The sequence below is a fragment of the Argentina anserina genome, chromosome 1 (genome assembly GCF_933775445.1).
Source record: "Argentina anserina chromosome 1, drPotAnse1.1, whole genome shotgun sequence".
Classification (NCBI taxonomy): Eukaryota; Viridiplantae; Streptophyta; class Magnoliopsida; order Rosales; family Rosaceae; genus Argentina; species Argentina anserina.
Genome location: NC_065872.1, coordinates 23,102,816 through 23,174,904, shown reverse-complemented (window position 1 = coordinate 23,174,904; position 72,089 = coordinate 23,102,816). Strand labels below are relative to the sequence as shown.

The window sequence follows — 72,089 nt, the reverse complement described above, 5'->3', positions numbered from 1 at the left end:
GTGCATGGGGAGAGTACGTGGAAGCCTCGATAAAGAAGCAGACCGACCAATATAACCAATCCACAACTGACGGATGTTCTAACAAAAAACATTAGAGCGCGTTAGTAGAGAAATACCATGTGATATCAACTTTTATTGGCTGGCATCTACATATTAAACTCCACATATTTGGCTTCCGTTTGATTCTATGCACATATATGGTTCTAGATGCCGGCCATAAAAACTCTCTGCTTTGCTACCATCTCTTATAATAGAACTTGAACTTTGACCAAGAAATTTTTTGCATATTTATAATTAATCGTGCATGCTCATGATTAACATGAACAGTCCACTAGTCATTTGTTTTCTTACAATTAAATCATGGAATTTCTAGGTTGAAGTGCACATTATGTGGATTCTATTACGTAGCTAGATGCTCTTGATTGTATATATATTTGTATTTATATTTCGCATTGGGCCTCATTGATACATAAAAGAAGCATATGAAGCTCTATCACAGCTCCAATTCATCAATTACCTCTATTAATTACTATTCATTATTGTAAATCACATTTATGTACCAGTTTTTATATAGCGGTACATGTCTGTTAATCTTATAATTACTATTCATCCATTTAATATTTTTTTAATTAGATTTTATAAATTAATTTCAACCAATTGCAGAATAACACGTGGCTTTTATAGGATATTGCTATCAACCAAATAATGTTATAGGATTTCCGATTGGATTTTCGACCACCCAAAATGTAACATGTGTCATCGCCATATGTATTTGTCAACAAATAATGTCAGTGGATTTCTAATATGATGATTCGACACGTATAATAACGATTAAAGTTTATAACCTGAAATTGAACATAAAAAATACTTATTACAGACAATCTACTCACTTCAATCTTCATAAATTTCTTCCAAATCTTTCAAAACTTTTGTTAGTTCACCAGATTTCCTCACTTCCCCATCACTACAATGAGTTTTTGCGCAAATTGTTGAAGCAGAGAGAACAACACATTCAAGAGGATGCTGAGGTGATGGATACAATGATGAATAGTGTGGCCATGATAATGGCACATCTTGATACTTCAGATGAGCCACAAGGACATGGTTCACGTCTTGGCCGCTCTCCTAATCACCCCAGACACAAGCTATCTAAGGGAAAATATCTCATAAAAGATTACTTCATCGAGCATCCGATCTTCGGACCAAAAGAATTTCGTTGGAGGTACCGAATGCATAGCCACATGTTCAACCGCATCATAACGGCCCTCTGCAACCACGACCATTATTGGCATCAACAACCAGATGCCCTTGGAGTACTACGATTGCTGCCCCAACAAAAAATGACATGGGCCCTTCTTATGTTGGCATACAGTGCAACTGCTGATCAATGTAAGGAGATAACTAGGATGGGAGAATCAACTACATTAGCGTGCATGAAGAAGTTTTATCAATAGGTGGAATTTATTTTTGGTCATGAGTACCTTCGCGCTCCAACAAAGGCGGAACTGACAGACCTATTCCCGGATTTCCCCTTGAAATCCGAGGTGGACTTGTGTAGCCATAATTAGAAAATATTTTTTACGTCAAAAATTCGGCATAACCTCCCTTAAAAATGGACTATCCCAAAACCTGTAAATCAAATAACACACTTCTAATAAAAACACATATATATTAAACTCCCAAATAAGACATGTTGTCCCTCATAAAAGCATCCACTACCAACCCAAAATACGACGGTCATTAGCCTAACATTACAACTAGGAATCATGTATCCAACTTTATTTACATCAGAGCATGAGTTACTAGATCAAATGATGTACAAAAATGCAAAGATACGAAAGAAACAAATCCTACAAGATTGAAAGGATGACAGTAGATAAGGAGAATGCCTTAACGTGGTGCGGTCTAACCTCAGTGAAATCTAATATATGAGCAAAACAGAAAACCAAAGAGCCCTGAGAAAAAACATAGGAAAACGTGAGACGTGAGAGGATAAAAATATAATTATAAAACTATACGTCAAGAAATTCGATATTCTTTAAAAATTATTTCTCTTTCACAAATGTTTATGCATTCAATAATAATACTAAAGGAATGAAACTATCGTGCTATAAAATATAGGAATGCTTCAAGGACTTAAACATAGAGTACAACTCATTACAAAATATAGTTTATGCCATAATAAAAATTCGTAAGTTAATGAACGAATTGAAAATAGCAACAACACTTCTTGCAATTTGTACCCAAAAGTAAACTGGTCATGCACCTAAAATGACTAAGTCAGATTAGGCAGAGCATGGTGGACAACTGATCATGCACTTATGTTGAGCGAACTCAACATAAGCAGAGCGGGAGAGGGGGAATAGCTGGTCATGCATCTGTGCGCATCAGGCAAAGCGGGGGATCTGGTCATGCACATGTGCGTCCGCCGATACACAAGCAGAGCGTTTAGGTATATGTGCACGTAACTAAAATATCTAGACCGTCAATCTAGAATTTGCTGGAGTTGGGTACTCGTAAGGTGTATAAAAATAAGGTCTTATTTTACTTTCTCAAATTTATGTTTTCCTTCCTTTTATACACATTAAAAAATATTTAAATTTTGTAATTAACTAACCAAGAAAAATGGTTTAAGAATTTTCTTCCTCTTTTTCACTAAAACTAGTAATATATTACAAATCACACAACTTACTTGAGGACATATTATAAACCACATAAACATTTAAAACCAAATATATAAAATTTAATTTATGAGAAGAACACCATATAGATAGGATATGAAAGCATAAATTAGGAAATTCAAGTCAAAATATTTGCATGCATTTCTCTTTTTTTAAAACAAAGTCCAACTCACAATGAAGAGTAGCTAGGTGTGTCCCGTCTGAGGATTGTCCTCGGAAGCTCGCACTATCGGATCACCTTACCAAATAATAATATAAACAAGTTTTTAAATCAAATTTAAATAAATTAAGTAAAAATAACATGGATGCATCCTAGTAACCGTCGCTCACTCAAGCTTCCCCATTAACAATCGAACCTATTATAATCTACTTCTCATCCTCAAGTCCAACACTTCCAATTCAATTTCACCAATAAAGTCTCATCACCAAAATCTAATTCCTCACCCAAATATTAACAATTCACTTTGGCTAATTCCCACACAATTAAAGAGGTAGAATAAGGCCTAAAATTGACTAAAAGTACTATGAATCACCACCGGATGTGGTGCAGCCACGGTGGTTCATGGTGGCCAAAACTCTATCTCCATAAAATTCAAATCTAGATGGAATCCTATACTTAAAAGATTATCCCAGAGGTATAGAGTTTATAACTCGGGGTTTCCCCAAACCCTTGATCGATTGGCCGAATTTGCAATTTCACTGGAAAAGCTCCATATCTTCTATAGTTTGATTTATTGAGCATAAAAAGAAATAAGTTACATGGCTAGTATGGATAAAAATAGCATGAAGGGATGAAGAAAATAATACCAATTTTATTACCGGAAGTAGTTGGAATTGGTGGCGGCGAAGTGGTCTTGACAGTGGTAAAAGGAGGTGCGTTCTCGGCTCTCTCTCTCTCTCTCTCTCTATCTCTCTCTCTCTCTCTTTATAATTAAACCAGGGTTTTAGTAAAGAAAAGACCAAAATGTCCTCAAACAAATATAATCATAATTTCCTCTTTACAACTCCATTTAACGAACTGTTAGCACGTATGCTCTCGTATCGTTGAACTCTATTTTTTTAAACTTTGAAACTAATTTTCAAAAAAAGTTATAAAAATTACTTCCTAATTATTTATGATGTAATTAAGGCTAATGGATATCTAAATACTATGTAATTAAGTTAAATGCTAGATATTCTTGGTACGAGGCGTTGCAAGACCTCCGAAGACTTCTAGTAAGGACTGATCACTGGGGATTTCCAGATATGATCGGAGGTATCGATTGTATGTATTGGGAGTGGAAGAACTGTCCAACCGGATGGCAAGAGGCTTACACTGGATGGAAAGGACATCCCACAATTATTCTTGAAGCGGTGGCCTTGTATGACACATGGGTATGACATGCTTTCTTCAGTGTGCCAGGAGCTCAAAACGATATTTACGTGCTCGAATAATCATCGGTCTTTAAAGGAATGACTGCTGGTAACACCCCAACTGTGACATTTCACGTCAATGGTAGTAGATATATCAATACATATTATCTTGCTGATGGAATCTATCCTACATTTGTGAAAGCTATTACAAACCCCCAGTCATAAGCGTATAAACTATTTGCAAATAAACAAGAAGCGTACCACAAAGATGAGGAGATGTGATTCGGCATCCTGCAATCTCGTTGGGCAATCATTCGTCATAGGGCTCGTTTGCACAAGAGGTCCACACTGAGAAGCATAATGATCGCTTGCATTATCTTGCATAACATGATTATTGAGAATAAATTTGGGGAAGAAGAATCTGTCAAGGTAGAAGAAAACGACCTCATGAACCCACTGACTTGTACTACTCAAACTATAAACCGACTAACTTGTTCTCACTACCTTATCAAAATCTAAAATTCCAATATAGCAAAAACCCTTAATATAAGCTATTGTAATTTCTAGCACCCTTGCAATCTTTCTTTCACCCATGTAGACACTTTTACCATCCACAAGGCTTATTTAACAAACAACCCTTCATTCTCCATCATCATCACTGCACCATGTATCCTTGTCACGCCCTCAAATTCGAGACCACTATTATATGAAAATATGGTTCCCGAATTAGAGGTGTGACCTTAAAATCAATAAAATTTCCTTAATAAAACTGATAGAAATATATGTATGAATAATATTTTTATTAGGAAACAAAATCAAAGTAATTTTCTAATACAGCGGATTTAGAAATACTGAAATTTAGCGAAGATACATGAGTCTCGCATTTATTGTCTTGAAATAATAAGTGAAGAAAAATCCTCATTTTATTTAGTAGATTCATCACATTCCCCAAGCATCTACTCATTATCTGAAAATAATATTGTGTAGCATCATGAGTAACACAGACTCAATAAGTACATAATACATTCTTATAATATATTCAATAAATTGTGCGAATTTTCAAGAAAACTGGTAATTAATCACAAAGTCACATGTTAGGGTTCACGTTTACCCAAAACACGGATAAGCCTCAGCATACCGAGACAAACACCAAAGTATGTATACTCAAGGTCAATTCTCCTATGAGTATAATAGTGCACTATTTGTAGAGACTAGAGCCCAAGGCTAACTCACAAAGCACAAAACAATTTTACCAGCAATTCACTTAAGCACGGGATAATACTAATCACCTGGCTTCACACCTCCAACTCAATAACGTCAATAAAATATCACAGAGTTTAGTAATTAAGACAATATTTAAATACTAAAAAATATATATATATATATATATAATCTTACACCAAGATATAAATATTTATCAATAACTCAATGTATGCATGAAATAAACAAGTTAATCAACTTGAAAATACATGTGCAGATAAAGTAAATGTACTTTAATTAGATAATATTAGTTAGTAGTCAAAAAATTAGTAGTCATTTCTCCCATAATAAGGAAAGTCTTTGTCCAAAATAGCAATTATCATTCAAATTATAGTGTCGAAGTCCATCAACTTTCCGTATCGATAACTCAATCAATAAACGTCAAAATTAGGCAAGTGAGGAGTCTATGTTCAAGGATTTTTTGTATAGAATCCAATATGATAAGTCATACAGTCGAGTTCAAAGTCATTGAGTCCAAAAAAGTTCAAACACAGTAGCAGTGCAGAAACTGATCATCAAGTTATCATTTTAGATGTCTACATATTCTACTTGTAACAAACATTTTATCATTTGTTCTGAAACTTTCCAGATTAAAAGTAGAGGTCTTATACTTTAATTTGATATAAGTTTGTGGAAAATGGTTAAGAAATGACTGATATATGAGTTTTTAAAGTTGTGAGTGCTACAAAAGATGTTTAGTGAGTTTATTAACTCTAACTTTTATTAGCCATAACTTATTCATTTCTAAACATTTTTGAGTAATTGAAAAGCCTAAAATTGAAGCATTTCTCATGAGGAATTTAATGTTATTGTTACCTTGGACAAACTCACATGTTATAAAATATGAAAATATAACTCTTACCAAAACATGGTTTTTCCATTTTATCCTTAGCTATGCATTTTGATAAATCTTAAAAGACAAAAGATTATAAGGATCTAAGATGTACTTACCTTGAAATTTCAGGGATGAAAATAAGGTTTTGATGTGGATCCAAAGTTGGGTACTTAAGTAAAGAAGGAACTTGTTTAAGAGAGAAAGAGTGAATGCTAGAATTTTAGCTTGAGAAACATTGGATGGTTGAGTTTTCTATCAACTAAGAGAACTCTAGACTTGCATGATTTATAATTTTGAAGTGTGAAGAAAACTTGAGGCAGCTCACAATTATAAATAGGCCAAGAAGGAACACAAAAGTTTAATTCTCACCTACCATTCTCAATAATTATTATTGAGTGATGACATAGCTAGTTAGTGTGGTTGTTGGCAAAGAAAAAAAATAGTGTGATGGGGTAAAACATAAAAATAAATCAGCTAGGTTCAAAATATATTGACATATGGATTATATATATATATGTAGATATAACAAACACATTTATATGTGTTATTCTAAAAAGTAAATGAATTTAGTATATTCATTTCATAAGGTTTTCAATATATTTGCACTATCTAATACTAATATAATGCATAAAAGATAATACTATTAGTATTAGTCTTAAACTCGATTATAAAGTATCGAGTATACGCAAGAATATGATCTAACATATTCATATCGTGGTCTAATACTTACAAAAAGAAATATTCTATCTTTGAAAGTATGAACCTTAGTATCATTGGTTTCTAAAGAGAAATATTAGAAGAAAAATTGAATTAATTCTAATTTATAACCTTAGAGTACTAAATAGTAAATACTAAATTTCGGAGTATTACAATCCTTGTCTCTGGATTCGTTCTTGAAACACTTACATTTATCCTTGCACAATTTCGATAGTCATGCTTGATAAAAATTCACTCTAAAGTATTTACATAATAACACATGTACTTGGCCATGAAGTCTAAAATGTATAATTGTTTGAACCTATATTTGGTAAGACCACGTGGCATGGTAGGACAAGTGGGTTGTACCTACAAATACCGCGGTTGAAATAGTTGCGGGGTTAATATGGCATTGGCCGCTGTCGTGTGCTATTTTCCACAGCTTATTGTATAATCCAATTTCATACTCAACTTTAACCATAGTCCATAATTACCAAATTTGAAATCATTTATTAAAATCTTACCCATGGACAATAGACAATCAAGTTCATGTAATTTAAAACCAAAACTTATTTTAGAACAATTTTATAAGTTAATGATACATGGACTATGTTAATAACTCAAATTAAATTGTAACTAAGGAGATTTACTCACCTCTTACCCCCACTACGTCTTCTACTACACCAAGTGAGGCTCATCCCCTCGTCTCGTCAACACCTAAGTGATATAGTCTTCACTTAGTAATAATATAAACCAAAATAAATCAATCAATCAAACATTCTCTCTAATGACTCTCATGCAATTGTCAACTTTCCACCTCACTAATACACTATCAGCAACTTACTAAACAAGTTTCCGATTTTTGGATTCCGACCATATCAAAAACTTCATGAATCGATTCAACCTTAATTCCACTAGCAACAACTTATTCCAAATTCTTCAAAATTATAAACACGCACTATAATCAACGTGTACAACATCACAGAGTACAAAACGGCTCCAAAACTAGTCAAACCCGCCACCACACGCCGACACGGCCGACTGCGCGTGGGCCCTATGTTCCGGTGACAACCCGAGCATTTTGGGTCGGCTTCCCTACACTAAACTCTTCTCCACAACCTACCCAACAACTTCTTAAACTAGCATCAAGTCCAAAACTAAAGGACAACTTGGAAATTACCTCGCAAAGTTCGATTTCAAGAAATAGCCCGGTTTGGATTTTCATTCGATTCTTCCTCCTTGCTTCGGATTGGATCAAGCCACTTGGAGGGTATGGAACACGACCCCTTGCGCTCCTAATGGATTGGTTTCATGGCCTATGGTGGCCTAAATGGGGAGAAACGCTGGCTAAACCGCCGGCTTAACGACGTCGCAGCGGTTGCTAGGTGGCAAGGGGTGATGTGCCACCACCCCAGACTTGAAAAGGGTGGTCGTGCAGTTCCAACGGGACCAGTGGCGGTTGGATTGGTGGTCGGACAGCGAAGCTCCAAGCTGGAAACGTTTGGCGCAATGGAGAGAGAGGAGAGGGAGTCAGTCGGCTGCTCTCCTTCAAAAAAAATTATGATTTTCCTTTTAGGGGTTCCTCTATTCTACCCCTATTTTTACCACTTCTTAAAATGCCCCAACATCATTTTTGATTCATAACTTTTTCATACGATGTTCGATTTATGCATTTCGTGTGTTTGTGTACTCGCATCGACGAACTCTACAACTTTCCTGAAGAAAGTTTTCAAAAATAAGAGACGAATTAAAAGTCAACTCTTAAGCCTTTAGAAACTTAGGCGTTTTTCAAGCTCTTGGTTCTTGAAATCAATTCGACTTTCAAAGAAGGACTATATTGAAGGTATAGAATTAGAATTTATCCAAATCACCAATCTATTAATTTTCAAGAAATTACAAGAATGGAAATCGAAAATTCAGGTTATTACATTGATATTCATCTATCTTTCATGCACTTATTGTTCTTTACGTTCTTATTTGTTATGTTTTTGCAATTTATTTTGGTCGCCTGTACTTTGATTTTTTATAATTCTATGCAATTTATATAAGAAAATCACAAAAGAATCACATATCACTATCACATTCACAATATTCACCAAGTCAGACGAACATCGTGGCAAAGCCGTCTCATGTTAAAGTCCTTAATCCAAGGCAAACAAAATTTTGCGCAAGAGTGATCTTTCCTTAGCTTACAGTCATTTAAATAGAAGTCAAAACAGCGCACAATAACTTTGAAACCTCGATTCGCCATAAACCTCACTTGACCACAAGTTGGCATGCCAAAGCACACGTCACCAAGCCAGAAGCACACGTGGATACCTAAACTTTAAGATTTAAATAAATGTGAATATATACTCCTATCGTATATATCAGATGGTTCATGATTGAAAAATCAACAAACTTTACGTCTTCAATTTAGAATGCTTCATGGTATCATGAGTCTTTGTTTAAACGAAATGTTTTTTTATTCAATCTCTCAATTCTCTCTCATGTAGGCTTTACCAACAACCCCATCCCTCCTTCTACCGAAATCAATCCCCAAGTCATCCGATCCTATTATCACTATTGCCCCCCCCCCCCCACCACCACCACCACCATATCCAATTTTCTGACAATCAAACTAGACTACACCCAAGTATTCCCTCTATGTAATGTAGCACAAATAACTCCCCTTCTAAAAATTCAAAATATGATGGGTTTTGTGAAGGGACCCTTCCCTGCCCCACTACATTTTCCAATAATCCAATAGCCACTCTCACTGATAAAGTCAATCCTGCCTATGAGGAATGGTTGGCTACTGATCAAATGATTATTGGGTGGATCATTGGATCGCTTACTTCCTTTATTCAAGCCACAGTGGCATGGTCTTTCTTCTTATCCAACATGGACATTATTGGTAAGCCAGTATGCCTCTCAATAAACCAAAATTATATCCTTCAACTTTGCAACCAACTCCTTCACACCTCTCGGGGGATATGTCAATCTCTGACTATCTTGATAAAATCAACTAAGTTTTTGATACCTTGCTCAATTGGGACATCCTATTGATTATTTTGACCTCACCTTTATAATAATGAATAACGGTGGGCCTCTGATAGAGAATATTATTAGTGTCGCCAAAGCCAGAGATATACCCATTTATTATGATGTCCTTAACGCTCTTGTTTTGAGTTCTAAAATTCAAATTAATAATCAAAATTTTACCGACCTGGATACTCCTCTCATGACCCTTGTTACTCATTGAGCTCTTGTCTCTATCCGCAACACTTTTCCAAGATCTAAATCAACTATCTAGTTGTGGTGTTTTATTTGGTCCTTCCACTTATAGTTGCTGCTCCAGCTGCAGAACCGTTCTGCATCCCTTGATGACTTGATTCTTCGTTTGACTCCATTCACCAGTAGTGAATCTCAAGGTCTATGTTAGATATGCAATTAGAGTGGTCATTTGCTCTTGATTGCTTTCAACACATAAATGCACATGAGGGTTGGACATGTAACTCCAGACTCTTTGTTATGGCTATAGTCTCTCTCCATAATTATGTGTCTGCCTTGTTGATGTTGGCTCCAACGAGAACATCACAAATAATTCCTAATCACACTAGTACTCGCACATACTAGGGTACTAATAATATAGGTGGAGTTATTGTTGGTCAAGATTTGACAATTTCCCAAATTGGCGCTCTTTCTCTCCCCTCTCCCTCTTTCTTTTTTACTTTAACTGATATGTTTTTTTTATATAAGGGCTAGTGCGGCTGCCCTCAAACCTTCATTAATGAAACCGTTGAATACAAAAGACCCTAATTAAAGAGTATGAATAATAAAAATGTTCTTTTTCTTTTACAAAATGATAAAAGGGTGATGTTTTCTTTTTTCCCTATGACCTGTATACCCTTTCTTCTTCTTTTTACCTGATATTACTTGTAACTGATCTAAATTTCTCCTTCTCTCTCTCTTGATCGAAGCTTTCTCATCGAAACTCTCTCTCTCCCTCTCTCTCTCTCTCTCTCTCCAGATCGAAATTCTCTCTCCGTTTCTATTGAAGACGATGTTGAAGACGAAGACGAAGACAACCTGGTCAGTTCTTCTTCTCCATCTGTCATTCTGGCATTGAAGCTCCTCTTCTGATCTCAGGTAATCAATGCACGCCTTACATCAATTTCGTCTCAATGGTCATCATTTTCTTGTTTGATCATTCAAATCATCATAGTTTATTTCGATTTGGGTAAATTATATTGTGTGATTTTTCAGTTACAATGTTGTATTTCCTGTTTAGATAGGTTTTCAGCGTTGTTAGATTACATTTTGCTCTCTGATTTCGTACATTGCTCGAAATTTTTTAAGTTTCTTTTGTTTGTCTCACAGTTATGTTGGTAGTTACTTGAGTTATTTTCTTGATTTTAGCTGGTTTGTCAACTTTTATAGCTGCATTTGTTGTTTTGTTTTGTATCATGATGTTTCTTTCGTTTTGTCTCACAGTTATGTTGGTAGTTACTTTGTCAGTTACTTGAGCTATTTACTTAATTTTAGCTTGTTTGTCAACTCTGATAGCTTCATATGTCATTTCGACTTTGTTTCATTGTATATTGAGTAGTCAGTAGTTTTATTTTGATTTCTTTCGGTCTTCACATGTTGTTTTCCCTTTCGTTTTTGTCTTGTCAAAATGAATAATTGATTTGTTGATTGCTTCACATTGTTTTGAGTCTATAGTTTTTGAATTTTGCTTTTGTGTGTTACTTTCATTATTTAGTATGTTGCTTCGTAGTTACCTTGCTGGTAATTTGTAGCTCGGATAGTTACATGTATGGTTATTTGCATTGTTACAATTCCAACCCTAGTTACACTGATTGTATAGTTACCAGGTGTTTATAGGTACTATCCATCTGATTATGATTCATAATCTCTTTTGTAGGTGGAATGGAAGGATTTATAGCTAATCTTGTATATTCTGGTGAAGGAGCAGCTATTTCATTTTCATATAATTGTTCTTTCCCCGATTTTTGTCACTGCGTAAGAGATCGTTTTCTAGATTTGTGTAGAGGTGCTTTGAAGCTCAAGTATATTGTTCCTCCAGATACTACTGTATACCAATTGGGAAATGAAGTTGACATGAAGTTGATGTTTAGAGTTTTAGAGCGGTATAATTCTGATTTTGTTGATGTAGATGTCTGCTTGATGGATGCTAGTTGATCTTCTTCCAGTGTAGTGAGCAATGATGTTAGTGACGAGTCTAGTGTGATGCTTGATGAAAATGAGTACTTGGGTTGTTATAGGCGGGAGGCATCAAAGATGTATTTAACAAAAGGATGGGAATCTCTGATTCACTCCAAAGGTTAGATTTTTTAGGATGGCATGAAAGAGTTTAGGACGAAGTTGAGAATGTATGCAATTGAAGTTGGATTTGAATTTGATTTTGTTACAAATACGAAGCATCGTGTTGTTGCTTGCTATAAGAAGAACGTTTCTGAAGATTGTGAGTGGTCTGTGAAGGTATCTTTAAGCAGGTATAATGTATATGTTTTTCATTCCAGTTTAATTACATTCATAGTTACTAGAGTTTTATCTCAGTTACTTTAGCAGTTCTCCTTGCAGTTACTCTTATTATTTTTATTATTTTATTGTAGTTAGTTTCATTGATGATACTTTTTACGCAGGTATAATGGTTTCTTTGAGATTAAGGAATTGGTGAACGAACATAAATGTCGTGGTGTTATCCGACTTCAAAAGAGTAAGATGATGGGAAGCAAGATTATAAAGGAGATAATGCTTGATAAGTTGCGGGAGAATCCTAACAAGAAGGCTATTGATATATGTCAAGATATAAAACAAAATTATGGTTTGGATGTTCCTTATTGTACTGCCTAGTATGGTAGGGAACGCGCTAGAGAAGAATTTCTTGGTAATGAAGCTGAGTTTTACAATCATTTGTCTTGGTTCTGCAACCGCACCGTTGAATGCAACCCTGGTTCAAGGGTGACAGTGCAATGGGATATAGAAACAAAAAGGTTTCTTCGTTTATTTGTGAGTTATGATGCTTGGATGAAAGATTTCCAGAGTTGCAAACTAATTCTCTTTATTGATGCTACCTTTATCACCAATAAGTACAAAGGATAGCTTCTTTCTGCATCAGCAAAGGATGCAAATCAAGGTCCTGCCCCTTAATTTCTTCTTCTTTTCTGATTTCCTTCATGTGGACTATGTTTATGTAACTAGTCAAGTAACTTTGAATATATGACTTACTTGACCAGTATTACAAATAGTTACATAAATACCTCTTATTATTCTTTTGCTTTCTCACTTCCAAACGTTTCTGTGAATGTAACTATTTATGTAACTACGAATCTAACATTGTAACTATTCATTTAACTAAGAATCTGACATGGTTACTTACATAGTTACGTATATAGGTACTTATGTTCTTTTTTTTGATTGTTTTACAGGTTTGTATCCGGTAGCTTATGCTATTGTGGATTCTGAAACCGAGAATAACCGGACGTTCTTTTTGGGGATTTTAGCTGAATATATGTCTACATACTCTACAAGGCAGATCACATTCATTTCTGATCGCAATCATGGGCTTCGTAAATCAGTCCATCAGTGTTTCCTAACGCTCCAGTGGGATATTGTTACAGGCATCTCCGTGATAATCTTGAAGGAAAGTTTGTTGTTGGTTCATATCTTAGAAGCAGGATTTCAAAATTATTCATGTGTTGTACTTATTCCCGTACCACGGATCAGTTTCAGATGAACTTTGAGAAATTTAAGCGTGAAGGTGGTGAAGTTGTTGAAAAATTTTTAGTGGATCTCCCTTTGGACACATGGGCTTCATCTTACTTTAATGGTGAAAGGTTTGGAGAAATGACAAACAATCTCGCTGAGTGCTTCAATAATTGGGTGAAGGATTTGAAAAGTCTTCCTATTATTGAGCTTAATGAAGGTATTAGAATTAAGTCTATGGTGCTAATTGCAACTTGTAAAGAAGACTCAAAAAATTGGATCACTGAGTTGTGCCCGAGGGTAGAAAAGAAGTTAATTGATAACTTGGAGTTGGGAAGATACTGGAAAATTAGCAGATTTGATACCCATGTGTATGAAGTTCAAACTCAGAAGTATTCAGTTATGGTGAATTTGACAGATTCTTATTGTTCGTGTGGAGAATGGCAAGTTCATGGATTTCCTTGCTCACATGCCCTCGTTGTCATTCAGCAACATGGTGCCTCGCCTTACTCATACATCAACCCTATTTTCACGGTGCGTTATTGTTCTTTAATCTCTACACTATTTATTTTGTTGTTGTGCAGGTATTTCTTAGCTAGTTACACATCCTATTACATGTGGTCTCAGCCTGTGTAACTGTCTAACTAACTGTTTTGGTAACTATTGTTTTTTGTTGTGTGTTTGTAAAGGTGGAAAAGTACCTTGAGACGTATTCTTTTTCAATCAATCTTGTTCCTACAATTTTAAAGCCGGTCGATGTAGCTCTATCTTCATTATTTATATTGGAGCCGCCTTTGACAAAAAGGCGGGCTGGAAGGCCAAAGACACAGAGGTTTAGAAGTAAGAATGAAGTTCTAAGGACAATCAAATGTAGTAGGTGCAAGAAGTATGCAAATCACAACAGATTGACTTGTAAAAACCCAATATAGTTACTATCCTAGTTACTTTAATATAAATCTTGAATTATATTAGCAGATATTTTGTTCGTGTATTTAGAAATAATATACATTGCTCATAGCAGATATACTGAGTAAGCAATAGTAGATTGTTTTTTACATAATTGATATTATATGGTTACATTTGTAGTTATTTGGTTAGTTACCGGCTTTAATACGTCAGTTCTTCATATCGGTTCGTCCAGCGGAACGCTGCCGAGGCGCGGTGCAGCGGCACGCTGCCTTTGATGAAAGAAAAAACAATTATCAAATGGTAGGACCCTAACGTTCTAATTTGCATCCACATAGTGCAGTTTTAGATAACTCAACAAACTTAAACGTTCAATATATAGTTACTTGGGTGGTGACGATGATTCTTTTATGGTAAATATGGTCATCATACTCATGAGTGAACAATAAGTGGCGCAGAGCAATGTTTTGGCGTTTATGGTGTAGGGTTTATTAACCGTAGAACTATTTGATAATATTCGGAAATATAGTTACTAAGAAAGTTACCAAATGATTATACAATTACCAAGCAAGTTAGTCAACATAATGTGAATTTCCATAAATCAAACAATTTCTTAATTACTTTCCACCTACATATCTGAATCCTACTACATCTGAATCCTATTTGTTTATGCTTTTCTCCAACTGTGCCGATTGTCCACAAATCTCTTCAAAACTTTCGCCATATACCTTGGAGGATTGATGTCATCTTTCTTTGTGAACTTTGTCGGTTATTCCCCCAAAGATATAATTGTGCTCATGTAGTATAGGACGTAAATTCCATAGTCTATCCTGTTATAAAAAGTAATGAAGATAGTTACTAATCAAGTTACCAGGATACAAATTCAGTTACTAGTACTTAGACAGTTACCAAGAAAGTTATTAATAGTTACTATGACAGTTACCAGTACTTACGTCCCAGATTTTTGTTGAGGCAAGTGTCCTTTGAAAGAAGCCACGGTATATTCATCATATAGTTGTCTTTAATCCAGATGATTGTCTGCCTTTCAATATCAGAGAGATGGTGTTGCACCAAATTCAGTGTTTTATTAGTGCTCTCGTTCTCGTCTGGTCTAAACCGGCATCCTTGCTTCAACATTTCATCCGCTTGGTCCTGGACAGCTCTCATCCATATATTAATCATACGAGCCTTTTTTACATTAAAAAACATTAAATTTTAGTTGCAGTGTTTTCCCAAGGTAACTAGATATGTGACTGTCTCCATAACTAGCTATATGACATTAAATAAAGGTAACTAGATATGTAACTGTCTCCTGCAACTAGCTAAATGAAATCAAGTAAAGGTAAATATATATGTAACTGTCTCGGTAACTAGTTATGTAACTGTCTCCGTAACTAAGTAAATGACAGCAACCAAAGGTAACTAGCTATGTAACTGTCTCCGTAACTAGGTAAATAACAATAAGAAAAGGTAAATAAGTAAATGACAGCAAATAAAGGAAGTAACTGTCTCCATAACTAAGTAAATGAAAGAAACCATAGGTAACTAGCTATGTAACTGTCTCCGTAACTAGGTAAATGACAATAAGCAAAGGTAACTAAGTAAATGACAGAAAATAAAGGTAGTAATTGTCTTCGTAACTAAGTAAATAACAACAACCAAAGGTAACTAACTATGTAATTGTCTCCGGCTAAATGACATTAAGTAAAGGTAATTAGCTATGTAAATGTCCCCATAACTAGTTAAATGAGAGCAAGAAAAGGTAACAAGCTAAAGGACAACAACTAAAGGTAGCTAAGTAAATAACATCAACGAAAGGTAACAAGCTATGTAACTGCCTCTGTAACTAGCTAAATGAAAATAAGTAAGGGCGGCATACCAGTTTTTCAGCATTCTTGAAGCTATCCCCGCTATCTGGTTTTGACGTATTACGTAACGAATCAAAATGGACAAATCTGTATCCTTCTCTATCAAAAACCAACAAAGTGTGGTGAAACCCTGTTCCATCTGTCATTGGGAAAAGTATGAGGTCTGCTTTTCCAATTTTCTCATACAATGGTTCACATTGGAACTTGTGCATGTATTGGGCTTCAAGAGTTTCCGTCGCATTCTGTTTCATACAAAACAAAGGCTTAGCTTTCTTTCAGGTTGTCGTTTTCAAAATAAATTTTTCATTTTATTGCTTTCTCAAAAGTCAGTTTTTTTACCCAAGAATGTGTGTGCATGACTTCCACTGTTGGTGGACAATGATTGTTCTTTTCATTCATTTCACCATACAACAAAGCTCCATATGCATCTATAACGTTGTTTGCAACTGGAGCTTGCATTACCATCTACTCGATTTCATACATGCCTATTTCAGTTGCGATCCCAGGGCCCTCCCAGATTAAAAAGTCTGCACATGAAGTCACAAAGTTGCAGTTACACATCCAGATACAAAGACAGTTACACAGATAGTTATCAACAATAGATAGTTACACATCCAGATACAAAAACAGTTACGTAGATAGTTACCTATATAGTTACCAACAATAGATAGTTACATATCCAGATACAAAGAAAGTTACACATATAGTTACCCAAATAGGTACCAATATCTAGATACAAAGACAATTACGCAGATAGTTACTTCGATAGTTACCAACAATAGATAGTTACACATCTAGATACAAAGACAGTTACGTAGATAGTTACCAATATCCATATACAAAGACAGGCACACAAGTAGTTACCTAGATAGTTACACAACCAAAAACAAAGATAGTTACACAGATAGTTACCCCAATAGATACCCAGATAGTTACCAATATCCAAATACAAAGACAGTTATGCAGATAGATACCAATAATAGATAGTTACTAGGTCAGTTAGTTAACCAGGTACTTACCCATTTTCATCTTGACAATATTCTCGTAGTCTCTGCTTTGTATCAGGGTCCAAACATTTGTAAACAGGGTGTTTGTCCCAGTCAGGCACTACCACCGGGCTAGCCTCAGGTTCTTCGGTATCAGTTACAGCATATACGAGATTACCGTTCTTTGTCGTCTCAAATACCTCGGGGGAAATATTCAGTTGAGATGTTGTATTCTTCTTCTGTTCTTCAGCCTCCTTTTTCTTCCTTTCCCACATTTCTTTCTCCCGTTTTTTCTGTTCTCTTGCTTTTTTCACGTCATCCCACCAGTATATATTACACTTTTTTGGAATTCGGATTTTGGCCTTCAAACAGACAATGTAGGAGTACAGACCCAAGGAGGATGCTGTCTTTCCAGCATTCTCGTCCAATTCAAATTTCTGGACCTTCTTCTTCGCCGGCAAATGGTCATACTTTTTCACCGGCAAATGGTCCTTCTTTTTCATTGGCAAATAGCTTATCGGAGTTGCATGTGGTGATTCAATAATTTGATACTTCTCTGGTTTAGCCTCCATCATCACCTGAGATGGACTCTTGTAATTACTAGCCGGGATATGAATGACAGGTGAAGTAGGAGTTAAAAAAGGAGAGAATCCAAGATTGAATGATGGCATGTCTGTCACCGGCGACACTGGCAACCATCTTGCTTCTCTAGGGATTGAGTGAGGCGGTGATCAAACATGTTGTTGCATTGCATTATCTGTCGAGTAAGAAACATACAAAAATGGTCATGTAACTGCATGTGTAATTATCAGTTATAGAATTACATGTATAGTTACCTAAGTAGTTATTTCAATTCTTAGCATAAATGTTCTATGTAACTATCAGTTACATGTATAGTTACTTAACAAGTTATTTAAATTCTTAGCAAAATTAGTCATGTAACTACTTGTGTAACTGCCTGTGTAACTATGAGTTACATCAACAGATAGGCAGAATTTTAAAATCACATGTATAGTTACCTAACTAGTTACATAGGTAGTAACATACCCTTAATGCACTTCTCAGGTCTTCGATCTACCTTCTCGAGTTCGGAATCTACAGAGTATGGAAGAATTTATAGTTATATTTATGATATATAACACAGTTAGTTACATATCAACAACTGGAATGAGAAATACCCTCAGATTTTTGCGCAGCAACATCCGACTCATGATTTCGCTATATTGTTGCCTCTTTTTCAATCCTTTCTACCTCTTCTAAAATGTCTGTATCTTGAGACGAGCCCAGTTCAATCACCTCAGGTTTTTTGTTAGCAAAATCACATGTGCAAATGGTAGTTACATACACAGTTACATTTGCAATAGCAAAAAAGAAATTTGTAACTACAAGTTATTCATATAGTTACTATAGTTACCTTTGGATTTTTGGTCAGACTCATGTTGCCGCTTCATTCTTGCCTCTGTTTCAATCATGTTTATTTCTTCTAAGATGTCGGTGTCTTGGGACGATGCCTGTTCAATAACCTCAAATATTTTGTGTGCAAAATCACATGTGCAAATGGTAGTTACATACACAGTTACATTTACAATAGCAAGAATGAACTGCGTAACTATAATACCAGTCAAAATGCAACTAAAAATCTTGGATTTAAATATTTTATAAGTAGCAAGTCACATAAATTGTTTCATACCAACAAAATGTTTAAATGCAATTTAAAAAAAAAGCAGAAGATTATTCTAATCCTTTGGCAACTTGATTCTCATCTTTTTTAATTTGTTTGTCTTGATCGTTTGACAATCCATCCCTTTCCTCAAGCTTCCGGATATAGACTTTGAGATCCGTATTTTATTTTTGAGTGTTTTGTTTATTTCAACAATTATCTTATGTGCGATATACATCATTTCCCAATCACCCTCTAGTTTCAGCAACTTCGCTTGCAGCTCCTCCTTCTGCATGTTGTGGTTTTCATTCATCTTTCTAAGTTCTTCTGCATGTGAATCTTTAATCTTCACAAATTCCTCTTCATGCAAATCTGTTGTCTTTGACTTCTCCATCTCATCATCCTTATCCAATGGATCTGTTGTCTTTGACTTCTCCGCGTCATCATCCTCATCCAAGCGATCTTTCGCCACATCGAGAAACATTTTCTGAAAAGATTAAATCACATAGTTATTGAACAAGTTACAAAATATCAATACCGTTAGTTTCACAGTTACATACACAGTTACTTTAAACTCATATAGTTACATATCCAGTTACTCACATAGTTACTTATCCAATCGCGCACAGAGATACCTATCCAGTTACTCACACTGTTACCTATCCAATTATTCACCTAGTTAAGCAAATATATCCTCTGAATGACTATTTTCAAAGTCAATCACACATTTACTCAACTAGCTACAATGATATCTACACAGTTAACCATCAAGCTACATGCACAGTTATATTACATACAGACAGTTACATAACCAGTTACTTATGCAGTTACCAAATGTGAAGGATATGAGAGCACACTTACCGCCACATCTTTCAAGTTGCAATTTTTCAGCTTTTTCCGGAGCTCTTCAAGATCCCATCTCTTGATCAGTAGCTTCTCAACATCCATACCAGGCATTGTTGGCACCTTACCGCTCTTCATGCAAAACCAATACTGGTATGGAAAATCAAGTACACTCAAACAGTTATGGAACAAGTTACATGATGCACTGACACAGTTACCTATCAAGTTACTCAAAGAGATTGGTCGTAATTCTTAAAATCAGTAATGGTACTTGAGATAAAGAGAGCTTACCAAGAAGAGTTGAATACAACCACCAATGTTTTGAATTTCAGATGTGGATCGTTTGAGTTGTGTCATACGTCCTTTCAAATAATGAGTAACTTCCCTCGCCCAACATATGTTCTTCAACTCATCCAAGTTCTCCACAGCCCTTACATAGTCCCATGAAATGTCTCCTTTGACATTGGGCCTTAAGAACTTAATCAACATGTCTAGGATCATGAGGCGTGCTATGTTTTCATCCCTTCTCTCAACCTCTTCTTCAGTTTTCGGATTTTTTTTACACTCCTCCTGTATCTTTTTAAGCACCATGCCCTTGCCCACATCCTTTTTTTCACCAAAGAAAGTCTTTGTAAAGTCAAATTCTTCACTCACCTTTGCGACAACATAGGACCCATCTAGGTTGAGTCCTAATATATTTGTTGTGTCTGCATCAGTAAGACGGTAGGTCTTTCCTCCAAATACAAAACCTTTATTCTTTTCGTCATAGCATTCTGCCAGCATTCCGACTTGCAGATTTGATTTGCCGCTCCCCTTCACAAACCCCTTCTCTATCGCTGGAAAAAGCCTCCCAAATGGAGTATCATCCAGCAACTTCATTGCGCCTTCGGGTACAGAGCCGTATTCATTTAAGGAAGGGAGAGAGCTTCTGAATTGGTAAGTTGGTTCCTGTAAATGACAAAAACAAATCATACTCAAACAGTTACTCAATCAGTTACATGATACGCATACACATTATTGACACTGTTACTAATCTAGTTATTTTACTGTCACACAGTTACTTAATAAGTTACATGATATGCAAATACAGTTACTCACACAGTTACTAATCTAGTTACTTTACACTCATACAGTTACTCAAACAGTTACATGATACGCAGATGCAGTTACTCACACAATTACATATCCAGTTACTCACATAGTTACTTTATATATTTTCTAAAATGAACTATTTAGGGTCAATCACATAGTTTCTTAATAAGTTACATGATACACTGACACAGTTACACATCAAGTTACATGCACAGTTACTTTGCATTCATACAGTTACCCATTAAGTTATTACAAGCAGTTACAAGGTTGAGCACTAACTTTTTTGTCTTTTCCTTTCTCGGCTCTACTGCTACTAGCCTTCCTTGCTTTCTTTGTTTCCTATAAAACTCAAAACTAGATTATAGTTAGATGATAAATACACTAACACAATTATTTTATACTCACAGTTACCTATCAAGTTATTGAATCAGTTACAATGATAGTTACCTCTCTGTCTCTTCCTTTCCTCATCTCTTTTCTCTGCAGCTTGGTTGGTTTTGGATGAGCAATAGTCTTCTTTGTTGTTGCCCTTGCTTTCTTTGTTGCCTGTAAATGTTTAAAGTGAATCATAGTTGGATGATAAGTACACTAACAATTACATTACCCAAGCATAATACTTATGCTAACAGTTTATAAGTGTAAAATGAATGTACAATGACTATTACATGATTTATTCCCTTCTGTTTTTCTTTTCTTGTGTCTTTTTTTTTGCCTCTTCACTACTGCATTGTGATCTCTATCATCATTGGCATCGTCATCGTCATCGCTACTAACTTCTTTTCTTTTTCTATTGCCTACTTTTGGGGCCATGTTTTTCTGCATATATGAGAAAAAAAGAGATTGATGTAACCTGATATGTACGCAGACATACACAAGGCTAAGTGAACAGTTATGAAATAGTAATCACACAGTTACTTAGAGAGTTACCCAACACCAAATAGTTAGCTCAAAGATACAAGCACAGATACTAAGATAGTTACCTAATAATGGTTCCATCCATATGTACACACAAAAAAATCATACTAAAAACTACAACTAGTAACATTCTCACCTTTGTCTCCTTTGAACCAAAATCCTTAGAATTGTCGTTTGCCTCTTCTGAAGGATTATAATCTGAATCACCTTCATTAGTCACAAGATTACAATCATTCCTCGCCTTTGTGCGTAGCTCATAATTTATATATGATTCTGACCTCAAGGCGTTCGGATGTTGTTTCTTGGCGTGAGCTATCAGAGCTTTTCGCCATTCTTGGATTCCTACTACACAAAGCAAGGCTCTAAATCCACTTCCACAGTTACTTACACAGTTATGTGCATGAACAATCATGCAATCAAATCGATACTGTATAACAATAAATTCAGTTATTTGGATAGTTACTTACACAGTTAGGTGTATGAAAAATTAGTTACCTAAAAATAAATTCAGATGTGCAAAACATACCAAAAGGAGATTATAGCATTATAGGATGGCCCATTCATCATACTCACATACAAATTGAATTCAACGCAAGCATAGAGTAATCAACCGAGTATAATCACAATTTCATGTAACAACAGCTTTCCCAAGCCTAACTAACTGATATCAAACATAGAGATTCAAATCCATAGGAGGAAGATAAGTTCATATTCAAATGAAGAAGAAAAATCCGTCCGGAATAGAGATTCAAGATTGTGTTACCCAGATAAATAGTTACCCAAATAGAGATTGTAATGTGTTTAAGTATTCAGATTCAAGTTTATCTCATCTTTGAGAGCGGAGGATAGGCGCGGCAGCGGACGAGGGGAGAGAGAGATGAACTTCGTCGGAAAATCTGATCCGGGCGCCAGTGTTTGTCTCGGTTTGGGGGGAGAGAGAGAGAGAGAGAGAATGTTGAGCGATTTTCAACCAAATGTTTTTGTGCGGTTGGCGCAGTTGCAGAGAGAAAGAGAGAGAGAAAGTGTGAAAAAGAAAGAGGGAAAGAGAAATGGAGTCTGAGAGAGAGAGACGGTTTAGCCGGTTAGGTTTTGAGTGACATGTTTGTAATAATTTAAACTTTAAAGGGTAGAGATTTTGCACATACTCTTTTTTATCAGAAGCCCAAATTAGGAGGCCAAATTAACATTTTGGGTCTTTAAATGCCCTTAATTATCAAACCCCAAAAACAAAAATCTCACCATACAAAAGATTTTAACAAATAAGAACATAAGCCCAAGTCCAAGCCCATAATTATGTGATCCTAAAACTAACTAATTATTGGATGTTGAAATATCACTGATTTCGCGAAAATTACCATAATACCACACCATTGACGGATAAGTATCTCCCTCATGTTTTTTCAGTTATTTTTGAAAACTTCAAGTTTTCTTGCTAAATCGTCGACAATTTGGAGAAGATTTAAACTACAAAGTTATTCCTTATCTTATGAGCTTTCATTTGAGAATAGTGAAATATATATTTTGAGAAACTTTGGAATTTCGTATTTTAGCCACCATGAGCAACACAAGCATGATAAACCTTTTAGAAGCAGTAACATGGTGATTTTAATAGTAACAGTTGCTAACAATGACAATTATGAGTGCAATAACATGATTTGATAAGTAGCAAATGGTAATCAAATGTAGTCTCAACTAACGGTAGCAATAACACGTAACCACATGAACCTTAATAGATATAGTAGCAAAAAATTATGAGTGAAATACGATGATTAGATGAGTATATCCGCATGCAATAGTAAGAATGATGAGATTTGTAGAAAATGAAGTGGAGCGGCGGATTAGATGAGTAAAAACGTATCAGCACACCAAAACGAGTATGAGAGTGTAGTAGTATCTAGGCTGCACGGAATCGGATACGGGTACGTGGAAGCGAAACGTTTGGAAACGCGGAAGCGTGTTTTTCAAAAAATTTAGGAAGCGGGTACGTTTTGGAAACGTCGAAATAAAAAAAATATAAATATATATAAATTATACAAAAAAATATAATAATAAATTTTTAGTTTAAGTAACTCAAAATCTCAAATAAAAAAACATAAAAAAAACCTTTATATTTTGGAAACTCGCGTTTCCAATTCGGAAACTCGTGTTTCCATCGCGTTTCCAATTCAGAAACTCGCGTTTCCACCGCGTTTCCAAAACTCATTTTTCTGGAAACACGTTTTCGGCACGTTTCCGGGTGTTTCCGGGCGTTTCCGGCCCGTTTCCGGAGTGGTTCCGCTTTGGAAGCGGGAAACGTGGGTGTATGCACATTTCCGTGCTTCCTGGAGTAGTATAATCGAACGAGATTGCAACCCTAGTTGTCGACCATTATAAATTTGTTTTTTCCGGGCCGAGCTTTGCAATGCCGTCTCAGACCGGTTTCACGGTTCTTGGACCCAGTCTCCCCAGAGCCGAGATGGCTCACTCAACGGCCCAAAGTAAGCAGAGATTGTTTCCGCCGCGCCGTAATGGGTGCTGGTAGCAACAGATTCTTCAGCCTTCTCTCCACCACGACGCCGCACCCTTCGCCTCTCCAACTCCACCACCGCTTCCCTTGTCTCCTCCTCCTCCTCCGCCTGTCTCGCCACTCTTCCCGCCCCCCTCTCTCTTCTCGCCGCCACCACCACTCACCAACTCTCTCTTTTCGCTCCTCCTCCTTTTCTACTCCCAAATCATCCTCCCGTCACTGCAACGCCTCCTCTCCCGTTCCCCCCGCCGCCGACCCACCTCCGCATCCCTGGCCGGAGTGGTCCCACCTCCTTACTGTCCTCTCTGCCGCCGGCTATAATGAACTCCACGGCCAAGACGCCTTCACCGGAGACTTGCCGGACCACTTTGTCCGCGCTGCCCGTGTTTATTTGGGCTTTGCTACAGCACGACCCGGCCTTCTCCGCTTTCTTTCTCAAAGAGATTTACAGGTTGTGGTCGAGGGTGGGTCGCCCTTTTTGTTCCAGTTCAGCCCGGAGGATGACCTCATTTGTCGTCCGAGGCGATAATGTCAGTGTGAGCTCTGTTATTGATGTCGGATTACTAACTATGCTCTCGAGTAATTTGAGTAGTGTTTTCTAACTTGGTCTTGTGTATGCTCCTATGTATAGGCCTTCGATGATGATAAAGCAGAAACGGTTGATTTGATGAGATACATTTTGAGTTATGCTAGCAATCCTGTTGTTTATTCAGAGCGAGGCAACTTCTACAATTGTGAAAGTGTCGAATCGTCTGTCCGTAATCTGTTGAGAGAGATGACAAAGCTTTGTTATAGCGCTCCAGAGTCCAACTCTGTTGGGACAGTAAGCAAAACAATTGAAATGAAAGAAGATGACTGGATTTGCTCAAGGTAGATAACTTTTTATGGCCAATGGGCACTGAGTTCGTGGGTTAGGTCTTGTTAACGATTCAATGCATTTTGTATGAAATGATTGTCGAATATAGGCTTGCTTGTTTACTTGACATATCTTTTTTCCACACTTTTCATGTACTGTTATCTATTATGAGCAGGTGCAATTTTATGAACTTCGCAATAAACATGAAATGTCATAAATGCAATGAGGCAATGAGGCAAAGGCCACACAGACAGCTGACTGGCAGAGAGTGGGAGTGTCCTCAGTGAGCATTGTTTCTTTGTTACATCTTCCAATGTTTTTATCTGCGTTTTCTTGTATAATGACTTTGAGAATTACTTGGTCAGATGTGATTTCTTGAACTACGGGAGAAATGTGGTATGCTTGAGGTGTGATTGCAAGCAACCCCTGGATATCGGCACCATTAAAGCTAATTTAGATATTGGATTCGACAATGTAGATGAACCAGATAAGGCTGATATCAATAGCAGGCTGGCTGCCAATGAAGAGAAGGCACAGCGGTGGTTCAGTAAGATTTCTCAGTTGGACAGAACTTCTGACATCAGCAGTATGATATCAGATGAAGATTTTCCTGAAATTATGCCATTGAGGAAAGGTGTAAATAGATTTGTTGTCAGTACAAGGAAGACACCATTACAGAGGAGACTGGAAAATATCCAACACCAAAGAATGTTGGATAGTGATGAAATCAAGGATCTCCAATTGGGAAATGCAAATAAGTCACATGGTACTACTACATCCAGCCCGAGATTAGATACTATTCGTGGTGGTTCATCTGATTCTGAATCAAATACTACCGCTACCATTCCTGGAGAACAAACTGATACCCCATCTTTTATCTCTAGCGCAAGTTCCGCACAGTATCAACAGCACAGACGGAGTAACTCAAATGATGCTCCCTTTGTGCCATTACCTGCAGATGCTTTTGGGAAGAAACCCAAAAATTCTTATACAGAGGAGAGTGGGAAGTTAGTGAGAGACCAAAATGAGTCCATCACTCTGAAAGGCCGTGAATTGGAAGGCATTTCAGGTAACAATCAATTTGGAAAATCAGAAGACAATCTTCTATCTGGAAAGTTCATAAAACAAGTTGGCAGCAGGAACCAAGATAAGGAACAAGCCGAAAAATCTGAGAGATGGTTTAAGAGGGTTGCAGAGTTGCACGATGTTACAGATCTTGCAAGTGCAATTTCTGACGAGGACTTCCCCGAAATTATGCTGGTCCGCAGAGGACAGAATCGATTTGTGCTCAGCAAGAAGAAGGATCGCTCTTTGTCTTCTCCAGAATACAAGAAAGGTACCAGTATGGAACTAGCTAACAGTGCCAACTATGTTCCCTTCGTTCCCTTCCCACCTGATTACTTTGCTAAAGTAGACAACCCACAAACAAATGGGACGCCTATTGATAACAAGACTAGTGTCGAGGCGACTCCGACTATGATGCCAGAGAATCCTCCAAACAAATCGTTTTAGACCAAACCTGGGAAGCAGAATGCTGGTCATAGTCAAAAGACGAAAGTCGGGAAACCCATGTTGCCAGACTTGAAATCTAGACCTTCTGAAGATAATCTTGGGAAAAAATGGACTAGCTCTGTAAATGGAGCCCCAATGAGTGGAAGTTCTTCCATAAAGTTTGGTAATCCTAGCACTAATAGCAGGTATAAATTCAACAGTGGATCTTCAGGGAAAGAGAAATTTGATGAGGCAGTGAAAACACAGCATCCGTCCAATGAACAAAATATTAGACAGTGCTGGACAGGGAAGAGTCTGGAGGGGTCAGCAGTGAAGGAACCAAATCCTTTAGATATGTCAGAGGCAAACGCAGAGAGATGGTTTAAGCGTGTTGCCCAAATTAAAGACATTTCAGAAGATTCCTGATGAAGATTTCCCTTCAATAATGCCAATGCGCAAAGGAGTGAATCGGTTTGTGGTCATCAAGAGGAAAACACCTCAGGAGAGGAGGCTGACGTCTCCACAGTACATAAAAAGCCTTCCTGTAGTGAGCTCTGATACAATGAAGGAAGATGATGGTATCTAAGTTTGAAATAGTAGTTCTTTTGTTGTTCCGGAAGCTTGAGATAAATGTCCTTATGTTCTTTTGTTTCCGAATCATTTGTACTTCCGAAACTATTGTAACCATTTAGTGTTATAGTGTATGCTGTATATGGATTGATATATTGTTGTATCGAAAAAAAAAAGGATTAATATATCTATAGAGATCCATTCATTGGTACCTGATTGGAAGCCATGATTTTTCTTGGTGGTCTATTACTTCTCTCTTTACTCTGATCTGATCTACTCTCTTTACCTGATCTGACCTACACATGCTCCTGATATCTTGTTTATTACTTATGTATGTAGTTGTTTTTGAATATTTTTCTTTTTGAAACCAGATTTTTCTATGAGTGCTTCTATTCGTACCCCTCACTTGGCAGATTCTACCCAAAAACAAAGCCAAAGTAAACGATGCTATAACTATTGTCCGAATGTGTTCCAAATTTACTTTACAATATGTTAATTTGTATCAGAGGAGGTCTGGTGGTGACTCTATAATTTTGATTATACAAATGGAGGAGAGGATAATTTCTGGTGACATTTGTTTGAAGAGATTAGAGAACAGGTTTTGTTAAGAGAATGCGGCTGCACAGTTTTTTTTCCTCATCTTCTAGAGCTTCGATATTTAAAGTTCATTGTTTTTTTTTTTGTCCAATCTCTGTGTTAAAGCTACTCAATCTTCTCCACTAATTGCTCAATCTCTTTCATTGACTACCTACTGTTATGTTTATATCTATGTGCATCAATTATGCTATCTGATTGATTGCTAGAATCATCAGTTACATATTTGTATTCATAGCTGTCAATGATGGTAATCAATACTAGGATATAGTGATTGTAGTATGAAGTCTATATATTTGTAAATCTTGTATCATTCAAGATTAATGGAAATCATTTTCTACATGGTATCACTAGTTTAGGTGTTTATCGATTCTTTTTCCCATCTTGTTTCATCCCAAACCTTTCATACTCAATCTTCAAAATCATTCTTATTCTTCCCTTCCTATGGCTACACTCATGTACCACAATAGTCATAACAACTCCCTATCACGACAACAACAACATTTTGTCCCTCCCTCAAGAATTGTGATGCCACAAATGCACAACGTAGTCAACCCCTTTGCTTCTCCTCCTTGGGCAGTGCGTCATGAATTTTATGGCCCTCAATGGTGTCCTAATTGTCACTCTAACTATCATGAGTTGTCTCACTGTCCACACCAATATTCCGGCCCAACCACTATCTCACCATTTGCTGGCCTTTACTCTGTTACCTTGGCACAAACTTGATCTCCTGGTGCTCTAAAAAGCAACCTACCATTGCTCGTTCTAGCGAATCTGAATACCGGTCTCTCTCTCATGCCAGTGCCGAAACCACTTGGTTAGCCTTCTTGCTTTATGAGTTAGGTGCTCGTATCCAATTTCCAATTCTTCTACATTGTGATAATCTTAGTGCCACATATATGGCTAATAATCCAGTTTTTCATGCCCGCTCTAAACACATAGAGTTCGATTATCACTTTGTTCGTGAAAAAGTGGCGCTTGGTAGTCACCGGGTCTGTTTCATCCCATCTATTGATCAACCAGTTGATTTACTTACCAAACCACTTCACAAGCACCGTCATGCTCTCTTTGCTAGCAAACTTGTCAGTTCGGGACCATCAAGTTTGCGGGGGGATGTTAAAGCTACTCAATTTTCTCCACTAATTGCTCAATCTCCTTCATTGACTACCTACTGATATGGTTATATCTATGTGCATCAATTATGCTATCTGATTGATTGCTAGAATCATCAGTTACATATTTGTATTCATAGTTGTCAACGATTGTAATCAATACTAGGATATAGTGATTGTAGTATGAAGTCTATATATTTGTAAATCTTGTATCATACAAGATTAATGGAAAACATTTTCTACACTCTGCGTAAAAGAGACGCACTCAATTTATCAAAGAAATTTTTATCCCCAAAGAAAGAAAAAATTATGTCTCTAGCTGGGTTCGAAGGAACATCGGTGTTGAAAATCAAAAACAGCTATAGAGGTAAGGATTTTGGTTAAAAGAAGTAAAGAACAAAAATTGAATTTCATAATGACAAAAGTTATTATTGGAGGTCCTAAATAGCCAAATGGGAGGAATGAATAAAAAATGGCTAAATTTTTTGGTACTAAATGGAAATTTTTCCTATATGTTTGCATTAATTTGGGTTTTTTCATTGTTTCGGATTTTGCTTGGTTTTTCCTAGGCTTAGTTAGTTTGTTTTCGTTACTTATTTTAGGCTGGAACTTTCTAGTTTTGTAATGAAGCTCTTGCTTCTGCCTGACTTAGAATAAGTTGGTCGTGCGGTGTTTTCGCCTTTCAAATACAATTTCCACAAATTTGTTTTTTTTATTTTTAAACTTGATATATTGCTATCTCCACGACTCCACCTCACTTGCTGCGAACTTGTTACCAACCATGTCTCCTCTGTGGCTGAAAAAGCCGGCAACAGCTCTCAAGTCTTCCTTGGGCTTCATTATTTTCCTAATTTTTGACTTTCTTGACGCCATCCCCTGTATAATGTTCCGATATATTGACCACTTTTTGAAGGGCGGCCCGGCTCTTGTTATTGTGGAGGCAACGAAATAGCGGAGCAGGTCAGGAATGTGGTTGGTGATGAAGAAGATAACCAGCTTTCAGATACTCTATACCGGAGGAAAAACGTTTTCAGGGAATTGGGTATTGTTGGACTTGCAAAACGTTCCCTCGAAACAAGTGGCGGCAGAGTTGGCAGGTGGTCCGACTGTGGATGTCACTTGTGTTTCATGGCTGAAAGATACTGATCACAACTTACATCTTGTTGTTAGGCACCTAGGCTGCATGGAATCGAAAGCGGGGACGTGGAAGCGAAGCGTTTGGAAGCGCGGAATAAAATAATATATAATTAAAGATATTAACCTGTATATATAATATTACAAAAACAAAAAAATAGCATATGTTATACTTACCATCAAGTAGTGATCAAACCCATACCAACTCAATTTGGACTAATCCTATATATATAAAAAAACTCAATTTGAACTTCATGAATGGTGTATCAATTGGAAGTTTCGACATCCCCGAAAGGCTTTCTGCATGAGGATTGAATCCAGTTCACTTGCATATAATTAGTATTACAGTGTAGTTTGAGAACTCACAATCAGGTTTTCTGGTAGTGAAATAGGTGAAGCAATGAAAAGCACAAGTAGAAATAGCTTAAGCAAAAAACATTTCGGCGAGAAAAGGTTATGAAGCGACTATATATTTCCAAACCACCTTTTTCTCGGAATCGCGCTTCATCCGAGAAAAAGGTGGTTTGAAACAATAAAAAATTATAATAAAACATTCTTAAAAAGTCAGAAATAAATTCTATTTTCGAAATATTGTCGATCGACACTAGTAGATATGATCGATATATATATTTAAGGATCCTGTAAAAATTTCATCCGTTTTGAACATGGTTTGATCGTTTGTATCTACTGTCAACAAAAAAAGAGAAGTTTTAACATAATAAAACCTCATTGACCGGGGCTTTGCCAAATGTGTTTCCTCGTTGCGACCACGCACGATCGGTGACAAAAATTAGGTGATTTCAAATATATAAACAACTTTTCGCATTCGCATCTTGGTAATGGGTCCCCCCTTAATGCATATTAGTGTTGTTTTTGATTTACCGGAAATTCTGACGGTCAAACAAAGTCCGAATTAGATGAAATTTTAAAATGGTCACTAAATATATATACCGATCACATCGGATGATGTCGATCGATTCCGAGAAGTTTTTTTCATATAGTCGCTTCATAATGCGATAGTTTTATTATAAACATAATATAAAGGTTATGATATATTAGCGGACACTTCGGCGATCGACAACTCTAGTTAGAAATATGGTCGATCGACACCAGTAGATGTGATCGGTATATAAATTTAGGGAACCTGTAAAACTTTCTTCCATTTTGGACATGGTTTGATCGTTCGTACCAACGGTCAATTAAAAAAGAGACGTTTTGACATATTGAAACCCCATTGACCGGGACTTTGTCAAATTGATTTCTTCAGTGCGACCACGCACAATAGGTAACAAAAATTATGTGATTTTAGATATGCAAACGGCTTTCGGCGTTCGCATATTTGTAATAGGTCCTCCCTTAGGGCATATTAGTGGTGTTTTCGATTTACCGAAAATTCCGACGGTCAAACGAGGTCCGAATTGGATGAATTTTTTACAGGGTCACTAAGTATATATATCGATCACATCGGCTAGTGTCGATCGATCCTGAGAAGTTTCCTTCATATAGTCGCTTCATATTACAATAGTTTTATTCTAAACCTAATGTAAAAGTTATGATACATTAGTGGACACTTAGGCGATCACCAACTCCAGTTCGAAATATGGTCGATCGACACCAGTAGATGTGATCGGTATATATATTAGGGACCCCGTAACAAATTTATTTATTTTGGACATGGTTTGACGGTTGTACCTACGGTCAACCAAAAAAGAGGCGTTTTGAGATATTAAAATCCCCCTTGACCGAAGCTTTGCTAAATGGGTTTTCTCAGTGCGACCGTGCACGATAGGTAACAAAAATTAGATAATTTCATATATGCAAACGGCTTTTGCATCTTTGTAATAGGTCATACCTTATGACATATTAGTGGTGTTTTCAGTTTACTGGAAATTCTGACTGTCAAACGAGGTCCGAATTAGATGAAATTTTTACAGGGTCACTAAATATATATACCGATCACATCAACTGGTGTCGATCAATCCTGAGAATTTTCCTTCATATAATTGCTTCATAATGCGATAGTTTTATTATAAAACCTAATATAAATATTATGATACATTAGTAGACACTTCGGCGATCGATAACTCCAGTTTGAAATATGGTCGATCGACACCAGCAGATGTGATCAGTATATATATGTAGGGAACCCATAAAAATTTCATCTGTTTTAGACATTGTTTGACCGTCCGTACCTACGGTCAACAAAAAAAGAGGCGTTTTGACATATTAAAATCCCCATTGACCGGGGCTTTGCTAAATGAGTTTCCTTGGTGCGACCGCACACAATTGATGATAAAAATTAGTTGATTTCAGATATGAAAACGACTTTCGGTGTTCGCATTTTGGTAATAGGTCTTCCTTTATGACATATTAGTGTTGTTTTCGGTTTACCATAAATTCCGACGGTTAAACGAGGTCCGAATTAGATGAAATTTTTACATGGTCACTAGATATATATATCGATCATATTGGCTAGTGTCGATCGATACCGAGAAGTTTCATTCATATAGTTGCTTCATAATGCAGTAGTTTTATTATAAACCTAATAAAATATGTATGTATAATATTTTATTATTTGACGGGCTATTATGGGCCGGGTCTTACGGGCTTTTGGCGGGCCGGATTTCATACTTATAATCTAAGCTCGACCCTTTATCCATGGAAACGGGTTTTGACGGACTTTTTCGCGGGCCGGGCTGGGCCGGCTAAAAGCCTATCGGGTTTGCGGGACTTCCGCGCGTTTTTTCGGATCCGCAGGCTAAATGATGAGGCCTAGCGTGCATAGTATGATAGAAAGCTTTATTCGTATTTCTGATGTTGAAAAGATTAGTTTTTCTGTCTGACCTCATGAATGTTGTTGCTATCTTATGATTCATAGCTGTCTCTGAGGATTGCGGAGTACAAGCAGTCGAGAATGTGATATTCCTTCACCGGTTTCTTTCTTCTTCCTCATTTTGGTCTGAAACAGTATTTCCAAACATTTCGGAACCTGTGAGTCGGCATTATAGGTTGTTTGCCATAGATCTATTGGGATTTGGTTCCAGCCCGAAGCCGAGGGAGTGTTTGTATACTTTGAAGGATCACTTAAATATGATTGAGAAATCTGTCATCTCCCCCTTCCAGTTGATTTCTTTCCATTTGGTTGCACACTCCATGGGTTGTCTGATTGCAATTGCATTAGCTGCTAAGCACTCGCACTTGGTAAAATCAGTCACTCTTGTAGCACCTGTAAGTTCACCTGAACTTGCAATATATCGAGCCTTTCTTTGCTTTCTTCCTGTTCTTTCAGCTTCAAAACAAATTTAATTTGTATGGGACTTTGTTTGCAGCCTTACTTACCTTCTAAAGATGGAGTTAGTTTAAGAGTGCTTCACAAACTTGCTGAAAGGAAATTGTGGTCACTTTTCGTCTTTGGAACATCATTTATGTCATGGTATGAGCATCTGGGTCGATGTGTCTGTTTCCTTGTATGCCGCAACCACAGGATATGGGAGAGGATTGTTAAGTTAATCACTTGGAGAAGGTACTAATACGATCAACAAGGAAAAAAAAGCTATTGTGTTTCAAATTTTTACTTTTCAACACAGATTTATGGTTACCAGTTTACCACTATTGAAAAGCAGGACAAAACCAAATCATTTTTCAACTAATTATGATGATTATTATAATATGTTTTTCTATCATTTGATCACAAGAAAGTTAAGAGAGTTGGGTCTGATTTACAGGGATCTTCATTTTATGACAATGGACTTGAGTAGGCACACCCATCACTCAGCATGGCATTCCATGCACAATGTGATATGTGGGGGTGCAAAATTAATGGAATGCTACTTGGAAATTATAGGCAAAGCTGGGGTAAAAGTATGTGTGATCCATGGAGATAGAGACCAGGTTGTTCCTATAGAGTGCATCATCAACATTCAGACGGCAGTTCGTGATGCACAAATTAACATCATAAAAAATACTGATCATTCTTCTGTAATCCTTGGCCGTGATAAAGATTTCACTCTCCATCTAGAACGCGTTTGGGCCGCTTCCTCATACTGATGGCATTGTTTCTAACCTGAAACTTGTACACTCTTAAAGAATATAATGTACAGAATATTTTTGCTAGATTTGTATCAAAGTCTAGAGCTTGATTTAACTGTTTGTACATTCAAAATAAGAAAGAAGCATACATGTTTAAAAGGTGAGCATTAGCAAACAATTGTTTAACTTGAAACTTTTACTATATCTGTATGGCATACAACCCTGAAATAATATACATAGGGAAAGTTCTTGTAATGCTTCCAAATAGTAGAATTTCCAGTGACTGTAGAAAAAATGATGAAAGTTGCCAAAAACTAAAAGTTAATAGAGGGATCTTTCCGCAGTTATAAAAATTGATTTTTGTTTTCTTCCGTTCAGTTTCTGTGTGCGTTCCTGATTTACATTGGTGTGGACTCGTGGTTTTAGGAAGAGAGAGTAAATATTTGAGGCGTCATTTTCGTGGTTGGTTTCTGGCGTCTGGTGGGGAGTCGGCTTTGGTTGGTATACCAGATCCACTCGTAAGTCACAACCCATGAGCTATTGACCTACCCCATTCTCATTTCAACACCCACATCAGATATCAAACACTCTCCTACTTCTGCTCCCCCAGTTCCTCAGGATCGATAGAAACAAAGCTAACATGAATCCCATGGAGTTCATCGAGTCACTGGATCCTCAGATCCTTGTGGGTGTATCTGTTGCTTTTGTCGCCATTGTGGTTGCGGCTTTTCTCTTCTCCTCCAAGAAGCCCAAAGGTTTGTTATTTTTTTTGTCTATGTTTACTGCCCCCATCACTTGTTTGTCTTCTGTTCTTGCAAGAAAATGTATGATCTGGGATATTCATGTCAGTTTAAGTATCCAGCTGGCCTCTTTCATGTACTCCTTTACTTCCATCACTCAGTAAAATTGTGAAGAACGTGGAGGACACTAGATATAAACTTAAACTCATTCAACACAAACTGTTTCTCTCCTCATACTTGGGCCAAACATTATATATAGGAAACTAGTTTCAAGCCAGTATGAAAATGCTTAAAAATTTTGTTCTTTGTTTTTGTTTTGATTGAAGCAGCCTTAGATATCAGAACTATGTGCTCCTCACCTTCACTGTTTCCGGAAATCTGGTATATGACTATTTTTAAGCATGTCGTTTTGGATAAAATTAAAGGACTTGTGGTTGAATTATGTAGAATTAGGGAATGCGTGACATCGATTTACATTTTATAGGTTCAAAGTTAATCCACTGAGCTTGTATTGAACGGATTGTTTTTGGGGTGGACTAACCAGTGGATATTTATTTTTTCCTTTTGTTCCCTCGTTTTGTGTTTCTATTTCAGTAGCTTTGAGTTATGTAAGTCTGTCTGCAATCGGGTGAATTTAGTAGCCAGTGTTTAGCTGGTTGTTGTCCTTTAAGTTTGGTTATTTTGATCTGCTTTTGTATCTTCTGTGATGTGTTATTTCTTTCTGCGACTACTTCATTTTTATAAAAGAAGTTGGAATCTTCTCAAGAAAAAATATATCCAGTATGTAACCAAATTCATGTTTGTTATGTTTAATTGGCTTTCTGGCACTGGAGGAGATAAATACATATCTGTCCTTTAATGTCTACTGTGAAAGTTGAATCTTTTGACAGTCTAGGAACATTGGGAATCATTCACCATAAATTTTAACCCTTTGCTTTCGCTCTTTTTCATTCTTCATGTTACTTCATTTCTTTTTCAGTGTGAATTACAACTCTTATGAAAGTTTCTTTTCTGTTCTGTGTACTTTATATCTCTTAAATGTACAAAATGTGTGGAATTATGCTTCACTATCTTGTTAACTTGCTTATCTGGTCGAGTGTTTTTATAGGTTGCTTAGATCCCCAGAATTTCAAGGACTTCAAACTTGTCAAGCGTACACAACTGAGCCACAATGTGGCAAAGTTCAAATTTGAGCTTCCGACACCGACTTCAATTTTAGGTCTTCCAATTGGACAACACATAAGTTGTAGGTATGGTTTATTGAGATTGACATTCTATACGTCTTTCAATAATTGCTAATCAGATGAGTGACTATCCACAACACTGAATGGTGGTCAGATGTGCTAATAGATAAAAATAGAAGTTTGTTTAGCTAAAATGTGCATAAATATAGAACATTGTAACCTCTTACATTAGCTACTTTATCAAATAGGGGCAAGGATGGCCAAGGGGAAGAGGTTATAAAACCTTATACTCCAACTACATTGGATTCTGACGTTGGATACTTTGAACTAGTGATAAAGGTAATTGTCTAATCTATTTTTGAGTTTATAGAGAGATACACCTCATACTTTTACTTTGTTCGCAGCACAAAATCATGGATATGGTTGTTTTATCTTTGGTCATCTATTTGTCTTAGATGTATCCTCAAGGAAGAATGTCACACCATTTCCGTGAGATGCGTGTTGGAGATCATCTTGCTGTCAAGGGACCCAAGGTACATGCTCATAGTCTAGTAATTAGGTAATCTCTCTAGGCGGGTATTTATGCACGTGTGATTGTAGTTCTAGAGTGTGTTACTCATATCTGGCATTGCTCTCATATCTCAGATACTTCGTAATAAAATAACATTGGCACGTATTGGATTACTTATTGTTTGGAATATATTCAAGAGTCAAAGTAAGGCTTTTTCAACCTGTCCATTTGATGTTAATAGAAACTTGAAATGTTAATTTTCATTGTGAATGTTACACGATACCATAGATACTAGAATTGATCGTGTTAACTCTGCACTTAACGCGTTTCCTAACACAATGCTTTTGAATTGATCGTGTTAAACTGTTGCAGCAAGTAGAGCCTGCTATTCGTAGGTCGCCTATGTGACTACATAATTGTTATCTTGCCTGAAATTAATTTATATACTTTTGTATGAGGTACTATGGTCCTTTTTACCAAGTTAATCTATGGAATTTCTCTGATACCAGGGCCGTTTTAAGTATGTGCCTGGCCAAGTCAGAGCTTTTGGGATGCTTGCTGGAGGCTCTGGAATAACTCCAATGTTTCAGGTATGTACATGAAACTGGTAATAAATGTCTGGATTCTTTACAGTTAAAAACTAATTTTCTTTTTGACATCTGCTTTAGGTTGCTAGGGCAATATTAGAAAATCCAAAAGATAAAACAAGGGTTCACCTGATCTATGCGAATGTGACCTACGAGGACATTCTTTTGAAGGTACCTCCTCTCTTCTTTGTATCAACTATCAAGTATCATCTTGCGCACTTTATTGTGTCTTATGTTTATGCTTAAGCTTCGGGTTAAGTTACATCTGACTGCGTGCAAAGATCTTGGTTTAGGCCCAATATCGTGGCATCGGGTTGAATGCTCAGTTGGTGTCTAATGGCTAGTTGATACTATGGTTAGCACATATCCAGTAAATAAAATAAAGTAAGTGGTAATTTGGGATAGTTATGACGCCAGTGGACAGCTAATGATCGTGGATGTTATAAGGTAGCAGGTCAGTAATGGATAAATACATAAGATTGCACCAGGGTACATTAATCCCACTAATAAGAAACAGATGGCATGGAGTAACTTTAGAAGCCTAAGTTTTTAATATTCAAGTACTGGAAAGTAAAATGAGTTCTTACGGTATGTGATGTTCAGATGAATGTTTTCTACCTTGTACTTTAAAATTTAGGCATCTGGTGCCTTTCTTGATAAAATGATTTAAGTTTTGAAAATCTTTTACTCAACTGGATTATTCATCTTGAAGCCAAGGACCTTACGAAAAAGAAACATTACTTGTGATCAGCAATTTTCCTTTAAGGATAAGTTTGTCCTTCTAATTGATGACTTACATTGGGAATATTAGAATATTCTGCTTTTAATTGAGATGTCATTGGCGACCCGTTGTGTTTGTAACTTCTCCTATGTGGCCTCATAGAAGGTTTTCCTTATCATGGGAAGGTGAGTGTTACTCATCTGCTTTCAGAGCAGGCCTGTAAATCTGTTTTCCAGTTTTTTTTTTAATTATTGAGGATGCTGTTTGTTTCTGACTGGATTCATAGAGCATGGAAATTTTGAATTTGAAGTATTTGAGGGTATAAATTGTTGTTCAGGTATTTTTATTAAATTTATTCCTCTGTATCTGCAGGATGAGTTGGATGGCCTTGCTAGTACTTATCCTGATCGTTTCCAAATCTACTACGTACTGAATCAGGTTAGTTGCCTTGCTCTTGCGTTCCCATATCATTTGTGTTTCTTTCCCATATATATCTTACTCCTTTCTTGTTACTCGAAAATATATAGAAATTTGAGATTACCTTTTATTTAGTTATTAGATATATTATGCCACTGTATACTTTCTTAATTGTCAATTTGCATGAAGATGGCTGTTAGTGATTTAGAAATAATTACAGTATAACTATAAGCAAATATATTGGAAAACACTGTCAATCTTAAGAGCATAAACATCTTCTTAGTACAATAGCCTCTAGAGCTTTCTAATGCACTGAGTTGGACCAGATATTGCATTGCAGTTCCTGGAATGCGTGTCTATTTGTATGCTTTTTGGGACATTATATCAATTAGAAATTCTGTAAGAATATAATTAATCGAAATGTTAGTGGATGTGATTAAGTGCAACTTATATCAAGATGTGAGTTATAAGAATTGGTGATCTACACAAATAATATTTTAAGTTCTCCTCATGGAGCTTGAGGACCCTCTGAAACTGTTTCTTTCATTTGAACAGTATATCATGTTTTTCTTTGTTGAGTATACTGCAGCTCATGTTATAAATGTCAAGAGATTCGTGCATATGACGATTAATTTATTTTTCTCCTAACAAAATGTTACTTCTCAGCCTCCTGAAGTATGGGATGGTGGTGTTGGATTTGTCTCAAAGGAAATGATTCAAACCCACTTGCCAGCCCCTAGCCCTGATATTCAGGTAAGAAACAAATAGTAGATCTGTTGACATGCCCTGTAAACTTCTGTTTTGCCACTTAGATTTGAAAATCGACTGAGCTTTGTTTGATATGTTAATGCTGATTTTGCCTCTGGATTCTGTAGATCCTGAGATGTGGTCCGCCACCCATGAACAAGGCCATGGCTGCTCATCTTGAATCACTTGAATACGAACCTCATATGCAGTTTCAGTTCTGATCCTTTCTTTTGGTCCTTTTCCAACACTACGATAAGCTTCCATGGTTAAGAGTTTGTAATCCTGTGCATTGGAGCAAAGTGAATTTGACTAATTCTTGCTAGTATGAAAAAATTCACGGTTTCCTTGGCTGCGGTACTAAAATATTTGATGATGTTGGAGCAAATCAACTATGGTTTGAATGTGACATTTCCTCGAACTTGTCTTATCTTTAAATTTTAAGTAGACATGTGATGTCTTGTAGATATTTCCATATTTTTTCCCTTCAAATTACTGACATTTCTATGATCTTCGATATTTTAATCATTGGAAGAGAGAGTTCGAGAGGCTGGTGTCGCCATATTTGAAATTTGAAGTCTTGGGGTTCATCATAATTGACCTAGCCGCACACTATGATTTTTGTAGGGCTTGCCCGAGTATGTTTTCTCTTGCTCAGGCGGCTAGAGGCTCGTGTGACTGAGTTTTGTCTCATAACGAGTTTGATAATGACATGCTCACGAGTTCTAAAATGGCATGCTCAGGGTGGCCTTCTTAAGGCAACGTATTGATATTTTATTAAGTGAATAGATGGTCATTATATATGACACATGAATACAAAGTAGTGATAAGTGACTTCCTCCTTCTAGGGCAATCAAAATTCATATTCTCAAAAAAGGAGGGCATTAGATGCCTCCGGAACCCTATTGGTCCATGAAACATCCCCATACAGACTTCAGTGTCGGAACTAGGAAGTACAAATGGGTATTGCTAATTTTAAGGTAGCAAAGTTTTTAAGAATAGTGTAGACACATGAAATTTAATTAAGTAAATTATCTTCGTTAAATAATTAAATCGACCAAGAGCCCGACAAAATTGCACACGTGGCCAAAAGTCAACAAAGTTGGTGCGGATCCTAATAAAACTCATGTCAGCACATAAACAGATGATCGTAATCGAAGCTACGTGATTCCGAATTGCATCAGAAAATTGAATGTCATTGACGATTTGAAATGGTAATTGGACATTTGATTAAATTAATAAATTTCTAAACGGTCATAATTAAATCAATTATTTTCTGTTTAATTTAGTTATGAGAATAACTAATTTTAAATTAATCGGAAAATACATATTGATTTAATTATACAATTAAATAATTTATTATTTTAGTGTCATTAAAAAATTCTACAAAATAGAAACCTTGACACTATAAATACACCCCTTTCAACATCAAATCCAAATCCAAACTCAAGTCCACGAAGAATCATTAAGCGGCCAAATCGCTCGTTCTTCATCAAATCCAAATTCAAACTCAAGTCCACGAAGAATCATCAAGCGGCCAAATCGCTCGTTCTTCATGAACTCCAAATCCAAATCAAACTCAAATTCTCAAGATCAAGTGCACGTCACCCTTGAGTCAAGTCATATACGGAGATAGAATCAGAGGAGTTCACAAAGATTGTAACCCCGCGCTTTATATTCAATAAATCACATTTTATTTGTACACGTGTCTGCATTTTTGTTTGTTTTCAGATTCGCGTTCTACAAATAGAAGGGAAATAACTAAAGAAATTGTAATAGAATATGATGTAGCTAAAGAAGAAGAGAGAAAAAAAATGGGGGAAAGAATAGACATAGTGGCTAAAACTGGTAAAGGATACAGAAGACAGAGAGAATCTGAAAAAAAAAAAGGAGAAAGAAAAGAAACTTAAACAAGAACACAACAAAAACTCTTCACTGTGAGAGGAATCAAACCTACAACCTACCTAACCAGGTTTAAAACTTAAAATCAGACTGGTCCTTAGAGCGGTTAAGTTATTTATGACAACCCAGCCCAACGACTTCTATTTGATAGTGATGAACCCACTCCAATGGATTAGCTATTCTCACGTGTAATTGGCATACGAGAGGCCCATATCAAAATTGACATAGCAAAGGCAAACTGTCAATATTTTTTTTATTAGTTGTACATCATCTCTCTCTCTCTCTCTCTCTCTCTCTCTCTTTTCAACATCAAACAACCAGAACAAAGAGTGGAACTCCCACCTAGAATAACCGACTCATACCCAATCCACTGGTGCCGCCGTCGAGCAGTCCAGTCCGACGGACAACCTCGATTTAGCACTCCCTCTTCTCCCCGACTTCCCCTTACCTTCTGATTTCAATAGGCATCAAGTTTGGTGATAGATCTGCCTTGTTCCGCACTTGTCTTGTACAGAGTAGTTCCTCTCCCTCAATCTTTCTGCTTGTGTTTTCCTGTTCTCTCTTTTTTTCTAGGTTTATTATTGTTCTTTTCTTTTCTGTCTACCTTGTCAATTTCTAGATTTGTTTGTTCCCTTTTATCTCCTCTATGGTTTTATGTTTTTTTACTCAATCTTCTGATTAAATGTACCATGAATTAGTTTTCTAGGAATGTTCGTGGTTTTTTTTTTTCTGGGAATTAGTTCGAATAATTTGTTGTGGCTTGTTCAACTGATAGTGTGTGTGCTTGAGCTTGTGATTTAAGATGTTGTTGGATACATTTTATTATAATTCATTATAACTGTTTGATTAGGTGATATTCTTGATCGTCTTGATATGATAAAAGATATGGGCTTTTGAAAAGTTTATTGAGGAAAACCCAATTTGCCTAGACAAAGTGGTTTTGCTGCAAATTGTTTTGTCATGTATTGTTAGATTATCATGGAGTTATAACTTGCTTACTGGGGCATTGACAGATAAAAAGCTTTCGAGTCAAGTTCATGAAATTGTTGGACAAATTAATGATAGATTTGGAACTTCAAACTTTGTCCCTATATGTCAGCCGGTATGCTCATGCATTAAAGGACTAGAAGCTTACATGACTAGCTCAACTAAATATAGTTCTTAACACAAATTTCATATCGTTATACATTTTTTCTGTTTCATGAATTTCACTTTCGTACATGATTGTTTTGTTGACTTCACTTTCGTACATATAATTTCATGCTGTGTTTCTTTGGAGTAAACGTACAAGGAGGGTATGTAAGCTTGCAGGGTTTGATGTGGAGACAAGATTGCAAGTCTACTAGGTATTACTTTCTTGATAAGTATAATGATATGGTGATGGGAATGTTGTTGGGGAAGGACTATGTGGTTTTTGAGCATGTCGTACTACTGTTTCTATATAAGGAGGGAAAGAATGTTGATGCTTCAGTCCAACTTTTCTTCTAAGAAAATCAGCAGTAACCTTGACAAGCAAACAAGATCGAGCAATAACTTGTGATTGCTAGAGCAGTGACATGCTGATAGAGGAACTTGTTATCTCCAAGAATTACATGTATGACTGAGTAGATAGAGTTGGTGCTAATTTTATTAGCTTTGTTGGAGATGAGTAACTATGTTGTTTTTACTTGTTGATAAGTTTAAATGATTGTTTAAATACCAAGTAAATATTCAAATTTGACATCTCCATTGGAGAAGAGATTAACCAAATTAGCAAAAGTTATATTTGCCATGTCACATGTCAAATTTTGAATTTGACAAAAAAAATTTGAATACTCCATTGGAGATGCTCTTAGCCAACTGATCCAACACGGGTTTACATAAACATAGAACATATAGTGTATAAAATATCAGAAATCTCATCAGGGCTATAGCCCGGATAACTCTGCCATACAATTGTGACCTAAATATGTTATAGCATATGCAACGAATTTCATTTTTATAAACACATTTTATAAACTGTAGTTTCGTTGAATGATATAAGAGCCTATTTATTTACAGAAATTACAAAGACATAAACGTGATGGATCTGAATCATAATAGATTACAGAGATGTAAATTTATCTCTAATAAGAAAACTAATTAGGCTAAAACACACATAAAAGTAGATTCTCTCGGAACACTATGTCAATTTTAACCATTTTCTCTTTTCCGTTTTTTCATTTACAAAAGAAAAGTGATGGTAATTTCAGCCATGAGCAAAAATGAAAAACATGGCTAAGATGACCATAAAAAATAGTCGTTATACATTATGGTAAACTGGGATGGTGGAAATTATACCGTGGGTGCTAAACTAAAGTCTAAAAGAGTGAGTAGAGGACGGAAAATAAATAAATAAGAAAAGGATGTAATCATACGTATAGAGAGTGATTGAAGGACGAGGTCCACGACGAGCGAGAGAAAACAGCCCGCTTCAACAGGAGATAGACCACTCCCACCTATTCCCACGCTTCTTCTTCTTCTTCTTCTTCTTCTTCGCAGAAACACCTACCCTCTGTTGCCATTTGCTTTTCCTCTACGGTACGATTCCCGCGCCTCAAAATCCACATTGGTTTTTCTGTTTTGCTCCTTTAGCTTTGCTTGCATTCTGGTTTTGTTACTGCTTGGTGGATTTGATCGGGTTCGATTCCATTTTATCAATTGCTTGTCACATCTTGCTCAGCTGATTCTTTATATTTCTGGGTCAGTGCAGAATGCATGAGCATTATGAGATCTGTTTTTACGGCTCACCTCACTCTCATTTCCATTGAACCAATCTGGATTCATTCTTGTTTACTGTGCTCTGCTCATTGCTTTGGATTTGATGTTTCTGTCTAGTTATCTCTGCCTGCTTTGGTTTTCATTATGATTCATGGAATAAGTTGTTGATCCTTTCGAGAGTTTTCGCAATGGCCGAAAGGAATGCACCATCCCTTGTGATTGTTACTCGGAAATCTTTCTTCTGTTTGTTCACATTTACATCACTACTCTTCGTACTATCTTGGGTCTTTGTGCTGCGGTCAACCAGTCGCCCTCAATTCATAGAAAATACATTGCTGCCTAATTCTAAGCTTCTTGCTGTTATTGACCATGCCATTTCCGCAACTGAGAGTCACAAGGATGCTGTCGAACCCTCTGTCGGGAATCGAGCAATTCTTGTAGATAAGGAAGGAAAAGAGAGATCATCATCTTCCTCCCGACCTAATGGTGGTGTGAAATGTAACACCAATGAAAAAGATGTTCTGAAGGTGTTCATGCATGATTTACCTTCTGAGTTTCATTTTGGACTCTTAGACTGGGAACCCACAGGGGGTGCTGTCTGGCCGGATCTTCAAACTAAAGTGCCGCATTACCCTGGTGGCCTGAATTTGCAACATAGTATAGAATATTGGTTGACATTGGACCTCCTTGCTTCAGAACTTCCCAATCCCCCAAATGCTCGTTTTGCAATCAGAGTGCGCAATGTCACTGAAGCTGATATTATATTTGTACCATTCTTTTCTTCCTTGAGCTATAACCGATTCTCCAAAATAGACCCACACCAAAAGAGGAGCAATAACAAAGTCCTTCAAGATAAATTGGTTCAGTATTTGACAGCTCAAAAGGAATGGAAGGTCTCAGGGGGAAGAGACCATTTAATTGTGGCTCACCATCCAAATAGCCTTCTGGATGCAAGGATGCAGCTGTGGCCTGCAACTTTCATACTTTCAGACTTTGGGAGGTATCCCCCAAATGTAGCCAATGTGGAGAAAGATGTTATTGCACCATACAAGCATGTAGTCAAAACCTTTGTAAGCGATTCATCTACTTTTGAGAGCCGTCCAACTTTGCTTTACTTCCAAGGAGCAATATACCGAAAAGATGTAAGTGCTCATTCTGCTTCATTTACTTGCATATGTGTTTAGTGTTCTTGCTGGCTTTAGTTTATGATATATTTCAAATGTCAATTATGTTGCTTCTCCTTGTTCTTCTTGATTGGCTACGTGCTTCACAATTGTGTTAATGCTGGTCATCAGATCCTTGAGCAGATTGTCTACTTCCTGCTTCGATATTACATCAGACTAAGTTTAACTGGGACTTTAAATTACAAGTATGAAGTACATGAGCTCATAAGTATTTTTTTAACGCTATTATCAGTATAATAGAGAATTAGAAAGGGTCTCAAGTTATTCAAATTATGATTTAATGTTTTATTATTTTTATGCATAGTTTCTGCATTTTGAATAAAACACTCTTGGGTGCTCTGGTGTGATTTAGTTGGAGGAGATGATTCAAGATTTTGTACCACATGCCAACTTATTCATATTCTATATAGTATGCTCTTGCCAAGGTACAATATGCGGCATGCAAAATTTTAGTATCTTTCCATCCTTCAGTTTATAGCTCTCTTCCAGTTCATACAGCAATAAAATACATTTCTGACTATGTTTTGTTAGAGAACATATCAAAGTTTTTTCAGCTACAGAGTACCTTCCGTTTGCATCTTTTTATTGGTATACAATTCCCTTGTCCCGTTAGTTGACATTGCCAATTTGATTTCACAAACCAAATCTGTTATTTTTTTTTCTTTTTCCATATTATGCACATTTGGCCTCTTGCAAGTTTATTTGATCCTATACTTGACACCATAATCCTTCCCATTCCTGACTATGATTTAACGGCTTCATATTTCTGTAGAAAGCATCACAATAAAATTAGTTACGTTTGCCTTAATATTTGAAATTCCTTTAAACAGTGTCCTGCGTTGGGTAGGGAAAATATTAAGGGAATAAGAAGTGACCAGTATTAAGGATCATATTTTTTGTTTATCACTGTATAATTAGATGTAAACAGTATGAGACAAGCCATAATCTTGTGTATGCTTTCCTTCATAATCTCTTCTTAGGAATTGGGTTGTTCCCCTCATAAAATATATTTATGTCTAGTAACTAGGAGGTATATGTTTCCGTGGGACAAAGCTAGCAGGACTTTTGTCCGTGATATCTGATAAAGAAGTTATTTTTAATAATCACAGTTTCTAGTCAACTTTTCTAGAGGTTTATAAAGCAAGGGCCAAAATTGTTGGTTGCGTTTCAGATAATTATTATGTCTTCTTCAGCACACAAACAATCCGACAGAAAGTTAAGACATACATTATACAAAAAATTACTCCCATGTTAGCACGTTGTTCACTTTAGTTAAGAGGTGTGTGTGGATTAATGACATCTGATATCAGAATATAGGAGCGATGGAATCTCCAATTTTATTTATTACTGCATTATGACATATGCTTACACATCAAACCATCATTATTTAATTTTAATTGCATATGTCTTTTCCTCATTAAAATTCACGCCGTTGAAAGACCAACCTTTAAACTGTATTAGGGTGCACGATTTTGCTCACTCATGTAGATCTGGTCTCGTGAGTGCAGGTACTGTACGTGTATTTAGGAATCCTTTAACCGTTAACTTTTTCCTGGCAAGCTTAAATTAATTAGCAATTGCAAAAGAACAAATTAAGTAACTTAATTTGATTCCTTGCTCTCACAAGTGTTTCAACTTCTTTACTTCTTCTTGCTACTTTGTCCTTTATTTTTCTAATCATGTGTAGGCTGTCTTCATCTCTTATTCCATTACTGATGGTTCTGCTTTCTGGCTATATTGTGCAGGGTGGTTTTGCTCGGCAAGAGTTATTCTATCTTCTTAAAGATGAAAAGGATGTGCATTTTGCATTTGGGACTGTTCAAAAAAATGGAATAAAAGATGCAACGCAGGGCATGCATTCCTCCAAATTCTGTCTTAACATAGCTGGTGACACCCCATCGTCAAATCGGCTTTTTGATGCGATTGCGAGCCACTGTGTGCCTGTTATCATCAGTGATGATATTGAACTCCCATATGAAGATGTGCTTGACTACTCTGAGTTCTGCATATTTGTTCGTACAAGTGATGCTGTTAAAAAGGACTATCTTATTAACCTCATAAGAAGCATTGGTAGGGATGAGTGGACGCGAATGTGGAAGAGATTACAGGAGGTTCAAAATTTCTACGAGTTTCATTACCCGTCAAGAGAGGGTGATGCAGTTCAGATGATATGGAGAGCAGTTGCTCGAAAGGTTCCTGGGATAAAATTGAAGCTGCACAAGTCTAGACGGTTCTCTCGTACTCCTATCCAGAATGAGAAGGGGTTGACAAGGATACCATCACCGAAAAACTTTTGGTAGATAACCTACATCCTTTGTGGCCGACTTTTTGACTACTAACCAATACTCAGGACAAACGATCAATTAACTTCCACTTGATACAATACAAGATTACAAGGACATCTAAATGGCTAAATTTAGTAGTGTTACCCCCTTTTAAGATCCACTTGGTCTACTGGGAATATGAATTAGTTGATAGTCATATTTCGTTTGCTAGAGTTGGAAGTTGAAACTTTTAGTTGAACTGTAATTGATTCCCTTCTGTATGTGTATTTTCTTTTGTGTGATCTCAGATAAATGATGTAGACACGAGTCATGATCTCAATTCAAATATTGAAATTATTACAACGGCGACAAATCTAGATCACCCCACTTTATTTCTTGGTGTCAAAAAGAAAAAGAAAAAGTCGGTATGTGGTATAAAAGTAGAGAATCTATTTTCTTTTTTCCTAAAAAAAATCTTGGAGATTTTGTAATGCTTACTCTCAAACTATTTGTTTACACGGTAGTGAGATTTATTTTCGGATTTCTGTCTGTTTCTACACCTTATTTTGCTTATTTCTTGACAATTAAACCACAGCTTCAATGCTAACTGAGGCAAATGCATTTCAGATTTCTTCATTGAGCCGTGAATGTGAAATCTACGAGTTTGCGTCATCTAATGTGAATGATCTAGCTGAGCCGATTGCAGCTACATGATACTGGCAAATGGAAATGAGAGACTTCCGTCAATTGTTGAGGGCTAGAGTCTGTCGTTGCAGTTACTATCGTAATCTTTCTTTTTTTGGTTACAATTACTATTGTAATCTTTCGAGGACTAAAGTTCGATTAATATGCCTATTTATTGGAGATGGATGATTCGATTCAGAAATATTTTTAACTTCTTTCCTCCTTTGAGCCACTGATCATGTCTATTAAGTTGGGAAATCCAGTAAAATCCTCCAAACTTTATGAAAACAAATCAAATTAATAAAGGCTGGGAAATTGCAAGTCATGTCACCCGAGGGGATGAGCGTGTGTTATGGTTGGAGGATGGGCCTTCGTGGCTTCGATAACTATCGAACGTGATAACCCTTCGATCGGTTCATGTTTTAGGGATTGGAGTACCTTGCGTCAATCTACTTTAGATGTTGTTTGATATACAGATGTTCTATCTCATGTTCTGTAACTTTCCGCTGGATTTACCCTCGGACCCACAAAAGAAATGTCTTAAACTGGAAATAAAAAAAATGATAATAATAAAGGCTGGGAAATTATACACCTATAGTCAATCTCTGACTCTCTGTCACGAGTTAGTGAACAAAGGGATTAATTTTGGCCAACCAGGAAGCGAGTATTCAGGTTTTGCGATCCGTAACATACAGAAACGATGAAATCCACACCGTTGATTAAAGAAACACAAAACACAAAAGTCAAGCATCGTGACCGTCTAAATAGGCACGAGTTTACTATATAAAAAGAGACGCCAAGGCCTCTTCATTCTCACAATCTCACACAATTCTATCCTCTCTCTTTTCAAATATCTCGATCGTCATCGATGGCCCGTACAAAGCAGACTGCCCGGAAGTCAACCGGAGGGAAGGCTCCGAGGAAGCAGCTGGCGACGAAGGCTGCCCGGAAGTCAGCCCCGACGACCGGAGGAGTGAAGAAGCCGCACAGGTACCGACCTGGGACGGTGGCTCTGCGTGAAATCCGAAAGTACCAGAAGAGCACGGAGCTGCTGATAAGGAAGCTCCCGTTCCAGAGGCTTGTTCGAGAAATCGCTCAGGACTTCAAGACGGACCTGCGTTTCCAGAGCCACGCCGTGCTGGCGCTGCAGGAGGCGGCGGAGGCCTATCTTGTTGGGCTCTTTGAGGATACCAATCTCTGCGCCATTCATGCCAAGCGAGTCACGATTATGCCCAAGGATATCCAGCTTGCTAGGAGAATCAGGGGTGAGAGGGCTTGAGCAAATTAGGGTTACAAGTTTATTTCCTGGAATCATGATCAGGATATTTTAGGGTTTTTTTTTGTTCTTATTTCTACGGTTTTTGAATAAATCTTCTATTTTACTTGGATGATTGATTGGAATTATCTAGTTTATTTGCTTTGTGCATTTTGTTTGATTAGAGAAAACTTGAATTACTATTTGCAATTGAAGGTGGGTTCTCCGAATTCATGAAGCGATCCTAGAAAGAAGTCATAGAGCTATTTTTTTGAAGTTTGTTTTGGTAGCGGAATAGGTAGTCGATGCACAGGCTTTACATCCCTGACGGTTATATTTTTTCAATTGAATTTGCGACTTTAGAGCATATTGTTACGAGTTTATTCTTTCGTTATGCAATTCGTGCGACCTTATTAACTTCATTATGTTAAGTTAGCTTTACTCTTGCAAACGTCCTACTATAACAAGAAGGCAAAAAATAATATCTCGAAATAGAACTTATATTGAACAAGAAAACTTATAAGTATGTTTGATAGCTTGGTTGCTTGTTAACTTTCTTAATGTATGAAATGAGAGGGGTGCCTTGTTATTTATAGACCTCCTCATCATACTTGACTAGTTCTAGAGATTTCTAGGACTATGTACAATGTGGAGAGTTCTAGAGAACTCTATACAAGTCTACACATGTCTACTCTTGAGTATTCTAGAGAATTCTGGAGTGGTCTAGTTCTCTTAGCCTATCTATGGTTCTAGAGAAATCCGGAAATGTCTCAAGGCTTCTTGAGACTTCCAACACCTTCTAGGATCTTCCATGATCTTCCAAAGAGTTCCGCCATATTCCGGATCTGTCTAGAATGCTTAAGATAAAATTTGGATAAGTTTTGCGGGATGTGACATTCTCCCCCACCAAATCCCACGATGCCCTCATTACGCTTCATTGTATTGCTGGATCTTGTCCTTGAACTGCCAAAGCGTATCCTCGGACTCCCAGCTTGCTTCCGTATTAGGCAAACCTCTCCACTTGATGAGGTACCCTTTGTAACTTGGTACCCCTTGACGTCGAATGATCCGATCTGCGAGTACTTCATCGACTTCATTGTCGAAGTTGGTGATGACCGCCGTAGGTGCCCGATGCGATATTCCCCTTAATGGGTCTTCCTCGTCCTCATTGTATGGCTTCAACATGCTCACGTGGAAGACCGGATGTATCTTTAACTTGGGCGGGAGGTTGATCTCGTAAGAAACTTTGCAAATGCGCTTGATTACTTCAAACAGCCCTTCATATTTGCAAATAAGTACCTCGTGCACCTTCCTAAAGGTCTTGAACTGCTGCGGCAAAAGTTTCACAAGTACAAGGTTGCCTTCCTTGAACTCGACATGCCTCCTCTTTTTGTCCGCCCACTTCTTCATCCTCTTGGCAGCCTTATGCAACGCCGCTCGAGCTAACTCCGCTTGCTCGTGCCATGACTTGGCGAACTTAAACGCGGCTGGACTCTTCCCTTCATAGTGAGTGACAAGAGATAGAGGGGTTGTAGGATGCTGTCCCAATACGATCTCAAAAGAACTCTTGTTGGTAGCGTCGCTTTGCTGCAGATTGTAGGAAAACTGCGCCACATCTAGAAGTTTGGCCCAATCCTTTTGATTGGCACTCACGTAGTGCCGCAAGTATAGCTCCAAGAAAGCATTGACACGTTCCGTTTGACCGTCGATTTGTGGATAGAAGCTTGTTGAAAAGTTCAAGTCCGTCCCTAGCATCTTGAATAGCTCTGTCCAAAATCTCCCCGTGAAGCGCGGGTCTCTATCGCTGATAATGTTCTTTGGAACTCCCCAAAGTTTGACTACATTGCGTATGAATAGCCTTGCCGTCTCCTCCGCGGTGCAGTCGGTTGATGCGGCCATAAAGGTTGCATACTTGCTGAATCTGTCTACCACCACAATGATGCTCCCAAACTGCTCGGACTTCGGCAGGCAAGTGATGAAGTCCATAGAGACACTTTCCCATGGTCTCTCGGGAATGGGCAAAGGGTTTAGCAAGCCCCCCGGCTGCTGCTGGACTACCTTGTCTTGTTGGCGAACTAGACACGTCCGTACATACTCTTCGACCTCGTCTCATATCCTAGGCCAATAATACATGGACTTTAGCAAAGCAAGTGTGCGTTTCATACCTGGGTGGCCGGCCCATTTGGAATCATGGCATTCCTTGGTTAGCTCCCTTCGTAAGCTTCCCCACTTTGGTACATCGTCTAGCCAAAACCTCCGGGTTTTTCCTTCTTTTACTAAGGTGATGAGGCTTTGTGCTTGAGGGTCTACCCTTAGTCCCTCCTTGATCTTGCCTAGCAATGGGCTAGTAACTTGCGAAATGCTTGCAAATTCCGCCTTGCGGCTTAGTGCATCCGCTACCACGTTTGCCTTCCCGGGCTTGTACTCCATGGTGTAGTCGAACTCCGCCAAGAAGTCTTGCCACCTTCCTTGCTTTGGACTTAGCTTCTTTTGAGTTTGGAAGTAGCTTGTTGCTACATTGTCGGTTATGATCACGAACTTGGTCCTAAGCAAGTAATGTCGCCACACTCGAAGGCAATGGATGATGGCAGTCATCTCCTTCTTTTGCACGGTGTAGCGCCGCTCCGTGTCATTGAGCTTCCGACTCTCATAAGAAATTGAATGCCCTTCTTGCATGAGTACTCCGCCAATGGTAAAGTCGGAAGAATCGGTGTGCACTTCATATGGGTTGGAGTAATCCGGTAGGCTAAGTACGGGCTCCTCGCATATTGCCTTCTTCAAGTCTTCAAAGACTTCTTGACATTCCGGTGTCCATTCTCATGCCTTGTTCTTCTTGAGAAGGTCGGTTAACGGTGCAGTCATCGCCGAATATCCCTTGATAAAGAGGCGATAATAGTTAACCAGCCCAAGAAAAGATCTTAAGTCATGTACCTTGGTGGGTGGCTTGATCTTATGCCCCAAGAACGACACTTCCGGCTTCACGAATGAGCACTTTTCCATCTTGATGTATAGCTGGTTTTCCCGCAAAACCTTAAACACTTCCCGCAATTGCTCCACATGCTCCTGCATGGTCTTGCTATACACCACTATGTCATTCAAGTAAACGACCACAAACCAAACAAGGTAGGGGTGTAATAACTTGTTCATCAAGGTGCAAAAGGTTGCCGGTGCATTAGTTAGACCGAAAGGCATAACCAAGAACTCATAAGAACCATACCTTGTGATGCATGCGGTCTTCGGCTCATCTCCTTCCGCAATGCGCACTTGGTAGTATCCTGAACGAAGGTCTAACTTGGAAAAATATCGTGCATGGCCCAATTGATCAAATAAATCGGCAATGAGAGGGATAGGGTACTTGTTCTTTATCGTGATCTTGTTGAGCGCCCCATAGTCGATGCACATGCGTAGAGATCTGTCCTTCTTCTTTTGGAATAAGACCGGGGCACCGAATGGGGCTTTCGAAGGTCTAATGAACCCCGCGTCCAAAAGCTCCTTCAATTGCCTTTCGAAGGTCTAACGCAGGAGGCGCCATGCGGTATGCACCCATGGCGGGTGGTTTGGTCCATGGTTCCAACTCTATCTCATGGTCGATCTCTCTCCTTGGGGGTAGTCTCTTGGGCAGCTCCGCGGGTGATACATCCTTGAACTCCTCAAGAACTGCAGCTACCTCCTTGGGCATGTCATCTTGTGGCCTTGGCTCCTGGTCATCGAACTCACTAAGGATAGCCAAGTAGCTCTCCTCTTCCCTCTTGATGCCTTTCTTGAATTGCAATGCCAACAACACCTTGATGTCTTGCTTTGCCCTTCGGGTTGTTGGCACCACGCACGACCTCTCGCCATCCATTATGCATAAGCTATTGGCGAATGGCACTGGGAATGCCTTGACTTGATCATGAAATTCCAACCCCAAGAGTACCTTGTAGTCATCCATCGGTACTATCGAGAAGTCTAGGCTTCCACACCAACCTCCCACGCTTGTCTTGACTCCTCGAGCTACTCATTGTATTGGGCGGGCAGGTGAGTTAACCGCCTTAATGGAGCCTTCTCCATTTGTTGCCTTGAGTCCAAGCTTGCGCGCCTCTTCCACGGAAATGAAGTTGTGAGTTGCCCCCGTGTCGAGCATTGCCGTTGTTGGCTTCCCACATATGGTGATGTCCGTGTAGAGCAAGCCTTTGGCTTGGACCTTGGGTGTAGAGCGAATTGCATTAAGCACCTACAAAGACCCCAAGTGTGCACCACGATTGCCACCCTCGGCTTCACTCCCGCTTTGATAACTTCTTAAGAGTGCGCTTAGTGCTCTCCTTTGTGGGCAATGCCTAACCCAATGCGGACCATCGCATAGGAAGCACTTGTTGTCATTTGGCTTTTCCGAGCTCCGCATGTCCCTTGACTTGCCTTTATCCTTGAATCTTTCCGAGTAACTCTCACGGCGAGGCTCCTCCTTGCGTTGGATTTTGTCTCCCCCACCTTTGGCACATCTGCTCTTATTCTCCTTGGGCTTGATGGACTCTATTGGACTTGAGAAATCAACTAAGCCTTCGGCCACGGCTATGGTGGTAGCAAGGTCTTGCACTCCACGTCGCCTTAGCTCCGTCTTGGCCCATGATTGGAGACCATCCATGAAGTTGAAGAGAGCATCCTTGTCGGACAAGTCGGGGATCTCAAGCACCAATTTAGTGAATTCTCTAATGTAATCACTAATAGACCCCGTGTGCTTGAGCATTCGCAAGCGAGCTCTTGCCTTATCCTCGACATTCTCGGGATAAAATTGCTTCTTGAGTTCTTTAACAAAGTCATCAAAGGTAGAGATGGTGCACATACCTCTTTCGACATCTCCTCGCCTTCTCCTCCACCACAACATGGCGGTGTCGGTGAGATAAAGAGTCGCGGTCTTTATCTTGGCATCCTCCTCCATGATTCCTACGGCCCCAAAGTATTGATCTATCCCCCATAAGAAGTTGTCTACGTCTCGAGCGTTGCGCATGCCTCCGAAGCTCTTTGGCTTTGGCACCTCGATCCTCTTGGCGTCTACGCTGCTGCTGGTGCTAGCCCCCGCGGCTAGTACGCACTTGCATAGGGCAAGATCTGCCTGCATTGCCTCCATGCGCGCAGAATCTGCCTGCATCTCTTCCATGCGTACAAGCATGCTATTGTGCTCCCTTTCCTGCACCTCATGCATCCGGGCGAGTTCGCCCATGAACTCCTCGCGAACTTTGTTTATCTCACCCCGCAAGGACTCCTCTAGCTTGAGCATCATGCCCTTGATCGCAGTGTGGATTGCGGCGTCCTCCGCCTCCAAATCTTCCACCTGGGCTCCCATGCCACTCACGCTCTCTTCCACTTGAGTTAGTCGTGAGTCGATTGCAGCTAAAATGTCCTTCACTCGTTCCTTCTTTGGAACCGTTGGGTTGACAAGTTCTTCATGACCCTTCTCTTGCGTGTCGTCGGAAACACTACCAACATGATTGCCATTCTTTGCCATTGTGTCGAGCTAGCCTCTTGATCGAACTTCGGCTCTGATACCAACTGTCACGAGCTTACTCTTTCGCTATGCAACTTGTGGGCCTTAGCAACTCCCTTATGCTAAGTCAGCCTTACTCTCGCAAACTCCCTGCTAGAACAATTGAAATGCAAAGAAGAATATCTCGAAATAGAACTTATATTGAACAAGAAAACTTACAATTATGCTTGATAGCTTGATTGCTTGCTAACTTCCTTGATGGATGAAATGAGAGGGGTGCCTTGCTATTTATAGGCATCCTCATCCTACTTGACTAGTTCTAGAGATTTCTAGGACTATGTACAATGTGGAGAGTTCCTAGAGAACTCTATACAAGTCTACACATGTCTACATAACTCTAAGATGATCCTTGAGTATTCTAGAGAATTCTGGAGTGGTCTAGTTCCCTTAGCCTCTCCATGGTTCTAGAGAAATCCAGAAATGTCTCAAGGCTTCTTGAGACTTCCAACACCTTCTAGGATCTTCCATGATCTTCCAAAGAGTTCCGTCATATTCTGGATCCGTCTAGAATGCTCAAAGTAAAATTTGGATAAGTTTTGCGGGATGTGATGATATGCAACCCATTTACTCCGTCACCCCATCAATTCATTAATTAAAGGGTTAATTCTTCTATGGTACCTAAAGTATGGCCACTTAAACAATTTGGTACCTAATGTATGAAAACATACAATTTGGTACCTGAAGTTCTCATTTGAAAGCCATTTTGGTACCTCTATCAATTTTGATCATATTTTTAGGGTTATTTTCGTCATTCTAGCCTTAAATCATTAAGTTCACATTTTTCTTCATTTCGTCCTATAATTCACTCTCTTTTGAGATAATTAAATTGATATATCTACTCCACTTAGCATCTACTTCACATCCTTAATTATTTTCTGCAAAAGAAATAAATTTCTTTTATGCAATTGTAATTTTTTATTAAAATATATTTTTTAAATTACTTATAATTAAAATTAATTTAGATCGATAGCTACATTATGAAAATTATATACGTAAATCATCACAGATACTAAGTAGATGAGTTATCAAATTTTTAGTGATAATTTAGAGGCAATTTGGAGGTATTATGAAAAATGAAGTAAAATAGAGATAGGATGACGGAAATAACCCTGAAAATATGGTTAAAATTACCATAAGTACCAAAATGGCCTAAATTTGAGAACTTTAGGTACCAAATTCTCCGTTTTCATACATCAGGTACTAAATTGTCCAAGTAGCCAAATATCAGGTACCATAGGAGGAATTTACCCATTAATATTCATCGATTTAATATTTTACTTATTAGATTTCATAACTTAATCATAACCAATCACAAAATAACATGTGGCTTTGCTGGATGTTGTTATCACCCAAATATTGTTATAGGATTTCCGATAGGATTTTAGATCAATCAAAAAGTGACATCGCGGCATGTATTTGACAAGTGTTGTCATCACCCAAGCACGTGTCATCGTGACATGTATTAGTCGGCCAAATAATGTCATTGGATTTCAGATAAGACTTTTTGACTAATGACAATTTGACACGAGCAATAAGAATTAAATTTTACCACTAGAAACTAACTACAAATAAGATTTATCACCAACTCTCTACTCACCTCAATCGTCACAAGTTTCTTCCAAATATTTCAAAGCACTTTCTCTCAAATAATTCATCAAATTTCCTTAATTCCCCATCCCTACAATGAGTTTTGTTGCGTAAATTGTTGAAGCAGAGAGAACAACACAACCAAGATGATGCTGAGATGATGGATACCATAATGAATAATGCGACCATGATGATGGCACATCTTGATAATTTATATACACCACAAAGACGTGGTTCACATCCTAGTCGCTCTCCCAATCACCCCAGGCATAGGCTATCTAGGGAAAAAAATCTCATGGAAGATTACTTAATTCACCATCCGGTTTTCGGACCCGAAGAATTTCATTAGAGGTATTGAATACACAACCATGTGTTCAATCGCATCATACGACTCTATACAACCACAATCGTTATTAGCATTAACGACAAGATGCCCTTGGAGTATTAGGATTTCTGCCCCAACAGAAGATGGTAGGTGCCCTATGTATGTTGGCGTACGGCGCAGCTGCTGATCAATGTGCTGAGGTAACCAAGATGGGAGAATCAACTACATTAGAGTGCATGAAGACGTTTTGTCAGCAGGTAGAATGTATTTTTGGTCGAGAGTACCTTCGCGCTCTAACAAAGGCTGGCCCCGGAGGGTTTGCAGATATGATCGGAAACATCGACTACATGCATTGGGAGTGGAAGAACTGTTCAACCAGATAGCGGGGGTTAGGGCCCGGCTCGGACCTTAGTACATTTAAATAAGTGGAGGGCCGGGTATTTTTACAAATACGAAGATCCAAGCCCGCCCACTTAAAGCTGGCCTTGTGGGTTTGTATCAGAAAAAAAATATAATACTCCAATTTAAGGGTTTGAAACAATAAAAGAATTATTAAAAAAAATTCTATAAAAAAAGTCACAAATAAATTATAGGTTCAAAATATTATCGATCGACACCAATAGATGTGATCGATATATATATTTAGGGACCCTGTAAAAATTTCATCTGTTTTGAACATGGTTTGACCGTCCGTATCTTCGGTCAACCAAAAAAGAGGCGTTTTCACATAATAAAACCTCATTGACCGGGGTTTTACTAAATAAGATTCCTCGTTGCGACCACGCACGATCGGTGACAAAAATTAGGTGATTTCAAATATGTAAACAGCTTTTCGCATTCGCATCTTAGTAACGAGTCCCCATTTAGGGCATAATTGTGTTGTTTTTGGTTGATCGGAAATTCCGACGGTCAAACGAGGTCCGAATTGGATGAAATTTTAAAATAGTCACTAAATAGATATACTGATCACATCAGATGATATCGATCGATTCCAAGAAGTTTTCCTTCATATTCGCTTCATAATGCGATAGTTTTGATTATAAATCTAATATAAAGATTATGATACATTAGTGGACACTTCGACGATCGACAACTCTAGTTTGAAATATGGTCGATCGACACCAGTAGATGTGATCGGTATATGTACTTATTCCCACAAGCCTAACCAGACTAGAGACACGTGTTATCTCTTAGTTTAACAGTGGATTGTGTATCCAGCATCATCATCCTCCAAGTTAATGGGGTGACTCCATGTCATGGGGCTCAAGAGAACTTGTAATTTCTGCTCATAAGTGGAATGAGTACTTTGAAGTTTTGAACCCTCACAAAATGAAGATGATTCTTCACTGCTTCGTAACATACAATTTTACTGAATTTTATGAAATAGATTGATTGAGCTTGTGCCTCCTAAACAAAAAATAACAACATTAAATTGTATACAACTTAGATATATGTGAAAATAACATTTATGTTAAATAAAATATTTACACTTTGAAAAAAAGGAAAGACATACTTCATCTAACTAAAAACATTACTTGCTTGTTGTTGACTATTGTGCCACTTCATAAGATATTTCTTTAAACAAGGAAAGTGCAATTCCATCTCATAATTTGTACAAGTCTCTCTCAGAGTTTCTTGGGAAGTTTGTGCCAATGTTGGACCTAATCGTCGAAAATCATTTCCACATATTGTCTTTGCTTTGATATTGGCCAGTGATGGGACAAGTGGATTGCCGATCCCATGAAACACTCAATGCTAACTCTTTGAAAGGAAGCCAAGTAGCCATTTTTTCAAGGAACACAAAATAATTTGATAGTAAAGATGGAAGAATGTGAGAGGAGATGAGAGGAGAAGTTGGATGGAGATTTTGAAAGAAATGAATGGGTATTTATAGGATAAAAATAAAGTGTATATTTTTTAAATGAAAAAATATAATCTCAAATGATTTGAAAAAACGGTCGAAAATTTAACCATTATATTTAATTTAGCCGTCAAATGAAAAAAAAAATAATCTCAAATCATTGGGCCATCCTTTTATTTTTTTTTTCCATTAGAATTAAAAAAAACAACTACTATAGGCGTGGCCACATGTGTGGACCCCACCAATTGTCTCCCACCACTCCAACAGTCAATTATTGACAGGGTGATTGTCAAACTAATGTTATAAATAACGGACCCACCATTTTCCGCTTTTTTTTTTCTCTGGGTGCATTGATTCTCACCATCAATCTCGTAATTTTCTTGCCAAATTGAGTGATTGCCTCTCATGAGTGGAGTTGCTCTTAATATTAGATTCATTGGGTTTTCTACCCTAAACCAAATTTCTCTGTACAACGACGGTTTCAGAGTTATCAGTTTAATTATTCAAACTACTAAGTAATGATACTCTTGATTGAACACATTCTACGGGCACTGATTAACATGACACGATTCAATTTATGGTGCCTCACCTAGGGCATGTTTTGTTACAATATATTTGGTCCCTATACTCTCTTTGACACAAGCAAATTCATTCTTGCGCATATAAAAATTACATAAGAAAGAGATGTATAGAAGACCAGTGTTTGATTACTATTCATGCAAGTACATATATAGATATACATCTAATTCTATTTATTTTTATATATTTATTTTCTATGGTTGTCTGTTCTTGTTTGTACGTGTGTTGTAAATGTGTTTATGTTAATATGCAATTGTGTTAGATTTACTCTTCCAACATCAAGACATTGAAGAGTCATTATGTTAGATGCGATTTGTGACACTGCTAATAGATTGGTCTACTAGATTTTTGAAGAGATTCAATTTGTTAAGAGTTGATCGAGTAACATTTAATGTTGCTTGTAAAAGCGATTCAGTCATAAATCTCAACTTATGTAATCTTCATCAAATAGTGAATTATTCTTTTTGTGGACTACAATAAAGTCCCTTGGTAGTTTTGCTTTGAGGAAAGTTTCCACTAGTGAAATATGTTTATTGTTTGTTAACTATTTTTCCATTTAAAGGTTACATCTTAAGGCTATTTCATCAAGAACTTTTATTTGGCATCAGAGCAAGTTCTAGATCTGTAAATCTAGTAGATCTGAAATGATTTGAATAGAGTTCCATAAATGCTCCTCCTGCTTTCAATGGAGAAAATTATTCAAAATGGAAGAATTTCATGCATGCTTTTATTTCTTCTATGGATGCTGGAGCCGTGTAACGTATTTTACATGGGTGGTCACAACCTATAATTGAAAGATGACTCTCAAGCTCTTAAGGGTAAAAATTTGTGAAAAATTTAAAACCTTTTCAAAATTGGACTAAAGAAAAGATTGCTTTCACTCCCTTTTAGTGAGGTTGAAAACAAGGCAGTCAATGTCTTGAATATTGCCTTGAGTAAAGATAATAAAGTTGTAAGAGGGTGTTTTATTCTTAGGCTTTTAGAATTGCTTGATTGCCTCTTGTACCTCCTTCAGAGTTCAAGAACTGGGTCCATAATTTGTTTATTTGGGTTGCTAACTCAACGGTAGAGTACTCGGCTTTTAGTTGTTGCATCGAAACATATAAATGAGATTATAAATGACTAACATTGAACTTGGTAAAATGAAATGGTTGAATAATTGGAAAATGAGATTATTCAGGAATAAACATTGAATGCTAAGATTACGATTCGTTTTGATCGAATCGCCCAGTTATAGGTTTGTAGTGTTTTCCCCAAATTTTCCCGCAGTGATGTTGGTTTGCTGCTATGACGATATGTATGTGCATGATGTTTTGATGATGAACGTAATCTGTAAAAGGCTTGCAAGGAGGCATGTGACATGGGAGCTAGAAGCACATGAGTTGCAGAGATGGGATGCTTGTTGTAGGGAGAGGTTTGGCATGGCTTAATCTGGTGCAGGGAGTATAGACAAAAAGAACTGAGGTGCAGGGTTAAGCTTAATTAAGGTTGTCTAGAGCCTGAAGAAGATTTTGATGGAAGACTGGATTTTTTGCTTGTTGCTTGAGGCTTGCTTGAAAAATGCATGTTCATAGGCTATGCTGCTGAGAGGTTGTATTCTATTGTTGCCTAAAAGTTGTCTTTGCTGCTGGGAAGAAGACTCAATTTATAGACTAGAAGAGGTGAGGTTAAGACACAGGTTAATGGTATAAAGCTCCTGGATATTAGAGAAAACCATAATGTTGAGGCTAATCCAGAACAAGGCAATAACCACAAGTCTTAGAGCTTCTTTATTGTACTGTTAGGGTGGAGTATGAGAATGGAAAAACATATATTCTACATAATGGCTACTATGTGGCCACAATCTTGATGTTAGTACATTTGGAAAGGCTTGTAACATGGTAGTACTGATAATAGATAAAAGAGGAAGTCAAATGTGGCTTTTGTATCTGATGCATGAGAATGTGAGTTACTGCAGGGTAATTGTGAGCATAATTAATGACACTGTTGGGAAAATTAATTGTTTTGTGGTAGCAAGAGTAAATGTGTTTAAGCATCTGGGCTTGAATTTCTCATCTTTACATGCCCATGTAAAGATTAAGATTATTGAGCTCGATTTTGGTCCCAAGTCCAAAATCGGCGATAATCGATATCTAAAACAGGGCTCATATACTCCTGTTACCTCTATACCATACCCAAACTTGTAAGTCCCAAGATGTGATTGTGGATTGAGTCCACGTCCGTGGCATACCGGCAATATATTTTGGCTTCCCAGATGTAGTTATGCATGTGTACGTTCTTGTTGTGCCTACAGTATGTGTACAGTGTATTTGTGCTATTTTGGGTATCAACAAAAGTTCTTATCTCTCACTGTTAGATATCTAAAGAAGTCTAGGATACCTTTACTACTGCCTATGATGATGATAAAAGAGTAAAGGCACATAAATGACAATTACTAATGCATGAACCAGATGTGTTGCAGATGGGAGAAGAAAAAACTATTGATCATTTTCACAATAAACTAATTTCAATAACTAGTCAGTGTGCAAGCCTAAAAAGAGTCATTTCACAAGATGAAATTGTAAGAAAGTTTCTTCCTTCCCTTCCAACAAAATATCGTGAAAAGAATACTGTAATTTATGAATCTTGTGATGTAGACACCTACTCTCTTGCTAAATTGGTTGATAATTTTTTAAAAAAATGAGTTTTAATTACACGAAGATGAAGTCAAAAAACCATTGCGTTCAAAGCCTAATCAAATTGAGAAATCAACTAAAGAAAACAAAGATTTTAGTTTTTCTTAATTTGCTTGGCTTACAAAAGAATTTTTCTTTCTATTTTTTTTTTGAAAAATAAACAGTCCTCAAACTTAGCAAATGTAGCATTCCATGTGGGTAGCAAAGCGACGTGTGACCAACGCGTCGGTGCTCTTAACCTATATCATAAAAATACCAAAAAATGTCTGCATTCGATTGGATAGGGTCCACTAATGTCATCTTAAATACTTTGTAAGAATAGAATGTTCTCGGTTGGAGCCTTAGCAAATGAAGGACTTCCTTGAAATTTAGCAAGAGAACAAGCTTTGCAAAACGAGCGATGAGCATTAGAGATTGCCATGGAGGCAGTAGAAAACAATGGAGGCATCACAAGCTTCTGTGAAGGAGGGGATGCCGCCACTGATAGCCTAAATGTCGTGGAGCTGCCGTGAGAGGCAGGCTCGGCCTCACCATACATGGCACGGATAGGTACGGCCTCACCGTGTGAAGCACGGGTGAGGTGGTCCTCCAATCACTTCCGGGACTTGAAAAATGAATGACCATGTGAATTCGTAAGAATTCGTCAGAGTCAGAATCAAAAATGTGGTGTTCAACCACATATGATTGAAAAATTCGAATGGAAGTAAGATACAAACCATTCCTGAGACTCTTTATCTTTCCTAAGATGCGGCGCTGGGCTGTTGTCTTAGAAGTAACACAAAGATATTCCTCTCCATTCTCAACACAAGTATCAAGATGAAAATGTATGATTTGCATGTATGACCTTCAAAACATAGCAAGGCATGAAGATATAGAACACAATACACCGTAGAATATTGTAAGAGGGGGGACATTCTCAAAATGAAGAGAGTCAATGACGCGGTGAACTTCTCTAGACAATACACCGTAGAATATTGTAAGAGGGGAGATTGAAACAAAGTGTAATCCCATCGAGTGTATCAGATGACAATAGAACTACATTCTTCAACTTAAGAGTTGGAAAAACATGGTATTAGAGCAGTTGAATACCAAACAATTAGGGTGGTAAAACCCATCCAATTGGTGCGGGTGGTAACCATAAAATAGGCAAATTAACCGAAAAACCATGTCAAAAGAACTCCAAACCTGGTGAAATTTAGATTGGGAAAACGTGGTAGCAAAAACTGCGGGAAATATGTCGGGAAAATGACGAGAAATGATGAAAAAATAGCTGGAAACCGGTGGCGGCCGGAGCTAGTCGGTTGGAGGTCGGAGCTGCAGATCTGACAGGGGATGCCAGCAGGAACCAGATGGTGGCGATGGAAATGCCGAAAAGTGGCTGGAAGGCGGCCAAAACGCCAGAAAACATTCCGGAAACGCCGGAACAGTAACCAAGAAAAAACGACATCAATTTTTGACGTTCCAAACGTTGACCATTCATGGTAATTCAAGGCAAATAAAATTCTCACGAGATCATCTTGTAAACAAGGAATACGAGAAATTCTATTAAATATGCCAATCTTTAATACAAAACAAATAAGTTTCCAATTCTAATAGACGACTTAGGCTAAAGTCGAGCAAGAAACATGACAATGCCAATGTCATACTTGAAAAATAGTAAGCAGAAAACATAGCCAAAATAGATTGACTAAGTAAAAGTCCATAGCAACAAAAAACTTGCATATCGGATCGGGCGGAGCCGTAGCCTGAGGCTAAAAAAATTTACTTACTTGAGAATGGAAGAATGTTATGTTTCCATCTTAAATGTTCCCTCAATAGATATAGATATAGGTGTCAAAAATGACATGTGTTTCTTGGATGTGGAGCATGCATCAAGGTCAAGTCTGGTAATACAACATCATTGACGGTTATTGAATCACTTTAAGTGTGTCACATAAAATTTGTTATTTTTGGGATCTGTTGTCAGCAAATAGTGCTGATTCAGAGTAATGGATTTCAACTCAAATAAATGAGTACGTAGACATTGGGATTATCGTTTATAGACATGAGTTGAAGAAAACTCAAATATTCAAATAACAGTTGCGATGGCGACGCATCCATAAGAAACGAGGGTTGTATGGGTTTCGAATATTCGAAACTATTCAAGTATGTAACCGGAATTAGAAGGGTTGTGATGTATATGGTCATAAAATAATCGATGCATATCGGCGATTCTCATGATCACACCCAAAATAGCAATGTACTTAGACAACCACACGAAATTGATTTCTTCCCTTTAAATAATAACGTGACACGAAAAGCGTCGACCAAGAGGGGAATCATATCCCTCTTTGGTCTCATCGGCATTATAAGAAAGGTCGGAAAAGAGACATGAAGAAGACTAATAACGCCCGATAATTTTTATATATATGTTCAAAAGCAGCAATTTTAAGAAAAACATACTTCTTGGTCTGCCAAATAGACCGCATATAATTAATTGCTCTGCAAATCGATCGTCAGGCAGGAAAGATGCTTGATGAATTCCTTTTCCTTGTTGATCTTCGTACTGATGGCATAAAAAGTGCTTGAGTGACGTCTATCTCTAGCATACATGTCATCATAGTGGTACGATGATTGATCATTTTTGCTATACGAGCACGTGAAAATTAGTTAGAAAACTAAAATGTGAAAATAAATGATTTAAATTGAATAGAAAAAGAAAGGGAAATAGAGTTATAAGGCCAATAGGCCATTGGCTCGGAAGAGCTGAGGCCCAAAGGGGCTGTCGGGCTGGCAGGAGGCCCATAACATGTAATCGGGTCTGATGTTGAAAACCGGGCGAGCGGGTCGGACCCAAAAGACACGGGTCGAGTCGGCTACGTCGTCTTCCAGAGGATGCGAGGCTAGCACCAGAGTAGAGAACTGGATGTTGGCGGTCCAATACTACGATCGTCGTCGAGGATGGCTGAGTCAAGATCAGAATCGCGCCAGCGTTGATGGACATGGCAAGAGCTATGGCGTTAGGGCCGAGTTATGCTCTAGGTGTCATCGGGGCAAGCGTGCAGCGCGATACAGGGACGAATGAAGGTCTGTTGAGGCTGCGCGATCGCTAATGACCTGTGCTCTCGTTCTGGGTTCGTTGTCAGAGGAGACCAGATCAGAGGTTTGTGGGAAGCAAGTCGTTGTCGACGTCGGGGAGGCCAAGCGGAGAATCACGGCATCGGGGCTGGGCTGGGCGTCACAACAATGCGGTGATGATGCTGGATAGGGCGACGACGTCCAGTTGGTGTGTGCTTAGAGAGCGTCCAAGAAGGCGCGGGGCGGCGCTGACTGTGGAGACGTAGGTGAAAGAAGAAGTTGGGTGCCCATAGTAGGTTCAATTGCTGTTTTTTTCTTTTTTTCCCGACAACTATTTGTCGGAAAGGCTCAAAATTCCAGCAATGACAAGAAGAATGAGGCTGCCGGAGCATAGGGTTTTAGGGCTAGGATTCAAAATTTCTGGTAGTGGCCTCGTCGCTCAGACACTTTAGAACAAAGTGCCTAATAACGTGTTATAGAAGGAACAAAACGAAAATAATAACAACATAATGAAACATAACGTAACTCTTTATTGATTGATAATGGGGCATATATATAGGCATTACATAACCACAATCTCGTAGGATTTGGAGTCCTAATCTATTACAGAGATGTGAATCTATCTTTAACAGAAAAGCTAATAAGGCTAAGACACACAAGGGTAGAATAGTAATTCTCTCTGAACAATCTACCATTTATAACAACAAAATACATTTAAATTGGTAGATTATAATATGTTGGAAAATTAAAACATCTAAACATTAAAAAATAAATAAGCATCTACAAAGTGAAAATAATATTTTTGTTTGGATGCATGTGAATTATTGAAAATAATATTATCATAGTTTAGCTATATGAGTCAGTTTGAAATTGTTACAATAAGAAAATTTTGAGAAATCAAATGTATGGTATTTGTGTTATTTTGTTTACTCTTATATTTGTATGTATTAGTAATTTGACATAAGTTGACAAAGTCAACACTAATTTTAAAAAAGAAGAAGGTCTAACTGATGTTTTGAGAGGTATGAATAAAAGTTCCCATAACTAAATAGTGTGATTTAGGTTACTTGTTGAAAGGTGAATTTATCACTACTATCTCTGGGTTCACCACAACACGTGGTCGGACAAAAAACCCCAAATCTTGATTCCATATTCAGCCCATCCGTTGGTTAGTTAAATAATATGCAATTAAATTTTCCTCTTAGGTCATCTCTGATAAGAGAGCTAAAAGTGGGTCCAGGTCCAAAGTCGGATCAAGAGGGATGAAAGTAGCCCTGAAGGTGGCTCTATTACTCTAGCGGGACCCATAGACAAACTCACTATCATTTATATTTTATTAATGTTGTTACATATTTGCATGCATTACAAACATAATACATTTGAAAACAAATAGAAAGTTGTGTTGAATTATCTTAATTTCATTATGAATTATATTATATAGTGTCTTATATATGTCATCAATTATGGTAGATTTTACATATAGTTAAATTTGATATTAATTATGCTTAATTAAACAATTAATCTACAAATTCCCTATGAAGATATTATCAGCAATAAATATACATAGATATGGCATCTAAATGTACACCTTGATATACATATTTTGATTATATATATATTTGTATGAATATTAGAAAATTATTTATAATTAATAAAATTAAAAAATTGGAAAAATATAATAAATGACCATAAAATATTTGGAAAGGCTAAATATTAGCCCTCCCCTATTGAAGATGATAGTAGATTCATGAATAAATTAAATTTTCTATGGGGGCTAAAATATAACTCTGGCCCCATTATAGCCTTCTCTTACTGGAGATGTCCTTAGTGTACGAAGCTCTAGCATGGAAGACAAGAGAGATAATAGTGAATTTCATACATAACTTTTGAATTTGAGAAAGACGAGAGAAAATTTTCCTCCACTACTTTTTGAAAAGCGAATTCAACCCCAAATCCTAATTGGAAATTCAGCCTATTTTATTGGGTCGGAATGAGCCTAAATTAAAACGCAACGTACAATATTCATATACAGTTTTGAAAATGGTAGTGAAATGTGCACTCTGTTCCGGGAGAATTACTATTCTACCCTTGTATGTGTCTTAGCCTAATAGGTTTCCTGTTAGGAGATAGATTAGCATCTCCGTAATAGATTAGGACTCCGAATCCTACGGGATTGTGGTTTTGTAATGCCTATATATAGGCCCCGATATCATTCAATAATACACAATTATTTCATCTTGAAACATGTTATCAGCACGTTGCCCTAAAACCCTGAACTTTTAGAGCCCTAGAAATTTTTTTTCTCTTCTCCACCGCCGGCCACCGTCGTCTCCGGCCTCCGGCATCTCCTCGTCGGCACAGCCCCTGCTCGCCGTTGTTGTAGCCCCCCCCCCCCCGCAGCCCCGCACGCAGCCCTGCACGCTGCCCCTGCACGCACGCGCGCAGCCCCGCGCGCAGCCCCTGCATGCTGCCCCTGCAGCCCCGCGCGCAGCCCCTGCACACTACCCCCGCAGCCCCGCACGTTGCCCTGCCCTGCAGCCCCCGCATCGCAGCCCCTGCAGGCCCTGCTCGCAGCCCCTGCACGCACGCACGCAGCCCCGCACGCAGATTCTGTCCTGCAGCCCCTGCGACCCCCCCTGTGGCCCTGCAGCCCCTGCACGCAGCCTCCGTAGCCCCGCAGGGTCTCTTCGCATTCGCTCCGCAAAAATATCTTTTTGCCCCGTAAGACCCCGCATCAGAGGATTCAAAATTGCTCCTCCCGCATATATACGCAAGGAACGCGAACTGCACAAGCAAACTCTTTGCTCAAGAGAAGCTACTCTCGTCTTCTCTACCCTTTTGGGCCTATGGCCTTACGAGCCCGATAGCCTTTTGGGCCTTTAAACTATTTCTTTTTTTTTTCCCTTTTTCTTTTCCTATTGCGTATTAAATCGTTTATTTGCACGTTTTCGTTTTCTAACTATGTTTAACATGCTTCCATAGGAAAAGTGATCACTCGTCGTACTATGGTGATGACATTCATGCCGAGATGGACGATACTTTTGTCATCTACATATGATTTTGATCGTATCCTCTCAAGATTTTTATGTCATCCGACGAAGATCGAAAAGGAATTCAACAAGCAACTTCATGCATGACGATCGATTTGCAGAGCAATTTACTTATATGCGGTCTATTTGGTAGACCAACAAGTATGTTTTTTCTTAAAGTTGCTGCTTTTGAAGATATATATATAAATTATCGGGCGCTATTAGCCTTTTTCATGTCTTCTTTTCCGGCCTTTCTTATAACGCCGATGAGACCAAAAAGGGATATGATTCCCCTCTTGGTCGATGTTTTTTTGTGTGACGGTCCTGGGGGAGTCACGTTATTATTTAAAAAGGAAGATATCGATTTCGTGTGGTCACCTGAATGCACCGCTGTTTTGGGTGCGATCATGAGAATCGCCGATATGCATCGATTATTTTGTGATCATATACATCACAACCCTTCTAATTTCGGTTACATACTTGAATAGTTTCGATTATTCAAAACCTATACAACCCTCGTTTCTTATGGATGCGTCACCATCGCGACTGTTATTTGAATGTTTGAGTTTCTTAAACTCATGTCTATAAACGATAATCTCAAGGTCTACGTACTTATTTATTTGAGTTGATTCATTATTCTGATGCAGCACTATTTGTTGACAAAAAGATCCCAAAAATAACGAATTCTATGGGACACACTGAAAAGTGATTTAATGAACGTCTATAACGACGTATTACCAGAGTTGACCTTGAAACATGCTCCACATCCGAGAAACACATGTCATTTATTGGCACCTGTATCTATTTCTTGAGGGAATTTTGGAGATGGAAACGTAACATTCTTCCATTCTCAAGTAAGCACATTTTTGAGCCTCAGGCTAAGGCTCCGCCCAATCAGATATGCAAGATTTTGTTGCTATAGACTTTTGATTAGTCAATCTATTTCGACTATGTCTACTGCTTACTATTTTTCAAGTATGACGTTGGCATTGCCATGATTATTGCTCGACTTTAGCTTAAGTCGTCCATTGGAATTGGAAGCTTGTTTGTGTTGTATTAAATATTGACATATTCTATAAAATTTCTCGTATTTCTTGTTTACAAGAATGACTCGTGAGAATTTTATTTGCCTTGCCTTAGCATGCATGGTCAACGTTTGCAACTCACGTGGTTTTTAAATTGGCCGCTTTTGGGTTACATGGGACCCCAATAGCACTACATTGTGATTTTGGACTTTGAAATTTGGAAAACGGACCTCGAAACGTCAAAATTGACGTCGTTTTTCCCGGTTACTGTTCCGGCGTTTCCGGAACGTTTTTTGACGTTTTACCGGCGTATTCGCCGCCTTCTGGCCATATTCCGGCGTTTCCGGTTCCGGACGGCGTTCCCTGTCGGACCTGAAGTTATGGCCTCCATACTGGCCAGGTCCGGCCACTGCCGGCTGGATTTCCGGCAATCGGTGCCGGCGGCTTCCGACGAGTTTTTTCCGACGTTTTTTTTCGTCGTTTCTCGTCATTTTTCCGGCATATCTCAGCAGTTCTTGCTGCCATGTTTTCCTAGTCCAAAATTCACCCGGTTTTGAGTTAATTTGACATGGTTTTTCGGTTAATTTTCCGGTTTTCTCCAAGTCGTTTCATAGCTCAAATGATTTTATTATTATTGGTGACCACCCGCACCAATTGGATGGTTTTTACCACCCAAATTGTTTGGTATTCAACTGCTCCAATACCATGTTTTTCCAACTCTCAAGTTGAAGAATGTAGTTCTATTGCCATGTGATACATTCGATGGGATTGTCATTTGTTTCAATCCCCTCTCTTACAATATCCTACGGCGTATTGTGTAGAGAAGTTCACCGCGTCGTTGACTCTCTTAATCTTCATTTTGAGAATGTCCCACCGTGAAATCGAGTGTCTTGCTAATTGCGTAACCACCCACACTGTCCTAAGGCGCAGGTAGTTGATTTACGGATCTCGTGCGGAGATTGTGTTCTATATCTTCGTGCCTTGCTAAGTTTTAAAGGCCATACATGCCAATGATGGATTTTCATCTTGATATTTTTGTTAAGAATGGAGAGGAATAAATCTGTCAGATTTCATTGACAGTATCTTTTTCAAGCTTCGACAGTAGCTTTGTTAGCCTGCAAACATCGTTTTGCTTGCCTGCAGCAGTAGCTTTATGTAACTCAAGATTCTTTGAATCATGGGTTTGGTTTTACTGTCTTCTCGGTTTTGACACGATCGTTTTTTGGTCATTTTGAACAAGATATGATGATTCGAGTTCTTTGAAATTCACATTATCATCTATTTTTCATGTTCACGAAGCGATTGGAGGACCACCTCACCCATGCTCCACACGGTGAGGCCGAGCCTGCCTATTTCGGCGGCTCCATGGCATTAAGGCCGTTGGTGGCGGCATCCCCTCCTTCACAGGAGCTTGTGATGCCTCCCGTGTCTTCTAATGTCTCCATGACAATCTCTGATGCCAATCGCTCATTTTGCAAAGCTTGTTCTTTTGCTAGATTTCAAGGAAGTCCTTATTTGCTAAGGCTCCAACCGAGAACATTCCATTCTTACAAAGTATTTAAGGTGACATTAGTGGACCCTATCCAACCGAATACGGACATTTTTCAGTATTTTTATGGTATAGGTTAAGAGCATCGACGCGTTGGTCACAAGTCGCTTTGCTTTCCACAAGAAACGCTGCATTCGCTAAAGTTTTTAGCTATGATCATCCTCCTAAGGGCTCACCACCCTTCCTATCCTCTCAAATCTATTTGAATGGATATCGTTGGAGAGTTCACCTCCACGACTTTGATGATTTCGTTTTGCTTATCTACTGGGATCGTCGTTGAACATATTATTCCTCATGTTCATTCACTGCACGATCTAGCAGAGCTCGGACTTGGTTATGGGTATTAACCTGCCGCTTTTTGTATGGAGATATGTAATGATGTTGCATGCAGCGACACTTATTCGTTTCAGACCCACAATTTGCCAAGCGTTTAGTGCGTACCAGATGGTTACTGGATACGATCCCAACGTTCTTTTCCTTAAACGCCTATTTGGTTAAAGTTGTTTATGTGCCTCTATTGTAGTTATCTCAATGGGTCTACTTGAAACGATTAAGTATTCTGGTTGGTTATGATTTATGAATCACCAACACTTGTCCGCTATTTCCAATCTACAACCGTTGATCTCTATCCTACGATATTAGCAGACGGTCACTTTGATGAGACATACTTCCCGTCGTTAGGGGGAGATATGGAATGCTCCCATTCTGGTTTTAACGCCAGGAATTGACGTGGTGTGGCACTATGTCCCATTAAGATCCCGCACTACTCAAAGTGAGCAAATGTGCAACGCATTATCGACTTCCAGAAAGTCAAAGATTCGATGCTCAATGACTTTACCGATATTGCGAAAGTGACGAGATCGCACATAAATGCTGTTATGTGCCGGTAAGGTTGGAACTCTCAGAATATGAGAGAATTTCATATGACCTGTTCCTAGCACCGTTGGCACCATCCCTGACAGTGGGAAGGAAGCCGGCGATGGCACCATCGTACGCTGTGGTGTTGTCGGCGCCCGTGGCATTGCACCACAAAACAAGGGCGGCAAACGCAAAGATGGACTAGTAAGGGTCATAGCTTCGGTCTTGGCTCCTGCCTAGATGAGGGGGAGACCATCATTCTCTAGAATCAAAAGTAGAAAGAAGCGAAGTGCGTAGGCACAAGTATTTCGCCCATCATCAAGAGATATTCTCTAAACATGTGTATCAACTAAGTTTCTGTGGGATGCTACATACTCCTTTTGTTGATGTTAGAGAAGAATAGAAATCTCACGAATTGATCGTATACAGCGCGCGTGTGTGTTTAATGTATTGATCTCCCATGATTGATGATGTATTCGCTTATGCTCTTATTCCGTTGTAAAGCATCAACGATGAACAACTTGACCGAAGTGGAAAGAATCAATACAGGCTGAACTAGACTTGTTATGTTGGTCGTTGTTCGTAAGTGGAATGAGAAAGATGAAGTCATGCAATATATGCAGGACTTATGGCGCAAAGATTGTCTCATTATCCTAGTATTGAGTACGATGAGTTATATTCTCTCGTTATGGATATAATTGCTTTCCGCTACTTGATCAGTAGTAGTGTCCATGATAGTGGTCATAGAATATCTGTAAAGTAATCTTGACGCAGATATGAGAGTGCCAGAGGGACTTTAAATGCCTCAAGACCACGAAGAGCTTATGTAATCAGATTGCGACGTTCGAGAGAACGTAGTACAATCGGTTGCAAGAACTCATACCCATATGTGTTCATATGAAGCTAATTCTTGATTCTCTATTCCGTCTAAGTATAGATGATGAAGAGATTCAATGAGCTATACATTCATACATGTTAGTGTTGTTGGGA

The 72,089-nt window shown here is 38.0% G+C and overlaps 5 protein-coding genes across 6 annotated transcripts; all 5 read left to right on the top strand.

Annotated features, from left to right (window-relative positions):
* The first annotated feature begins 24,316 nt into the window (after positions 1 to 24,316).
* Positions 24,317 to 27,352, top strand: LOC126788402 (zinc finger protein VAR3, chloroplastic). Its single transcript, XM_050514393.1, is given in 6 exon segments — positions 24,317 to 24,801; positions 24,803 to 24,845; positions 24,947 to 25,185; positions 25,347 to 25,454; positions 25,537 to 27,078; positions 27,080 to 27,352. Coding segments are annotated over 6 exon segments (2,586 nt in total). The 3' UTR covers positions 27,249 to 27,352.
* Positions 27,353 to 29,719: 2,367 nt separating this feature from the next.
* LOC126804236 (probable lysophospholipase BODYGUARD 4) lies at positions 29,720 to 34,119 on the top strand. Its single transcript, XM_050531956.1, is given in 6 exon segments — positions 29,720 to 29,840; positions 29,843 to 30,056; positions 30,058 to 30,119; positions 32,951 to 33,300; positions 33,402 to 33,595; positions 33,798 to 34,119. Coding segments are annotated over 6 exon segments (1,263 nt in total).
* A 405-nt stretch (positions 34,120 to 34,524) lies between these two features.
* LOC126788813 (NADH--cytochrome b5 reductase 1) lies at positions 34,525 to 39,426 on the top strand. Its single transcript, XM_050514826.1, has 9 exons — positions 34,525 to 34,856; positions 35,950 to 36,091; positions 36,274 to 36,364; positions 36,481 to 36,558; positions 37,046 to 37,126; positions 37,205 to 37,294; positions 38,217 to 38,282; positions 38,928 to 39,014; positions 39,137 to 39,426. The coding sequence occupies exons 1-9, from the start codon at positions 34,742 to 34,744 to the stop codon at positions 39,227 to 39,229; spliced, it is 843 nt and encodes a 280-aa protein (XP_050370783.1). The 5' UTR covers positions 34,525 to 34,741; the 3' UTR covers positions 39,230 to 39,426.
* Positions 39,427 to 43,180: 3,754 nt separating this feature from the next.
* Positions 43,181 to 47,807, top strand: LOC126788538 (probable arabinosyltransferase ARAD1). Of its 2 annotated transcripts, none has more exons than XM_050514549.1 (3): positions 43,181 to 44,788; positions 46,576 to 47,126; positions 47,722 to 47,807. In XM_050514549.1, coding segments are annotated over exons 1-3 (1,506 nt in total). In that variant the 5' UTR covers positions 43,181 to 43,834; the 3' UTR covers positions 47,723 to 47,807. The 2 variants fall into 2 exon arrangements, with proteins under 2 accessions (XP_050370506.1, XP_050370501.1); XM_050514544.1 differs by lacking the exon at positions 47,722 to 47,807 and having other exon boundaries at positions 43,182 to 43,466; positions 43,634 to 44,788; positions 46,576 to 47,423.
* Positions 47,808 to 48,608: 801 nt separating this feature from the next.
* LOC126789012 (histone H3.3) lies at positions 48,609 to 49,197 on the top strand. The gene has a single exon (XM_050515058.1). It carries the CDS (start codon positions 48,647 to 48,649, stop codon positions 49,055 to 49,057), a length of 411 nt encoding a protein of 136 aa, XP_050371015.1. The 5' UTR covers positions 48,609 to 48,646; the 3' UTR covers positions 49,058 to 49,197.
* The last annotated feature ends 22,892 nt before the right edge of the window (positions 49,198 to 72,089 follow it).

Bases quoted from the DNA above. Each gene is read 5' to 3' on its own strand.
- LOC126788813 (XM_050514826.1), top strand. From the start codon at position 34,742: ATGAATCCCATGGAGTTCATCGAGTCACTGGATCCTCAGATCCTTGTG. The intron at 36,559-37,045 runs GTACATGCTCAT...CTCTGATACCAG, and splicing joins TTGCTGTCAAGGGACCCAAG to GGCCGTTTTAAGTATGTGCC. The intron at 39,015-39,136 runs GTAAGAAACAAA...TGGATTCTGTAG, and splicing joins CCCCTAGCCCTGATATTCAG to ATCCTGAGATGTGGTCCGCC.
- LOC126788538 (XM_050514544.1), top strand. From the start codon at position 43,835: ATGGCCGAAAGGAATGCACCATCCCTTGTGATTGTTACTCGGAAATCT. The intron at 44,789-46,575 runs GTAAGTGCTCAT...TATATTGTGCAG, and splicing joins GAGCAATATACCGAAAAGAT to GGTGGTTTTGCTCGGCAAGA.
- LOC126789012 (XM_050515058.1), top strand. From the start codon at position 48,647: ATGGCCCGTACAAAGCAGACTGCCCGGAAGTCAACCGGAGGGAAGGCT.